General features: G+C 39.7%; 1 long non-coding RNA gene across 1 annotated transcript; it reads left to right on the top strand.

Annotated features, from left to right (window-relative positions):
* Positions 1 to 38,468: 38,468 nt before the first annotated feature.
* Positions 38,469 to 52,059, top strand: LOC135228792 (uncharacterized). The gene is made up of 3 exons (XR_010319651.1): positions 38,469 to 38,935; positions 39,557 to 39,825; positions 48,689 to 52,059. It is a non-coding gene; the product is annotated as an uncharacterized LOC135228792 (long non-coding RNA).
* Positions 52,060 to 72,089: the final 20,030 nt, after the last annotated feature.

Genomic DNA, 72,089 nt, shown 5'->3' with positions numbered 1-72,089 from the left:
TTGTTGTGCCTTGGATGGCTGCTTGCAAGCTTTTAAGACCAAAGGAACTATGCAACAAACTAGGAGGTAGAACCCATAAAAAAAAAAACAAAAAACTTTGCTATCGAGTCGATTCTGCCTCAGAGTGACCCTTAGGACAGAGTAGAACTGCCCCATAGGGTTTCCATGGAGCACCTGGCAGATTTGAACTGCCGACCCTTTGGTTAGCAGCCATAGCACTTAACCACTATGCCACCAGGGAGGTAGAAGCACTAAATACTCTATTAGACCAATTAACTGGGATGTCCCTTGAAACCATGACCCTAAACCTCCAAACCAAGGAACCAAATCCCATGAGGTGCTTTATTGTGCATAAGCAGCTCGGCAGCCACTTATTTTTTGTCTTTGTTGCAAATATCTCTGTCACCAACTTTTGTCAGTTCAACTTTTTCCGGGTGTACAACTTATTGACAGCACTTACTATAATCATTTATGCAACCCTACCCTTAATCATTGTGATTGAGGATGTAACGGTTGCTAAAGTAGAGAGTCAATAAAAAAGAGGAAGACCCTCAACGAGATGAATTGACACAGTGTCTGCAACAATGAGCTCCAACATAGCAAAATTTGTAAGGATGGTGCAGGACTTGACAGTGTTTTGTTCTGTTGTATATAGGGTCGCTATGAATGCAGTGGTTTAGAGTTCGGTTGCCAGCTGAAAGGTAGGCAGTTCGAATCCAATAGCTGCTTCTTGAAAACCCTATGGGGCAATTCTACTCTGTCCTGTGGGGTCGCTATGAGTCGGAATCAACTCGACAGCAACGGGTTTGATTTTTTTTATGAGTCGGAACCGACTAGAGGGCACCTAACAACAACAATTTACTGGTGGCTCTGATCTCATCTTGGAATAGGGTTTTCTTTGTTATCTTAACGAGGCCATTTCAGTGTAGTGAGTCTTAAACCAATCACTTAAGCAGATTAGGAACAGAAGAAAGCAATGAAGCAGGAATGGGGGAAAGATAGACGGCAGGTAGCTATCTCCAAGGAATGCCAAGAAGGATGCTAGAGAAGCTGAGACAAGGATTTTCCACCAGAGTGGATAGAGAAACCCTTTCCCTTGAACCAGTGCCCTGAATTCAGACTTCTACCTTGCCAAACCTAGAGAAAATTTTCTCTTCAGTAAGGCCACCCACTTATGGTATTTCTGTTACAGCAGCACTAGATAACTTAGACACTGGGTATGTCCTCTACAAGACTATGTTGTTTATGTCGCACCTCTACAGTATGTGGTTTACAGTTATATCTGGGGATTCTGCCTCCCTTAAAATACCCATTTAAGATCCTCTTAACAGGCCAACAATTTTCCTTTAAAAGGTCCTCAACAGTGGAATTCACTCATGTGCAAGAGGCTCATTTTGTTTTTCTTTTTTAATTGTGCTTTAGGTGAAAGTTTACAGCTGAAGTAAATTTCTCATATAAAAATTTATATACATATTGTTTTGTGACATTAGCTGCAATCCCCACAATGTGACAGCACACTCCCCCTTTCCACCCCCGGTTCCCTGTGTCCATTCAACCAGTTCCTGTCCCTTCCTGCCCTCTCATTCTGCCTCCAGACAGGAGCTGCTCATTTGATCTCAAGTATCTGGGAAATCCTGGTGGCGTAGTGGTTAAGTGCTACGGCTGCTGACCAAGAGGTCGGCAGTTCAAATCTGCCAGGTGCTCCTTGGAAACTCTATGGGGCAGTTCCATTCTGTCCTATAGTATAGGGCTGCTATGAGTTGGAATTAACTCGATGGCAGTGGGTTTTGGTTTTTGGTATCCGGTTGAACTAAGAAACACACCCCTCATGTGTATTATTTTTTGTTTTATAGTTTTACCTAATCTTTGTCTGAAGAGTGGGCTCCAGGAATGGTTTCAGCTCTGGGTTAACAGAGCATCTGGGGACCATAGTTTCAGAGGTTCCTCCAGTCTGTGGCAGACCATTAGGTCTTGTCTTTTTACGTTAATTTAAGTTCTGCTCCACACTTTTCTCCTGCTCTATCTGGGACTCTCTGTTGTGTTCCCTGTCAGGGTGATCATTGGTAGTAGACGGGCAACATCCAGTTCTTCTGGTCTCAGGCTGGTGGTATCTCTGGTTTATGTGGTCCTATAGTCTCTTGGGCTAATATTTTCCTTATGCCTTTTGTTTGCTTCATTCTCCTTTGCTCCGAGTGGGATGGGACCAACTGATGCATCCTAGATGGCCACTCACAAGCTTTTAAGTACCTAGATGCCATGTACCAAAGTGGGTTGCAGAACACTTTCTTAATAAACTTTGTTATGCCAGTTGACCTAGATATTCCCTGAAACTATGGCCTCCAGGCTCCAGCTCCAGCTACTCTGTCCCTCAAAATGTTTGGATGTGTCCAGGAAACTTCTTAGCTTTTGCTTTAGGAGTCAAACTGAAGATTCCTTTTAGAATGAAAAACCCTGACCTGGAAAAACAAGCAAGTGGGATAAACCCGTGCTATTTTTCTTTAGGCAACCTTTGAGTTCTTACTGAACCATATTGTCCTCCCTGGCCCTGTTTCTCCATCTTCATAGGATCACAAATCCTGTGGGATTACCAGGCACTCAGCTGACTTCTTATACATTTATTGTCCAAGTCCTTGACACCCCTTTGTCCACCAAAGTGATAAAAACTGTTAGGGGAGGCCATTGGGTTAAGTGAAGTAAAGCTCAGTTCAGCTATGGAAAGTGAGCAAGAGCAATTGGGGTAGTAAATGATGAATTTGAGGCAAGGAAAGTGCTATTTTGGTCACAGATGTAGTCAAGGTTTGGTAGGAGCTGGTCTATCTCATGATGACTACCTCTTAGTAAGATGTGTACTTGAGTATGTGCATAAAGTCAGTTGGTGGTGGGGTTTTGGTGGGGAACAAAAGGAAAAGATCTCCTTTTCTGATTTTTTGTTATGATTCACCCACAGAGAATAGAGTTAACAAATATTTTCAGAAGAGTTGCTTCCCTGAAGACAAAATTGCAGATTAATCCTGGGAGGTCAAAACAGAAATCCTTACTTCGGCTTCCATTGTATCCAGAGAAGAGTGGAAAAGATTAATTACTGAGTGAATTTCAGCACAGTGGAATGGATGGTTCAAGAATGTTAGTGTTAATAATGGATTGGGGAAAAAAAGAGTTGTGAAAGCATTTCCTGTGGCATTTAAACTAATAAATATATATAACTCTTGGGAGATACATGGCCATGGAAAAAATAAATGTTAGAAGGCAGGAGATCAGCCTTAGGACTAGAAATGTATGTGCCTTGCTGCCCTAGAAGTCAGGTTATAAGTTAGCTTTCTTTCAATTGTAAGTGATTGAAAACCCAACACGAATGGGCTTAAGGAAAAATGAAGAATTTATTGGCTCACAAAATGTAAAAGTTCAGAGGTAGTCTAATTACAGCCACAGCTGGATTTGCACCATAACAATGTTATCAGGACTTGATTCTTTTCTATCTCTTAGCTCTGCCATCGACTTCATTGACTCAATTCTTAGAAAAGCTTTTACCTCACAGTATAAAGATAACTGCTTTAACTCCAGATTTTAAATCATTCTTGTTTGAGTGCAAATGCAACAAATGCTGTCAGATGTTTTCTTTGAAGTGATAGGCTCATTTCATTCATTTTTGAGAAATATCTGCAAAATACTTGTCTGAGTAAACGTAGCTTTTATCTCAGTTGTTCTTTCAATTAAAAATGGCATTTTGTGAAAGACTTGGCTAGTTCAGCTTGCAACTCAAATCAACAATGCTTTTCCTTGATTTAGTCATCATACTTCAGTACGCAGCAGAAGTGCTTTATGTCTACTTCTCATTTTTTCAGACAGATGATTAAAAAGATGTGTATTCAAGGGTTGAAGTTTAATAAAATTAATAATTTTTACTAATTTATTAAGAGCATTCTTAAGTGAAACTGACTTTTCCCCCTTGAAATGCAAGGCAGTAAAGAATACAATGACTAGCAAGTACAGTTTGGTAGCACTGTCTTGTTTCCTGTTAAGGCATCAGCAGTTTTACCTACCATTGCTTTTGCATCATCAGTGCAGATGTCAATGCAGTGAAAAATACAAATAATGTTTTACTATTATTATCAAATTAATTTTGACCTTGTGGACCCCCTGAAAGGTTATCAGGAACTGCCAGATCTGTAGACCACGTATTGAGAGCCTACTATTCTAGGGTAATCTGTCTTAGTGTGGTGGACAGGTTTCAGTGGAGCTTTCAGACTAAGACAGAATAGGAAGAAGGGCCTGGTGATCTACTTCTGAAAAAAATGGCCAATGAAAGACATGAATAGCAGCAGAACACTTATATACTGCCAGAAGATGAGCCCCTCAGGTTGGAAGACACTCAAAAGATGACAGGGGAAGAGCTGCCTGCTCAAAGTAGGATGGAGTCAAGATTTCAGGACCTTCATTTGTTGATGTGGCATGACTCAAAATGAGAAAAAAAATTCGAACATCCATTAATAATGAGAACATGGAATGTATGAAGTATGAATCTAGGAAAATTGGAAGTCATCAAAAATGAAAAATCAGACAGTCTACTCTGCCGGGAATGACAAATTGAGGAGGAATGGCATAGCATTCATCATAAAAAAAGAACATTTCAAGGTCTGTGCTGAAGTACAGCACTATCAGTGATAGAATAATACCCATATGCCTACAAGGAAGACCAACTAATAAGACTATTATTCAAATTTATGCACAAACTACTAATGTCAAAGATGAAGAAGCTGAAATTTTTACCAACTTCTGCAGTCTGAAATTGATTAAACATGCAATCAAGATGCATTGATAATTACTGGTGATTGGAATGCGAAAGTTGGAAACAAAGAGGAAGGATCTGCAGTTTGAAAACAGGGCCTTGGTGATAGAAATGATGCAGGAGATCACATGACAGAATTTTGCAAGGCCAACAACTTCTTCACTGCAAATACCTTATTTCAATGACATAAACGGTGACTATATGCAGGGAACTCACTGGATGGAAAACACAGGAATCAAATCAGCCACATCTGCAGGAAGAGACGATGGAAAAGCTAAATATCATCAGTCAGGGCAAGGCCAGGGGTTAACTGCAGAACAGACCACCAATTGCTCTTATGCAAGTTTAAGTTGAAGCTGAAGAAAATTAAAACAAGTCCACGAGAGCCAAAATACAACCCTAAGTATATCCCACCTGAATTTGGAGACCGTCTCAATGATAGATTTGATGCATTGAGCACTAATGACAGAAGAGCAGACAAGTTGTGGTATGACATCAAGGACGTCATACATGAATAAAGCAAAAAGGTCATTAAAAAGACAGAAAAGAAGGAGAAGACAAAATGAATGTCAGAAGAGACTGAAAATTGCTCTTGAATGCCAAGTAGCTAAAGCTAGTGGGAGAAATGACAAAGTAAAAGAGCTGAACAGAAGATTTCAAAGGTCAACTTGAGAAGACATCGTAAAATATTCTAATGAAATGTGCAAAGACCTGGAGTTATAAAACCAAAAGGGAAGAACACACTTGGCATTTATCAAGCTGTAAAAACTGAAGAAAAAATTCAGGCATCGAGTTGCAAATTTGAAGGATTCTATGGGCAAAATGGAAATCCTTGTGGTGTAGTGGTTAAAAGTGATGGCTGATAACAAAAAGTTAGCAATTCGAATCCACCAGATGGTCCTTGGAAACTCTATGGGGCAGTTCTACTCTGTCCTATAGGATCGCTATGAGTCAGAATCAACTCAAGAGCGACAGGTTTGGTTTTTTGTTTTGTTTTGTTTTGTTTTGGTTTGGTTTGGTTTATGGGCAAAATATTGAATGACTAGGAAGCATCAAAAGAATATGAAAGGAATATACAGAGTCATTGTGCCAGAAAGAACTGGTCAATGTTCAAACATTACAGGAGGTAGCATATGATCAAGAACCAATGGTATTGAAGGAAGAAGTCTAAGCTGCACTGAATATGTTGGTGAAAAATGAAGATTCAGGAATTGACGGAAAACCAACTGACATGTTTGAACAAACTAATGTAGTGCCAAAAGTGGCCACTCATGTATGTCAAGAAATTTGGAAGAGAGCAATCTAGCCAACCAACTGGAAGAGATCCATATCTGTGCCCATTCCAAATAAAGGTGATCCAACAGAATGTGAAAATTATCAAACAGTACCACACACAAGTAAAATTTTGCTGAAGATAATTCAAAAACAGTTGCAGCAGTACATCAACAGGGAACTGCCAGAATTTTAAGCTGGATTCAGAAGAGGACGTGGAACAGGGGATATCATTGCTGATGTCAGATGGATCTTGGCTGAAAGCAGAGAATCCCAGAAAGATGTTTGCCTATGCTTTATTGACTATACGAAGGAATTTGACTATGTAGATCATTGTGAAGAATGGGAATTCCCAAATAATTGTGCTCATGCAGAACCTATACACAGACCAAGAGGCATTTGTTTGAACAGAACAAGGGGATGCTGCATGGATTTAAATCAGGAAAGGTGTACATCAGAGCTGTATCCTTTCATCATACTTATTCAGTGTATATGATGAGAAAATAATCTGATAAACTGGACTACATGAAAAAGAATGCAGCATCAGGATTGGAGGAAGACTCATTAAGAACCTGCGATATCCAGATGACACAACCTTGCTTGCTGAAAGCGAAGAGGACTTGAAGCACTTACTGATGAAGACCCAAGCCTTCGATACGGATTACACCTCAACATAAAGAAAACAAAAATCCTTACAAGTCAGAGGCAGGGCCAAGATGACATAGTAGTCATATGCTTCCGGTGATCCCTCTTGCAACAAATACCTGAAAAAACAAGTGAAGCAATTATATGTATGACGTGTTAGGATCCCTAAATATCAAAGGCAAAGTTAGGAAATTGGACAGAGCAGCAGGGGGAGGGAGAGACAGTTCAGAAGCAGCGAGGAGCTGCCGGACCTAACTCCATGGAAACCTGTGCCCCCAAGCACGATCCCCTGGCACAATTGCAGCATCGCTTGTGGCATTCAGGACTCAGGTTTCTCAGGGAGAGACAGTGAGCCACACAGTCTACTCATGTCTCTGGAATCAGAGAAGAACCGCACTCTTGGCAAAAGATAAGTACATGTGTCTAATTTACCATGCCCCCAGCCCCTAAACTGGCTTCAGTGCCGGTTGATTTTCCTGGACCTAAGATAGGTCCTGCTGCCTTCCCTGAGCCATTCTCCCAGCCATGGAAAAGGAATAAATTAACCACTGGGGGAAAAGATAGTCTGCTGGCTCCCCTAAGCTAGGAACTCAGGGAAGAAGTAGCTCCTATCCCGGCATAAATGTCCCACAGCCTTTGAATGCTTTTCACCCCTGCATGGACCTGTGTGGGCCCATATCAGGAGCTTAGGCCCTTGTTGGCAGACTGCAAAGGTGTATGTGCCAGAAATCTGACTTCAAATGTATCAGCTGTGTGGTAGAGAGGTGGGTTGTTGACATTTTACACTGCTCTGCTTTTTTAAACAGAGTCCTCACCTACCAACATCAGGTGCCTGAGGACTGGTGGCTCCACCCACACCACCTAGCCACCCCTGATGAGGGTCCAAGGATAGTGGTGCCTCCCAGTCCTTACAACCAAAAACATTGAGTGCCCATGGTCTAGCTGCAGAACCCACCCACCTGTGCACTCTAGGGAACAGGGACATGTTTCCTCACAGACACTCAGGGGATGGTTGTCAGCCTCCTGCCTTGCTTGGAGTGTGATCCTCTGCTACAACCAGACACCTGTGCCTGCACCAATCAACCCTGCCCTTCTAAGACTGTAGGACAGAGCATGCACCACACACTTGGTGACTGACTACCTGGATACCTGAGCTGAATCCATACAAGAAAAGTGAATGGACTCCTAGGCTCATATGCCTGGTAACAGCTCTAGCCATCTGGTAAAAGGATGTTAGAGCTTCAAAGGCACAAATAATCAAGCAATCTCTCTCAAGCAGCCTATTTGGGCATATCAAAACAAACCAAAGCAAGAAGCTAGGATACAGTAAACAAAAATAAAATAAATTAATACAATAATTTATAGATGGCTTGGAGACAACAGTAGATACCAAATCACATAAAGAGGCAGGCAATGATTGCTTCAACAAGCTCTCAAAACAATGAATCAAGGAATCTTCCAGACAAAGAGGTCTTCCTGGAGTTACCAGAGGCAGAATATGTAAGATTAATTTACAGAACCCTTCAAGATATCAGGAAGGAGATCAGGCAAGATGCAGAACAAAAAAAAGAACACACAGATAAAGCAGTGTAGGAAATTAAGAAGGTTATTCAAGAACATAATGAAAAATTTAATAGGCTGCAAGAATCCATAGAGAGACAGCAATCAGAAATTCAGAAGTTTGGCTATGAAATTTCAGAATTAGACAACTCATTAGAAAGTCAGAGGAACAGAATTGAGGAAATGGAAGTCAGAATTAGTGTAAATGAAGATAAAACACATGGCACTAATATAGTCAAAGAAAAATCAGATAAAAGAATTTAAAAAGTGAAGAAAATCTAAGAATCATACGGGACTTTATCAAGAGACGTAACCTATGACTGATTGGAGTACCAGAACAGGGAGGGAGAACAAAAAATACAGAGAGAATAGAAGACTTTTTGGCAGAAAATTCCCTTGATATCATGAAAGATGAGAAGATATCTATCCAAGATGCTCATCGAACCCCACATAAGGTAGATCCCAAAAGAAAGTCATCAAGACATATTATACGCAAACCTGCCAAAACCAAAGATAAAGAGAATGTTAAGCGTGGCTAGGGATAAACGAAAAGTCAACTACAAAGGAGAGTCAATAAGAATAAGCTCGGACTACTCGGCAGAAACCATGCAGGCAAGAAGGCAATGGGATGACATATATAAAGCATTGAAGGAAAAAAATTGCCCCCAGCCAAGAATTATATATCCAGCAAAACTCTCTCTCAAATATGAAGGTGAAATTAGGACATTTCCAGATAAACAGAAATTTAGGGAATTTGCAAAAACCAAACCAAAACTACAAGAAGGGAGTTCTCTGGCTAGAAAATCAATAACATCTGACATCAACCCAAGACTAGAACACAGGACAGAGTAACTAGATATCAACTCAGAAAGGGAAATCACAAAAATGAATCAAGATAAAGAAGCACTTAAAACAGGGAAACAGCTATATCATTATGTAAAAGATGACAATATTAAATCAATAAAGAGGGACTAAAAAATGTACTCGCAGATCTTTCACATGGACAGGACGTCAAGGCGACATAAGGAAGTAAAAGTTTGGTTTAAACTTAGAAAAATAGGGGTAAATATTAAGGTAGCCACAAAGGAAACTAGCACTCCTATGCAACAAAATAAAATATAAGAAAAACATAAAGACTCAGCAAAAACAAAATCAACAACAATTGAAAAAAGGAAAAGACAATATATGAAGATAAACTACTCAGCACAAAAAATTAAGTGGAAAAAAGAAACTGTCAACAACACACAAAAAAAGACATCAAAAAAGATAGCACTAAACGCATACCTATCCATAATGACGCTGAATGTAAATGGACTAAATGCACCAATAAAGAAACAGAGAGTGGCAGAATGGATAAGAAAACATGGGCCATCTATATGCTGTCTACAAGAGACATACCTTAGACTTAAAGACACAAACTAAAACTTGAAGGATGGAAAAAAAATCAAGCAAACAACAATAAAAAAAGACCAGGAGTGGCAATATTAATTTCTGACAAAACAGACTTCAAAGTTAAATCTACCACAAAGGATAAGGAAGGGCACTATATAATGATTAAAGGGGCAATATGCCAGGAGAATATAACCATATTAAATATTTACACACCCAATGACAGGGCTTCAAGATACATAAAACAAACTCTAACAGCATTGAAAAGTGAGATAGACAGCTCCACAATAATAGCAGGAGACTTCAATACACCACTTTCAGTGAAAGACAGAACATCCAGAAAGAAGCTCAATAAAGGCATGGAAGATCTAAATGCCACTATCAACCATTTTGACCTCATAGACATACACAGAACACTCCACCCACCAGCAGTCAAGTATACTTTCTTTTCTAGTGCACATGGAACATTCTCTAGAATAGACCACATATTAGGTCCTAAAGCAAGCCTTAACAGAATGCAAAACATTGAAATACTACAAAGCATCTTCTTTGACCATGAAGCCATAAAAGTAGAAATCAATAACAGAAAAAGCAGGAAAAAGAAATCAAACGCTTGGAAACTCAACAACACCTTTGCTCAAAAACTAGTGGGTGATAGAAGAAATTAAGGACAGAATAAAGGAATTCACAGAATTCAATGAGAATGAAAACACTTCCTATCAGAACCTTTGGGACACAGTGAAAGCAGTGCTCAGAGGTCAATTTATAGCAATAAATGTACACATCCAAAAAGAAGAAAGAGCCAAAACCAAAGAATTATCCCTACAACATGAACAAATAGAGAGCAACGAAAGAAATCCTCAGGTACCAAACAAAAGCAAATAATAAAAATTAGAGCAGAATTAAATAAAATAGAGAACAGAAAAACAATTGAAAGACTTTACAAGAGCAATAGCTGGTTCTCTGAAAAGATTAACAAAGTTGATAAACCATTGGCCAAACTGACAAAAGAAAAACTGGAGAGGAAGCAAATAACCCAAATAAGAAATGAGATAGGAGATATCACAACAGGTCCAAATGAAATTAAAAAATCACATCAGATTACTATGAAAAATTGTACTCTAATAAATTTGAAAACCTAGAAGAAATGGATGAATTTCTAGAAACACACTACCTACCTAAACTAACACAAAGGTAGAACAACTAAATAAACTCATAACAAAAGGAGAGATTGAAAAGGTAATCAAAAAATTCCTAACAAAAAAAAAAGCCCTGGCCCGGACGGCTTCACTGCAGAGTTCTACCGAACTTTCAGAGAAGAGTTAACACCACTACTACTAAATGTATTTCAGAGGATAGAAAACGATGGAATACTTCCAAACTCATTCTATGAAGCCAGTATAACTCTGATACCAAAACCAGGTAAAGACACCACAAAAAAAGAAAATTACAGACCTATATCCCTCATGAACATAGATGCAAAAATCCTCAACAAAATTCTAGCCAATAGAATTCAACAACATATCAAAAAAAAAATAATTCACCATGACCAAGTGGGAGTCATACCAAGTATGCAGGGGTGGTTCAACATTAGAAAAACAATCAATGTAATCCATCACATAAATAAAACAAAAGACAAGAACCACATGAACTTATCAGTTGATGGAGAAAAAGCATTTGACAAAGTCCAACACCCATTGCTGATAAAAACTCTTATCAAAATAGGAATGGAGGTAAAATTCCTCAACATATTAAAGGGCATTTATACAAAGCCAATAGCCAACATCATCCTAAATGGAGAGATTCTGAAAGCATTCCCCTTGAGAATGGGAACCAGACAAGGATGCCCCTTATCACCACTTTTATTCAACATTTTGCTGGAGGTCCTAGCCAGAGCAATTAGGCTAGGTAAAGAAATAAAGAGCATCCACGTTGGTAAGGAAGAAGTAAAAGTAACTCTATTTATAGATGACATGATCTTATACACAGAAAAAAATAAAGAATCCTCAAGAAAACTACTAAACCCCTAAGGGAGCAGGAGAGATGCAGACCTCAAATTCTCATAAAAAGACCAGGCTTAATGGTCTGGCTGAGACTAGAAGGACCCCAGAGGTCATGGTCCCCAGACCTTCTGTTACCCCAAAACAGGAACCATTCCCAACACCAACTCTTCAGACAGGGATTGGACTGCACTATAGGATAGTAAAAGGTACTGGTGAGGAGTGAACTTCTTGTATCAAGTAGACACATGAGACTATGTGGGCATCTCCTGTCTGGAGGGGAGACGAGAAGACAGAGCGGGTCAGAAGCTGGCTGAATGGATGTGAAAATGGGGGGGGGGGGAAGAGAAGGAGGGTGCTGTTTCATTAGGGGGAGAGCATCTAGGAATATATAGCCAGGCATATATAAATTTTTGTATGAGAGATTGACTTGATTTGTAAACTTGCACTTAAAGCACAATAAAAATTAAAAAAAAAAGGAAAACTGCTGAAACTAATCAAAGAAATCAAAGAGTTCAACAGAGTATCAGGATACAAAGTAAACACACAAAAATCAGTTGGATTCCTCTACACCAACAAAGAGAACTTCAAAGAGGAAATCACCAAATCAACACCATTTGCAATAGTGCCCAAGAAGATAAAATACTTAGGAATATATCTATCCAGAGCCGTGAAAGACCTATACAAAAAAAACTACAAGACACTACAGCAAGAAACCAAAAGAGACCTACATAAGTGTAAAAACATACCTTGTTCATCAATAGGAAGACTCAATATTGTAAAAATGTCTATTCTACCCAAAGCAATCTATGGATACAATGCAATTTTTTTTCCTTTTTTTTTTTTTTACTGAACTTTAGATGAAGGTTTAAAGAAAAAAATTAGTTTATCAAACAGTTAGTACGCACGTTGTTGTATGACATTGGTTAAGAACCCCACAGCATGTCAACACTCTCTCGTCTCAACCCTGGGTTCCCTATTACCAGCTTTCCTGTTCCCTCCTGCCTTCCAGTCTCTGACCCAGTGTTGGTGCGACCCTTAGTCTTGTTTTGTTCCATGGGCCTGTTCAACCTTTGGCTGAAGGGTGAACCTCAGGAGTGGCCATGTTACAGAGCTGAAAGGGTGTCCGGTGGCCATACTCCCAGGGTTTCTCCAGTCTGTCAGGCCAGCCAGTCTGGCCTTTCTTTTGAATTAAATTTTTGTTCTTCATTTTTCTCCAGCTCTGCCCTGTCAGAACAGTCAGTGGTGGTAGCCAGACACCAACTAGTTATACTGGACTCAGCCTGGTGGAGGCCGTGGTAGATGTGGTCCATTAGTCTTTTGGACTAATCTTTCCCTTGTGTCTTTAGTTTTCTTTGTTCTTCTTTGCTCCCAAAGGGGTAAGACCAATGGAGTATCCTAGATGGCCGGTCACAGGATTTTAGGACCCCAGACACTACTCACCAAAGTAGAATATAGAACATTTTCTTTATAAACTATGTTATTCCAATGGAGCTAGATGTATCCCAAGACCATTGTCCCCACAGCTGTCAGCCCAGCAATTCAGTCCCTCAGGTAGTTTGGATGTGTCTGTGGAGCTACCAGGGCCTTGCCTTGTACAGGCTGTGCTGGCTTCCCCAGTATTGTGTACTGTCTTACCCTTCACCAAAGTTACCACCTATCTATTGTCTATTTAGTGCTTTTCCATCCCAACCCCTCCCCTCGCTTGTAACCATCAAAGATTGTTTCTTTTTGCATGCAAACATTTTCATGAGTTTTTACAGTAGTGGTCTTATACAAAATTTCCCTTTTGTGATTGACTTATTTCACTCAGCATAATGTCCTCCAGATGCATCCATGTTGTGACATGCTTCATAGATTCATCATTGTTCTTTATCGTTACGTCTTTTTTTTTGTGGTGCTAACATTTTCTTTGTTCCTCTTACTCTCCTGTGCCGAGTTCCTTTTGTTTGTGGATTTCTTTTTCATTCGTTTTGTTTTTGTAGATTTTTTTAATTGAGCCTTTATGTTTTTCTTCTTTATTTTGATGAGTAGGTTTGTTAACTTTCTTTGTGGTTACCTTGAAATTTACGCTTATCTTCCTAGGTTGGAATCATTCTGACATTGTAGTCATTTATAGATTAACCTCTTTGGTTCCCTGTGGCAATTGTATTGGTTTTGGATAGTCCTTGAGAGTTCATTTCCTAGGTTGGTATCTGGCTGGTATAATCTTGCATCCTATATTCAGGCTGTGGTCTGATGTTGTTTGTTCTCAGACCAAAGGACTCCCTTTAATAATTCTTGTAATTTGGTTTGGTTTTTGCATATTCCCTTAATTTCCTTTTACCTGGAATTGTCCTAACTTCATCATCATATCTGAACGAACATTTTGCATGATATATGATTTTTGGTTGGCAATTTTTTATTTCAAGGTTTTATATATGTCATCCCATTGCCTTCTTGCCTGCATGGTTTCTGCCAAATAATCAGAGCTTAGTCTTATTGTTTCTCCTCTGTATGTGACTTTCTGTTTTTCTCAAGCTGCTCACAGGATTTTTTCTTTGTCTTTGGTTTTAGCGAGTGTTATTATGATATGCCTTGGTATTTTCCTTTTGGAGTCTATCCTATATGGGGTTCGTTGAGCTTCTTGGATGGTCAGCTTTTCATCATTCATGATATTAGGGAAGTTTTCTGTCAGCAGTTCTTCAATGATCCTCTCTGCGTTTTCCTTTTTATCTCCCTGTTCTGGAACTCCGATCACTTGCAGATTTTTTCTTTTGATGGTATCCCACATAATTCTCAGGGTTTCATCATTTTTCTTCATTGTTTTTTCTGATTTTTCCTCAGAGTTGTATCCAAGGGTTTGTATTCAATTTCGCTGATTCTGTCTTCCATCGTCTCAAACCTGCTCCTCAGCCCTTCTATAACACTGCCCATTTCTAAAATTTTGTTTTTTATCTTTTGGATTTCTAATTGTTGTTCTTGTATGATTTCTAGTTATGAATTTATTTTGGCATTTTTTTCCTGTATTACTTTCCTGAAGTGTTCCATTTTTTTTGGTCTGTATTTTCCATGAATTTGTTTGCCTTTTCCATAAAATTGTCTATTTCTTCCTCATTTTTGTCTGCTTTTTGCTTCAACTCTTGTATTGCTCTAAATATTAGAGATTTTAATTCCCTGTCAGGGAGTTCTAGTGCCTTTTCTTTTACTGGAATGTCAACTGGTGTTTTATTTTGGACACCATCCTGTCCTGTTTTTTATATTTTTTGATGTTGTCTGCTGTCTTCGGAACATTCAGTAGTTATTTTTTTCATTTCTTGATTGTAGATTTGTTTGTTTCATCCTGTTTTTGTTTTATTTGGTTATGTCTGTGCAGGCTGGCTGTGCATTCTTTGTTGTCTGCTGGTTTGTATTCATGATATTTTTCACCTTTTTGTCTAATGGGCAAGGCCAGTCATTCAGCTCTGGTGCAGCAGAGCAGGTCCAGCTGAAAGGGAGGGGCTGGGATGGATTGTTTCTGGCACATACTAGGGCCAACAGGTTGGGCCAGGAATCAGTGCTGGGCAAGTTCCAGTAGGCCATCCCTGTGCTGCTCAAGGGTGTGATGTTCAGTGCAGGGTGCAGATAGGCAGGAAAGAGGGGAGAGATTGTGATGTGTGGAGCTAATAGCAGTATGGGAAAGAGAAGAGAGAAAAGATAGAAACAGGAGTGAAAAACAAATAAGCAAAGAAAGAAAGAAAGAAAAGTGTGCTAAGGGAGCTTGCCATTGGAGCAGAGAGTTGAGAAACTGAGAAATGGAGAAAAGCAAAAAGAAAGAAAAGGGGGGAAAATACAGAAAATTTGGAAAGGAAAAGAAAAGCCCCCAGGAGTCCAGCAGTCCCACAGTGGGGCTGCTAAGATTTGGGAAGTGGCTCCCAGGCTGCACAGTATAGCCTGGCTAGAGGGGGTATAGATATCACACAGCACCAGGTAATTAGAAGACAGGAGAAGAAGATAAGTGTAGAGAGAAGAGAACTGAGAAATGAAGAAAGACAGAAAGTGAAAAAGAGAAAGAAAAGAAAAAAGAAATGCTCCCAGGGATCCCATCTACTTGGTTCTGCAGGTTGGGAGAGTGGCTCTTAAACTGTGCAGTTCAGACTGGCTAGAAGGGGCTCCCAAGCTTCAAAAAGAAAAACAAAACAAAACAAGGACAAAAGAAGCCCCAGGGATCCCACCAGCATGGTGTCGTGGGCTGGGGGAGTAGTTCCCCAGTCGAGTGTGGCTTTACAGCCTTTCAAGAAAAAGCAAAGATGGCACACAGAGCCAGGTGTTCCAGAGAAAGGAGGGGAGGTGGAAGGAGACCCAGAAGAAATCAAAAAACATGGAAAGAACCAACACCAGCTCAGGGGCCTGGCTAGTGTGGGGAGGATGAATCCAAGCAGCCTGAGGCCAAAGCCATTGCTTCCCCACCAAGAGACTGCAGCTTGCAGGAAGCAGAGAAGGCCGAAAGGGTTGGGGGAAGAAGAGGGAGGCTAGGAAAGTCTATATCGCTCGTTTCCTGGTTGTCTGTCTTCTGCTGGGAACATCGTGAAGCTGGTTTCCTGTACTCCCTGTCTGCTGATCTCCAACGTGGGTGGGGCAAATCCAAACAGCATGAACACTGCACTTACTGGCCAGCCAAGCCACCGCAGAGAGCCAGGAAGCGGGAAAGCATGTATCGCTGGTTTCCAGGTGGTCTGTCTCCTGCTGGGAGTTCCGCAAAGCTGCTTTCCTGTGCTCCCTGTATACCGAGCCCTGACAGGAGTCCAAGATGGTGGATCTGTGCTGTGTTAGCTGATAGGGTCCCTCAGCATATATCTTTCCTCTCTTTCTGTCCTCTGATAGTTTCTTATTCCATTCGGTGCTTGGCTGAGTTCTTTATCTTTTCATTTGACACTTCAGGTTCCAGGAATGATCTTCGTCTCTATTTTACTTATTTTTTCACGTCTTTGCTGTGGAGGGATGGCATGGTGCTTCCGTCTATGGTGACATGTTGGCCAGGAGTTGTTACAATGCAATTTCAATCCAAATTCCAATGACATTTTTTAATGAGATGGAGAAACAAATCACCAACTTCATATGGAAGGGAAAGAAGCCCCAGATAACCAAAACATTACTGAAAAAGAAGAACAAAGTAGGAGGCCTCATACTACCTGATTTTAGAACATATTATACCTCGACAGTAGTCAAAACAGCCTGGTACTGGTACAACAACAGATACATAGACTAATGGAACAGAATTGAGAATCCACACATAAATCCATCCACATATGAGCAGCTGATAGTTGACAAAGGCCCAAAGTCAGTTCAATGGGGAAAAGACAGTCTCTTTAACAAATGGTGCTGGCATAACTGGATATCCATCTGCAAAAAAAAAAAAAGAAATAAGACCCATAACTCACAACATGCACAAAAACTAACTCAAAATGGATCAAAGACCTAAACATAAAATCTAAGATGATAAAGATCATGGAAGAAAAAATAGGGACAATGCTAGGAGCCCTAATACATGGCATAAACAGTATACAAAACATTACTAATAATGCACAAACGCCAGGAGAGAAACTAGATAACTGGGAGCTCCTAAAAATCAAACACTTATGCTCATCCAAAGACTTCACCAAAAAAGTAAAAAGATTTCCTACAGACTTGGAAAAAAATTTTGTCCATGACTATTCCGATCAGAGTCTGATCTCTAAAATCTACATGATACTTCAAAAATTTAACAACAAAAAATCAAATAACCCAATTAAAAAAAAAACGAGCAAAGGATATGAACAGGCACTTCACCAAAGAATACATTCAGGCAGCTAACAAATACATGAGGAAATGCTCACAATCATCAGCCATTAGAGAAAAGCAAACCAATACTACAATGAGATTCCATTTCACTCCAACAAGGCTGGCATTAATAAAAAAGAAAAAAAAACACAAAATAATGAACATTGGACAGGTTGTGGAGAGACTGGAACACTTATACACCACTGGCGGGAAAGTAAAATGGTACAACTACTTTGAAAATCGATTTGGCGCTTCCTTAAAAAAGAACTACCATACGATCCAACAATCCCACTCCTTGGAATATACCCTAGAGAGATAAGAGCCTTCATATGAACCGATATATGCACACCCATGTTCATTGCAGCACTGTTTACAATAGCAAAAATATGGAAGCAACCAAGGTGCCCATCAATGGATGAATGGATAAAGAAATTATGGTATATTCACATAATGGAATACTATGCAAGGATTAAGAACAACGATGAATCTGTGAAACATCTCATAACATGGAGGAATCTGGAAGACATTATGCTGAGTGAAATTAGTCAGTTGCAAAAGAACAAATATTGTATGAGACCACTATCATAAGAACTCGAGAAATAGTTTAAACACAGAAGAAAATATTCCTTGAGGGTTACGAGGGTGGAGAGGGAGGGAGAGGGGTATTCACTAATTAGATAGTAGACAAGAACTTTTTAGGTGAAGGGAAAAACAACACACAATACAGGAGAGGGCAGCACAATTGGGCTAAACCAAAAGCAAAGAAGTTTCCTGAATACAATGGAACACTTTGAAGGCCAGAGTAGCAGGGGCGGGGGTCTGGGAACCATGGTTTCAGGGGACATCTAGGTCAATTGGCATAAGAAAATGTATTAAGAAAACATTCTGCATCCCATTTTGGTGAGTGGAGTCTGGGATCTTAAACGCTAGCAAGTGACCTTCTAAGACACATCAATTAGTCTCAACCCATCCGGAGCAAAGGAGAATGAAAAACTCCAAAGACACAAGGCAGTTATGAGCCCAAGAGGCAGAAAGGGCTATACAAACCAGAGACTACCTCAGCCTTCGACCAGAAGAACTAGATGGTGCCCAGCTACAACCAATGACAGCCCTGACAGGGAACACAACAGAGAATCCCTGATGGAGCAGGAGAACAGTGAGATGCAAACCTCAAATTCTCGTAAAATGACCAGACATAACGGTCTGACTGAGACTAGAAGGACCCCAAATTCATGGTCCCCGCACCTTCTGTTAGCCCAAGACTGGAACCATTCCCAAAGCCAACTCTTCACACACAGATTGGACTGGACTATAAGACAGGAAATGATACTGGTGGTGAGTGAGTTTCTTGCCTCAAGTAGACACATGAGACTATGTGGGCAGCTCCTGTCTGGAGATGAGATGAGAAGGCAGAGGGGGGTAGGAGCTGGCTGAATTGACACGGGGAATACAGGGTGGAGAGGAGGAGTGTGCTGTCTCATTAGGGGGAGAGCAACTAGGAGTACATGGCAAGGTGTATATAAGTTTTTGTATGAGAGACTGACTTGATTTGTAAACTTTCACTTAAAGCACAACAAAAATTACTTTATAAAAAAAGTGGACCAATAAGCAACATCATGATAGATGGAGAAATAATTGACATTGTTAAGGATTTCATTTTACTTGGATCCACAATCAACACCCATGGATGCAACAGTCAAGAAATCAAACAACGTATTGCATTGGGCAAATCTCCTGCAAAAGGCCTCTTTAAAGTGTTTAATTGCAAAGATCTTACTTTGAGGACTAAGGTGCTCCTGATCCAAGCAATGGTATTTTCAATCTCCTCATATGCATGCGAAAGCTGGTCAATGAATAAGGAAGACCGAAGCAGAATTGACGCCTTTGAATTCTGGTGTTAGTGGAGAATATCGAATGTACCATGGACTTCCAGAAGAATGAACATGTCTCTTTTGGAAGAAATACAGCCAGAGTGCTCCTTGGAAGCGAGGATGGGGAGATTTCGTCTCATGTACTTTGGACATATTATCAGGAGGTAACAGTCCCTGGAGAAGGACATCGACCTTGGTAAGGTAGAGGGTCAGCAAAAAAGAGGAAGACCCTCAACGAGATGGACTGACACAGTGGCTAATGACAACGGGCTTGCACATAACAATATAAGGATGGAGCAGGACCTGGCAGTGGTTCATTCTGTTGTACATAGAGTTGTTATGAGTAGGAACCAACTCAATGGCACCTACAACAACAGCATTCTAGAGTAACTGTTAAAAAAAACAATAAAAGAATATATAACTAACAAGTTAATAGAAGGGTAAAGAAGGAGAATTTTAGAAAACAATAAGGCAAGAAAGGAGAGAAATATGAGTGTGCATAGGTAGAACACATAGTACAATAACCAAACCAAAACCAAACCTTGTGCCGTCGAGTCGATTCCGACTCATAGCGACCCTATAGTAGGTTTAAACCTCTGAGATAAGTTCTTTTCTTGGTCTCCCATGCAAGTAGACTCTGGCAAGTACTCCTCGTCATTCTGCCTATGTCCCCATACAGACTTGAATCTTAGGTTGAGCACAGTTTAATCTTACCCTGGAACTCCTGTTTCAAACAAGCAGAATGAATTATGGGAACTAAGATCACTGATTGAAGTCATTTGAGCAATAGCTTTAGAAAAGAATATTATGGAAAATAAATAACTCCTGCTTTGCTAAATGAAGAAAGAACTCATACCAATGTAGATTCAACTCTGCAGATAAAGTTCTAAGATGCACATAGAGTACCTAATGAAATAAACATCATTTTGGCACACAGCGTCTCAAGTTTCAGGAGAATCTTGTGATTGACATATTCATGTGATGAGGTAAGGAAGTGACCTCTAAATTCTTCTTTCCCAAAGACAAACTGTCTAGTTCACTGGACTAGACACTGTCGAAATTCATCAGTAGTATCTTCACTGTCCATATCCATTGCACAGGTGTGTCTATCTCATTGATTGGTTGTCCATCAAATCTGAATCTAATCTGTCTCATTGACAAGCCATGTCTCTCACAATATGCCTTCATTTGTTTGCTGGGAGGTGTTTGTTGACTTATTTTGAGGTGAATTCACAGATCCATCATAGAATTATAACATGGTAGAGTTGAAAGTGACCCCTGCAGTTATTTCTTCCAACCTACCGAGGAGACAAATTTCCTCTATAGTATCCATATCTAGAGGTCCTTCAATAAGTTCTTAGATACCTCTGGTAACATGGAGGTCACTAACTTGTGAAACACGGAATTTCAATTATAGTCAGCTCTATTTCTTAGTAAGTTCTTCCTTATATTGAGCCAAGACTCCTTGGAATTTTCATCTCAGCCTAGGTTCTCATTCTGATTGCTCTGTTTTCACGGAATAAGCTTGCTCTTTGTTTCCAGATGGCCAGTTTCTTTGGGATTAATGTATGAATTCTTTGTTTTTGATCCTGTCTTCAGATTTTCCTTGGAAAACTGGGTACTGAAGCCTCTGATAGGTGACCTTCAAGAGTCTTTTGTGGGTGGTGAGGAAGAGTAGGGGGCTGGAGAGAGAAATACCTATATCTATAAACATCACTGTAGTGGACATAGGTAGTTAGATAGCTACCTAACATCCATTCTCCCTTATCAGGTAGGTGTTCATCATCCACTCCCCAATCATACTAGACCAAGTGACCAGGGGAAGGTGATCTTGTCCTCAGCTCTAAGAGTAGGTCTTGATTATCAAGTTAATCAAGGTAATCCCAACCTTCTTGCCAGGGATTTGTTCAGAAACAACAAAAACTAAGCTAATAAAGGCATGGTGTATGCCTAGCAACTATTATTGATACAGAGATGGACATGTGACCTTGATCCAGACTGAAAGGAAGGATTTTATTTTATGATCGTAAGAAAGATTTTTCTCTTTCTGCCACTGAACATGAATAAAGTAGTGTATTTCCCCAGTGACTTTAGGCACTCATCTTGCAACTATAAGGGAAGCCAGCCGGAGACTCCAGGTGAGGTCACCTTATCTTGAGACTTCCAGTTATGTGAGATAAAAATTGTTCTTATTATTTTAGTTACTTGTAGCCCAAGACATATTAATAAAATCACCTACTCGCTCAAGATGAGGGGTGTCTCCTACATAGGCCTAGAGTTTACTTGAAGCTTCTGACCCAGATGTAGAATTGTGGGGTTCGCTCTACTGAGTTGGTGCCAGGGCTTTGGACTGGTTTGAACAAGTTCAGTCATGGCTGATGAAGCAAAACCGGAACAAACTCGAAGTTTTACTGTTTGGGTGATCTGGAACGATAACGAGAACAGGAAAAATTATGGGTCGAAGGCCTGGAATGAGAGACTCAGAAGAGAAGTAGTGAGCCCTCTCAGGAGCCTGATGCATGAGGTGGGATTATTGGCAGGACTGTGAAGAGGGACACACATTCAAAGAAGTGTGATTGGCCACTACCTTGGACCAGGGCACCATTTTTTCCGACTCTGTTCCCACAGGAAAGAGATTTAGTTGCTGTGCAAACACATACACTGCCCTTGTCTTTTAAGAAGGAGATTAGGTTTCTAGCAGAGCTTCCGTCCATAAATTTTCCTGCTGGTTATTATTCCAGTTCAAGAAAATTTTTAAAAATTCGAGTCTGTTCCAGTTTCACTTCCTCAGCCATGACTGAACCAGGAAGAACTGCTTGGAAACCCTGGTTGGTGCAAGTGGGCTAAAAACTGAGGTTGGTGTTGCTATTGTTATTGTTAGGTGCCATCAACTCGGTTCTGACTCATAGTGACCCTATGTACAACAGAATGAAGCATTGCCCAGTCCTTCGACATCTTCACAATCATTATGTTTGAGCCCATTGTTGCAGCCACTGTGTCAATCCACCTCATTGAGGGGCTTCCCCTTTCTTGGATGACCCTCTACCCTACCAAGTATGATGTCCTCCAAGGATAGGTGCCTTCTGGTAACATGTCCATGTATGTGAGAAGAAGACTCACCATCCTTGCTTCTAAGGAGCATTCTGGATGTACTTCTTCCAAGGCAGATTTATTAGTTCTTTTGATAGTCCACAGTATATTCAATATTCTTAACCAACACCATAATTCAAAGGTGCCAATTCTTTGGTCTTCCTGAATTAATTGCTCAGTTTTTGCTTGCATATGAAGTGATTGAAAATACCATGGCTTGGATTAGCCACACCATAGTCCTCAAAGAGACATCATTGCTTTGTAACATTTAGAGGTCTTTTGCAACAGATTTGTCCAAAGCAATATGTCATTTGATTTCTTAACTGCTGCTTCCATGGGCATTGATTGTAGATTCAAGTAAAATGAAATCCTTGACAACTTCAATCTTTTCTCCATTTATTATGATGTTGCTTATTGGTCTAGTTGTGAGGAATTTTGCATTCTCTGTGTTAAGGTGTAATCTGTACTGAAGGCTATAGTCTTTCATCTTCATCAGTAAGTGCTCAGTCCTCTTCACTTTCAGCAAGCAAGGTTGTATCATCTGCAGATCACAGGCAGTTAATGAGTCTTCTTCCATTGCTGATGCCCAGAACTTCTTCATATAGTCCAGCTTCTGGATTATTTTCTCAGAAATACAGATGGAATAAGTGTGGTGAAGGACACGACCCTGATGCACACCTTTTTTTAAAACTCTAAGCCACGCGATATCCCCTTGTTCTGCTTGAGCGACTGCTTTTTGGTCTGTGTACAGGTTCCATATGAGCACAATTAAGTGTTCTTGAATTCCTGTTCTTCACGATGTTATCCATTATTTGTTATGCTCCACACAGTCGAATGCCTTTGCATAGTCAATAAAACACAGGTAAACATCTTTCTGGGATTCTCCGCTTTCAGCCAGGATCCATCTGACATCAGCAATGATATCTCTTGTTCCACGTCCTCCTCTGAATCTGGCATGAATTTCTGGCAGTTCCCTGTTGATGTACTGCTGGAACCACTTTTGAATCATCTTCAGCAAAATTTTACTTGTGTGTGATGTTAAAGACATTGTTGATAACTTCTGCATTCTTTTGGGTCACCTTTCTTTGGAATGGGTAAAAATATGGATCTCTTCCAGTTGATTGGCCAGACAGCTGTCCTCCAAATTTCATGGCATATAGGAGTGAGCACATCCAGCGCTGCATCTATTTGTTGAAACATCTCAATTGGTATTCCGTCAGTTGCTGGAGCCTTGTTTTTCACCAATGTTTTCAGCACAGGTTGTACCTCTTCCTTCAGTACCATTGGTTCTTGATCATATGCTAACTCCTGAAAGGGTTGAACATAGACCAGTTCTTTTTGGTATAGTGACTGTGTATTCCTCCTATCCTCTTTTGATGCTTCCTGCATTATTTAACATTTTTCACGTAGAATCCTTCAATATTGCAACCGAGGCTTGAATTTTTTCTTCAGTTCTTTAAGCTTCAGAAATGCTGACCGTGTTCTTTCCTTTGGGTTTTCTAACTCCAGCCAAGTCTTTGCACATTTCATTATAATACTTTACGCTGTCTTCTCAAGTCCTTCTTTGAAATCTCCTGTTCAGCTCTTTCACCTCATCATTTCTCCTGTTTACTGTAGCTACTGTATGTTCAAGAGCAACTTGCAGAATCTCTTCTAACATCCACTTTGGTATTTTCTTTCTTTTCTGTCTTTTTAAAGACCTCTTGCATTCTTCATGAATGATATCCTTGATGTCATTCCACAATTCGTCTGGTCTTTGGTCATTAGTGTTCAATGCATCAAATCTGTTCTTGAGTTTGTCTCTAAATTCCGGTGGAATATATTGAAGATTATATATTGGCTCTCCTGGACCTGTTCTAATTTCCTTCAGCTTCAACTTAAACTTACATAGGGACAATTGATGATATGTTCCACAGTCGGCCTTTGGCCTTGTTCTGACTGATGATATTGAGCTTTTCCATAAAAAAAAAAAAATTTTTTTTCTTTCCACAGATATAGTCTATTTGATTCCCGTGTGTTCCATCTGGCAAACTCCATATGTATAGTCACCGTTTATGTTGTTGAAAAAGGTATTTGCAATGAAGAAGTCATTAGTCTTGCAAAATTGTATCATGTGATCTCCTGCGTCATTTCTATTACCAAGACCATATTTTCCAACTACCCATCCTTCTTTTGTGTTTCCAACACAAACTCACTGCCTCCTATGTTTCTCACCTAACCTTTGAGTTGCTGTTAACAATTTGATAACATATAATTAATTATTTAAAAGCACATAATGCTCAAAGCAGACAATCTTTTCTACTTAAGCTAAACTATTATCTATCATTTTGTTGCACCGTGGTAGCTACCATATTGCTGTGATACTGGAAGCTTTTCCACTGGTATTTCAAACACCAGCAGGGTCACCCTTGGTGGACAGGTTTCAGCTGAGCTTCCAGACTAAGACAGACTAGGGAGAAGGACCTGACAGTCTACTTCTAGAAAAATAGCCTAGTGAAAACCTTATGAACAGCAGTGGAACACTGTGTGATGTAGTGCTGGAAGATGAGCCCCTCAGGTTGGAAAGTAGTCAAAATACAACTGGGGAAGAGCTACCTTCTCAAAGTAGAGTCAACCTTAATGACGCGGATGGACTCAAGCATTCAGGACCTTCATTTGCTGATTTGACACAACTCAAAATGAGAAGAAACAGCTGCAAACATCCATTAATAATTGGAACATGGAATGTACTAAGTATGAATCTACGAAAATTGGAAGTCATTAAAACTGAGATGGAATGCATAAGCACTGATATCCTAGGCATTAGTGAGCTGAAAGAGACTGGCGTTGGCCATTTTGAATCAGACAAACACATGATATACTATGCTGGGAATGATAAATTGAAGAAATATGGTATTGCATTCATTGTCAAAAAGAACATTTCAAGATCTATCCTGAAGTACAATACTGTCAGTGATAGAATAATATCCATACATGTACAGGGAAAACCAGTTCATATGACTATTTTTCAAATTTACGCACCAACCATTAAGGGCAATGATGAAGAAATTGAAGATTTTTTACCAACTTCTGCAGTCTGAAAATGATCAAACATGCAGTCAAGATGCATTGATAATTATTGGCAATTAGAATGTGAAAGTTGGAAACAAGGAAGAAGGATGGGTAGTTAGAAAATAGGGCCTTGATGATAGAAACAAAGTCAGAGATTGCTTGATAGAATTTTGCAAGACCAATGACTTTTTCATCACAAATTCCTTTTTTCAACAATGTAACCGGTGACTATACACGTGGGCCTTGCCAGATAGAGTACACAGGAATCAAATCGACTGCATCTCTGGAAAAAGATGATGGAAAATCTCAATATCAACAGTGAGAACAAGGCCAGGGGCCACCTGTGGAACAAACCATCAATTGTTCATATATAAGTAAAATTTTACTGAAAACCATTCAAAAGTAGTTACAGCAGTACATTGACTGGGAACTCCCAGAAATTCAAGCTGGATTCAGGAGGGGACGTGGAACAAGAAATATCATTGCTGATGTCAGATGAATCTTGACTAAAAGCAGAGAATCCCAGAAAAATGTTTACCTGTGTTTTACTGACTATGCAAAGGCATTCGACTGTATGGCTCATAACAAATTATGGATAACATTTCAAAGAATGGGAATTCCAGAACACTTGTGCTTATGAGGAACCTGTACGCAGACCAAGAGAGAGTTGTTCGAACAGAGTAAGAGGATACTGCGTGGTCTTAAATAGGGAAAGGTGCGTGTCAACGTTGTATCCTTTCACCATACCTGTTCAATCTATATGCTGAGGGAACAATCCGAGAAGCTGGAATATAGGAAGAAGAATGGGGCATCAGGATTAGAGGAAGGTTCATTAACAACTTGTGATATGCAGATGACACAATCTAGGTTGCTGAAAATGAAGAGGACTTGAAGAACTGATGAAGATCAAAGACTATAGCCTTCAGTATAGATTACACCGCAACATAAAGAAAACAAAAATCCTCACAACTGGACCAATAAGTAACATAATGAAAAAAGTTTGAAGCCATCACGTATTTCATTTTACTTGAATTCACAATCAAACTGCATAGAAGCAGCAGCCAAGAAATAAAAGGACACATTACATTGGGCAAATCTGCTGCAAAAGACTTCTTTAAAGTGTTAATACGCAAAAATGTCACTTTAAGGACTAAGGTGAGCCTGAACCAAGCCATGGTGTTTTCAATCACCTCATATGCATGCAAAAGCTGAGCAATGAATAAGGAAGACCGAAGAAGAATTGACGCCTTTGAATTACGGTGTTGGCAAAGAATATTGAATATACCATGGACTGCCAGAAGAACGAGCAAATTTGTCTGGGAAGTACAGCCAGAATGCTTCTTAGAAGTGAGGATGGTGAGACTTCCCCGCACATACTTTGGACATGTTATCAGGAGGGACAAGTCCCAAGAGAAGGACATCATGATTGGTAAAGTGGAGAGTCACCGAAAAAGAGGAAGACCCTCAATGAGATGGACTGATACAGTGGCTGCAACAATGGGCACAATCGTAACAATTGTGAGGATGGTGCAGGACCAGGCAGTGTTTAATGCTGTTGTACTTAGTGTCACTGTGAGTCAGAACTGACTGGACAGTACCTAACAACAACAACAGCACTGTTTGCTTTAAAGATGTCTTCTGGAGATAATTTTAGTTCAAGGTTTAGAGTATCTCAGGCCAATAATTTTGAAGAGTCATCCAGCCTGAATGGCTCCGAAAGTCTGGATTCCGTGAGAATTTAAAGTTCTGTTCCACATTTTCCTCCTTTTGATCAGGATTCTTCTATAGAATCCTGATCAAAATATTCAGTAATGGAAACCCATCACTATCCAGTTCTTCTGGTCTTATGGCAATGGAGACAATTATACGTGGAGGCAATTAGACACTTATTCCAGTTACTTCTCCAATTTCTGACCCTCTTCTTCTGCTGCTTCATGTGAATAAAGACCATTTGTTGTACCTTAGTTGGCTGCTCTTTTAGAGTCTCTTCTGACACCCATTTTGGTCTTTTCTTTCTTTCCTGTCTTTTTAGTGACCTTTTGCTGTCTTCATGTATGATGTCTTTGATGTCATTCCACAACTTGTGTGGTCTTCAGTCATTAGTGTTCAATGCATCAAATCTATTCTTGAGATGGTCTCTAAATTCAGGTGGGATATACTCAAGGTCATACTTTGGCTCTCATGGACTTGCTAATTTTCTTCAGCTTTGACTTGAACTTGCATATAAGCAATTGATAGCCTATTCCACAATCGGCCCCTGGCCTTGTTTTGACTGATGATATTGAGATTTTCCATTGTCTCTTTCCACAGATGTAGTAGATTTGATTCCTGTGTATTCCATCTGGTGAAGTCCATGTGTATAGCCATCGTTTTTGTTGCTGAAAAAAAGGTATTTGCAACAAAGTCATTGGTCTTGCAAAATTTTATCATGAAATCTCCAACTTTGTTTCTTTCACCAAGGCCCTATTTTCCAACTACCCATCCTTCTTCCTTGTTTCCAACTTTCACATTCTAATTACCAGCAATTATCAATCCATCTTGATTGCATGTTTCATCAATTTCAGGCTGCAGAAGTTGGTAAAAATCTTCAATTTCTTCATCTTTGGCCTTAATGGTTAGTGCATCAATTTGAATAATAGTCATATTAACCGGTCTTACTTGTAGGCACATGGATATTATCCTATCACTGACATTGTTGTACTTCAGGAAAGATCTTGAAATGTTCTTTTTGTAGATGAATGAAACACCATTCCTCTTCAATTTGTCATTCCCAGCATAGTAGACCACATGATTGTCTAATTCAGTATGGCCAATACCAGTCCATTTCAGCTCACTAATGCCTAGGATATCAATGCTTATGCATTCCATTTCAGTTTTAACTACTTCCAATTTTCCTAGATTCATACTTAGTACATTCCATGTTCCAATCATTAATGGATGTTTGCAGCTGTTTCTTCTCATTTTGAGTTGTGCCACATCAGCAAATGAAAGTCCTGAATGCTTGACTCCATCCATGTCATTAAGGTTGACTCTACTTTGAGGAGGCAGCTCTTCCCCAGTGGTATTTTGACTACCTTCAAACCTGAGGGGCTCATCTTCCGGTGCTATATCAGACAATGTTCCACTGCTACTTATAAGGTTTTCACTGGCTTTTTTTTTTCAGAAGTAGACTCTCAGGTCTTTCTTCCTAGTCTGTCTTAGTCAGGAAGCTCTGATGAAACCTGTCCATCAAGGGTGACGCTGCTGGTATTTGAATACCAATATCTTGAACGTAGAGTAGCTAAAGTGAAAAGAAAAAGAGCTGAACAGATTTCAAAGGCTGGTTCGAGAAGACAAAGTATTATAGTGAAATGTGCAAAGACTTGGAGATAGAAAACCAAAAGGGAAGAACATGCTTAACATTTCTGAAGCTGAAAGAATTGAAGAAAAAATTCAAGCCTTGTATTGCAATATTGAAGAATTTTATGGGGAAAATAGTAAAGGAAAAAAGAAGCATCAAAAGAAGATGGAAGGAATAAGCAGAGTCACTGTACCAAAAAAAATTGATTGACCTTCAACCATTTCAGGAGGTAGCATATGATCAAGAACTGATGGTACTGAAGGAAGAAGTCCACACTGCACTGAAGACACTGGTGAAAAACAAGGCTCCAGGACTTGAAGGAACACCCATTGAGATGTTTTAACAAACAGATGCAGTGCTGGAAGTGCTCACTTGTCTATGCCAAAAATTTGGAAGACAGCTACCTGCCCAACCGACTGGAAGAGATCCATGTTTATGCCCAGTCCACAGAAAGGTGATCCAACAGAATTAGTGATACAATATCACTAATATCACACATAAGTAAAATTTTGCTAAAGATCATTCAAAAGCAGTTGCAGCAGTACATCAACAGGAAAGTGCCAGAAAAATTAAGCCAGATTCAGAAGAGGACGTGGAACAAGGGATATCATTACTGATGTCAGATCGATCACAGCTGAAAGCAGAGAATACCAGAAAGATGCTTACCTGTGTTTTATTGACTATGCAAAGGCATTTGACTCTGTGGATCATGACACATTATGGATAACATTGTGAAGACTGGGAATTCCAGAACACTTAATTGTGCTCATGAGGAACCTGTAGTTAGACCAAGGGGCAGTTTTTCAAACAGAACAAGGGGATATTGGGTGATTTAAAGTCAGGAAAGGTGTGTGTCAGGGTTGTATCATTTCACCATACTTATTCAATCTGTGTGCTGAACAAATACTCCAGGAAGCTGGACTATATGATGAAGAACACAGCATCAGGATAGGAGGAAGACTCATTAACGACATGTGATATGCAAATGACATAACCTTGCTTGCTGAAAGTGAAGAGGACTTGAAGCTCTTAATGACAAAGATCAAAGACTACAGCCTTCAGTATGGATTACCTCAAACATAAAGAAGACAAAAATCCTCACATTGGACCAATAAGCAACATTATGATAAACAGAGAAAAGATTGAAGTTTTCAAGGATTTCATTTTACTTGGATCCACAACCAACACCCATGGAAGCAGCAGTTAAGAAATCAAATGACTCATTGCATTGGGCAAATCTGCCGCAAAATATCTCTTTAAAATATTAAAAAGCAAAGATGTCACTTTAATGACTAAGGTGCAGTTGACTCAAGCCATGGTGTTTTCAGTCACCTCATATGCAGGCAAAACTTGCATGATGAACAAGGAAGACTGAAGAAGAATTGATGCCTTTGAATTGTGGTGTTGGCAAAAAATACTGAATATACCATGAACTGCCAGAAGAACGGACAAGTCTATCTTGGAAGTAGTAAAGCCTGAATGCTCATTAGAAGCGAGGATGGCGAGACCTCGTCTCACATACTTTGGACATGTTATCAGGAGGGACCAGTCCCTGGAGAAGGACATCATGCTTGATAGAGTAGAGGGTCAGCGAAAAAGAGGAAGACCCTCAACAAGATGGATTGACACAGTGGCTACAATAATTAGCTCAAACATAACAATGATTGTGAGGATGACACAGGACTGGGCAGTGTTTCATTTTATTGTACTTAGGGTCACTATGAGTTGCAATGGACTTGACAGCACCTAACAACAACAACAGGTGGTTGCTCACAGCTTTTAAGACCCCAAGGTTAGGGGGCACTGAGTTTGTATTAACGATGGTGAAATAATTTAGAAAAAGATCTTGAGAAAGATGGCACAACTTGAAGAATGTAACCTGTGTCACTTAGTTGTACATGTAGAAATTGTGAAACTGGTTTGTTATATTTGGCTGTGTATGTCTTCTTCAAAAATAAATTTAATAAATAATCTCATAGCATCATGAAATGAGTTATTGAAGGCACCTGAAAACCTAGCAAACCAAAAAACCAAACCCACTTCCTTCGAGTTGATTCCGACTCGTAGTGACCCTACAGGACAGAGTAGATTTTCCCCACAGGGTTTCCAAGGAACGCCTGGTGGATTTCAACTGCCAACCTTTTTGGTTAGCAGCCGTAGCTCTTAACCACTACGCCACCAGGGTTTCCTGAAAACCTAGAGATACCATCAAATATGTTCTGAAGTTTGATTTCAAAATCATGTATAGTTAATAAAGCCAGGACTGCCATACCAATATTCTGACCAAAAGCTGAAGTATAAAGAGTCCCAGTGTAGAAGTTCAAATGGATTCATCTCCTCTGCTCCCACCAACCCCCTGGACTTGACAGATGTCATTTGGTGGCAGCAACTGGCTGAGATCTGTATCCAGTATTGTCAGACACAGCAAGAAGGATGTCCAGGTCATTCTCAGTAGTTTCTAGGTTGAAAGCCTGTCTTCTCTAATAGAATGCTGAGACATATCAAGAAATAACATTGAAATTTCAAAGACTATTTTATGGTGACTAGCTTTTGTTGTCAAATGGAGTTGTTGACTTTGCAGAGACTGGTTTCCAAAGAAGAGAATTTTGCTACAATCAGTTTCTTCCTAAAATAGCATGCCTCCCAACAGAGCATTGAAGACACTTGTTTTAATGGCGTACATAAGATTCTGTCGGGGAATACTAGGATCTTGGCAAAAATAAGCAATGCCACCAATTGTAGGAAGGCAGTTGCTGGACCAGGAATTCTATCTTAGGGTTTTCAAATACACGTTTATCAGAGTTGGCCTGAAAGTAATGCTATGGAAGTCAGAGTCTCCTAGGATGTCTGGTAGGGAGACTATGTTAAGAAATCATCTAGGTAGACCATAGCCGTATGGACCAAGATATTTTTTCTAGTGTTGGTCTTTGGCTTCTATATCAGAATTAATTTGTTTACAAATGCAGATGACTTAAACATAAAAGAAGAGACTAATTGGTTCATGTTAGTGAAAGTCTAGGGTTAACAATGGCTTCAATTGTAACTTGATACGGAGGCTCAAGTGATAACATTAGGGTCAATTTCTCTGAATATCTTGGCTATGCTTTTTCTCGGTGCTGGCTTCTTTTTCAGGCTGACTCCCTTCTTAGTAACAAGTTGGCTGAAGCAGACTCAAGCCTCACATTCTTATACCACCAAAGTCAGTGGAAAAAGAAAATACCTCCCAGAAACCTCAGCAAAAGTTTCATAGCTTCTCATTGGTTCATATTAGGTCACATGTCAATCTATGAGATAATCACTATGGCTAGGGAGATGCTGATTTGCTTGAGCCAAACAGTTTCTGTTCTTGGAGCTGCGAGTGGAAGTCAATTCTAACCAAATCATATAAGTTGAGAGTTAGGTAAAGTGGATCATCGAGCAAAAGATGAGGTGATATTGCTGGAAGACTGGTGAATGAATACTGTAAAGATGTGTAGGTATCCACTATACACTGACTTGGGTTCTGCCCTTAGCTAAGCTATCACTTGCAGACCTGGATAAATATGTCATTTTAATCTATGGCCTCATGGTGTTTTAAAGAAGCTGAGCCGTGAGATTTACCTAGGCTTTCTGCCAGAAGCACTACCTATGGGCTGTGCAGTCAGCATGTCCTTCTCAGTGCCCAAAATATCAGGCAGATATGAGGAGGATACCTGGTAGAAAAACTTTGCTACTACCCTATGTTCAATTGGTATCCAAAACACGCTATAGCTTCATTGAAAGTAAGGATTTGTGGACATTCAGGACTAGTTTTCTCTCTAGCAGTATGTTATTTGGTTTTCTGGTTGTGTGTATAATTCTGGGATGAGAGTTGGAACAAGGAATTTTCTACCTGGCTTAGTGTAGGACCCTAAAAGCCAAAAAGATAAGCCAAGTCAAAATCTTTAGAAGACAGCTGAGGTTCAAAAACCAAGTCCCATAATCATAGTCATGAGGCAAGAAAGTGCCTTCAGGGTTTGAATATTGCTTTATGGTATGTAAGCAATTTCTGCCTACATCTATTTCAACCACAAACAGCTTCCATGACATATACCCACTCAGGCCTAGAAATTTTGCTCAGGGATTCTCTTATAGGAAAGGATGGCCCACTGTGTTGCGCTGAAGGAATCTATCTCTACTAAGTAAGGAAAATTAAGTTCGGGTGAGCCAGCATGGCAGAAGAGTTGAAGAACATTTTGCGATATTGAAATGCCTCAACTGTTTCTAGAGTCCAAAACACAACCCTCTCTACTTACTTATTTGGTCTGGTGGGTAGGTGGTCAGATAAATTAGTACAATAAAGTAATAATTGCTATTTGTTGACTAATGGCCATATTATAGTCCCTATACTAAGTACTTTACACACAATATCCCACTTAATTTTCACAGCAACCTTATGAGGTAGGTATGATTACTGTCTACATTTAAGAGATGAAGTTAAATGGAATAAAGTTAAATGGCTTGCCTAATAGCAGTCAACTAATAAGGTGCTGGGCTGGAATTTGAAATGAGATCTGTCAAACACTAAGGCTCATGCTGGCCACTAGACTATACTGCATTTTATGAGTCCATCCAGTCCCTGTCGTTTTAAATAGGCCAACTCTACTCACAAAAATATCCAATTAGAGTAGGCTAAAAGTATGACCATTGAAGTAATGGGAATATATAGCGTTTCATTAAAAAACTATTTACTGAGCATCTAGTCTGTATAGATACTACATTAGAAACTAAGAGTACAGAGATGAAGAATACGTGATCTTACCATTTAATGGCAGTGTGAGGGAATGTATTAGTTATTGTTGCTTAACAAACCACCCTGCTCATGGGCCTGTGGGTTTGCTAGAGCAGCTCTGCTAAATTTTACAGGTCCGTGAGGTATCTGGAATGTCTGCACTCAATATGTGTTCATCCTGGGGCCCAGGCTGAAGGGGAGCAGATACCTACGTGTAGCTCTTCTCATAATGATGGTAGATGGGCGAAAGTGCAAGCCCCAACACTAAAGCACATTGTAGGCCTTTGCTTGAGTCATGTATAATGTCCCATTTGCCAAATCAAATGACATGGCTAAGCTCAAAGGTAAAGGCTGGGGAAGTGCACTCCTCCCATGGAGATGACAGGGGACAGAATAAGTGTTTTTGTACAATTGCAACCTATCAGCTGATAAATGTTAATGATAGAAGAAAACATAGAGAAGGATACTAAAAGGAAGGCAATAATCCATACGGAAAATGATGGTGGCTTGAATTGGGTAGTGACAGTAGATATGGAGAGAAGGAGATGAATACGAGAGATATTTAGAAGGTAGAATCAATAGAATGACCTTCTTTATTTTCTTCGTTTTGCAGATATTTTTGGCATTTACTATGTATGTGCCAGGCACAGCTCTAAATGTCAGAGATACAAAGATGAACAAGGAAAACACTATTTGTGCCCTAATGGAATCTACATTCGTATGAGGATATGGACAATAAGTAAACAAATAAGTAACATAAAAATTATATTGCTTGATTGATGTGGGGTGTGAAAGAATGAAGAGTCAAAGAATTAGACCCTGATTTTCCAGTTTAGGAAGAGGGGTAGTTCCATTTCTGATATAAAAAAAAAAAATAGGGGACGTTAAAAGAAGACCAGCTTTTTGTAAGGGTGGAATGTTCCATTCTAAAACTCCCAAAGTCCTAAACCCCTGTATTAGCTTTAAGCTGCCCAATGTGGAAAAATACAGTCATTGATTTAGAAAGAAGAGAACAGAAGCAGTTGAGGGATATTTTGGGAAGTGACTTGGGGGAATTACTGGTGAGTAACTAGAATTTGGTGTCATCTGTGCTGTTAAGGATTCTGAGAATGATGAGGTTGATAGCCACACCTTGACTCCAGGGGCACCTAAAATCTGATATGGCAGAGGCTAGAAGGCAGTGATGTACCTAGGTTATTGCACCAGCCCTAGGCGCATGGCACCACTGAGCAGTTTCTGTTAAACTGGTAAGGCCCAGCATCCCTCCTCAAGCACAGTAATGTATCAATTAAAAGATTAACGAGCTTCACTTGCAGTTTTGAGCTGATATTATGGTAAAGTTATCTAAAACAGGGGTGTCAGATGTTTGGACAGGTGTGCTATTTCAATGCTTGCCATAGGTGCCATTTTCCGTAGATATGCCACTGGCCATACTGGGTCAATAGAAACTACTCAGTGGCATCAAACGCCCAGGGTGGGTGCAGTACCTGCCATACCTGCCATACCCTGGTTATGCCTCTGGCTCATGGGCACAAATTACCGGGTCTTTCTTCTGCAGAGCTGCTGGGTGAGTTCCAACTGACAACCTTTCAGTTAGCAACTGAGTGCTTTACCATTGTGCCACCAGGGCTCCTAGAACATAGCTCTTGTTGTTGTTGTTAGGTGCTGTTGAGTTGGTTCCGACTCATAGCAACCCTATGCGCAACAGAACGAAACACTGCCCAGTCCTGCGCCATCCTTACAATCGTTGTTATGCTTGAGCTCATTGTTGCAGCCATTGTGTCAATCCACCTCGTTCAGGGTCTTCCTCTTTTCCGCTGACCCTGTACTCTGCCAAGCATGATGTCCTTCTCCAGGGACTGATCCTTCCTGACAACATGTCCAAAGTATGTAAGACGCAGTTTTGCCATCCTTGCCTCTAAGGAGCATTCTGGTTGTACTTCTTCCAAGACAGATTTGTCTGTTTTTCTGGCAGTCCATGGTATATTCAATATTCATCACGAACACCACAATTCAAAGGCGTCAACTCTTTTTTGGTCTTCCTTATTCGTTATCCAGCTTTCACATGCATATGATGCGATTGAAAATACCATGGCTTGGGTCAGGCACACCTTAGTCTTCAAGGTGACATTTTTGCTCTTCAACACTTTGAAGAGGCCCTTTGCAGCAGATTTGCCCAAAGCGATGCGTCTTTTGATTTCTTGACTGCTGCTTCCATGGCTGTTGATTGTGGATCCAAGTAAAATGAAATCCTTGACAACTTCAACCTTTTCTCCGTTTATCATGATGTTGCTTATTGGTCCAGTTGTGAGGATTTTTGTTTTCTTTATGTTGAGGTGCAGTCCATACTGAAGGCTGTGGTCTTTGATCTTCATTGGTGAGTGCTTCAAGTCCTCTTCACTTTCAGCAAGCAAGGTTGTGTCATCTACATAACGCAGGTTGTTAATGAGTCTTCCTCCAATCCTGATACCCCGTTCTTCTTCATATAGTCCAGCTTCTTGTATTATTTGTTCAGCATACAGATTAAATAGGTATGGTGAAAGAATACAACCCTGACGCACACCTTTCCTGACTTTAAACCAATCAGAATCCCCTTGTTCTGTCCGAACAACTGCCTCTTGATCTATGTAAAGAACATAGCTCTAAAGAGTGTCATATCTAGTACCTTGAGCCCTCCCCAGTTTGGTCTCCTTTATTCCCTTTTCCTAAGAGGACCTAATGGGCTTTCTGAGATCATTAGGAGTCTGGTAACTGAGTTAGAAAATCAGTGATATATACAAATACATAATGCCGTGTAATTATTTTGATGATTTACTTTGCTTATTTTATGTTTTCAGAATGGTAGCCATGATTCTAAACACCACCACCCTCAAGAACATGAATAAATTCATACTTAATTTATTCATCTTGACCCCTTGCCTCACCAACCTCCCAAAGAAAGGTAAAACTTTTGTCATGACCAAGGCATACAGAGTCTGCTTACCATCTCTTCCAAACTTGCTCACCATAACCTGTCTTGCTACAAAGTAGAGACAAATGTCTCCAACAATGAAGTGTTGGCAATCTTTTTGCAAGAAGATTTCTAGAGACTTTGGCCTATGTGTTCATATCTTGAAGAAACTTTTTTTTTCAGAACTGATCAACTACCCTGTATATGTATTGGAATTTTGGGTCCTAAAGATTGGAGGAACCATTTCCAAGAGGCTTAGCACTTGTGACCATGAAATCAGAAGACAGTGGCCTGGAAAACTTCCAGATAATGAGAAGCCCAGCCAGCACCAGATGTGGTAGACTCCATGTTTGGGAACCCCACAGCTGCTTTTATTCTGTTCAGCATGTTTTTCCTTCCTTTTGGTAGACTACCAGCTGTCTTGTGCACCTCAACTCAAGTTACAACAGCAAAGTTCACTTTAGCTCTGGGGAGCTGATCTCCCTTAGCAACTCCATAGTAAATTCCTCAGGAGATAACCACAATTACAAACAGTCTCAGTTAAGACGGCCATATTGGTCGGGCCTACTTAGAACAAAACTGTAAACGGCTTCCATTACATCTGTAAATGGTGTAATTTGAGAAGGGACTTTTCACAGTGTGATTTCTGGGACTCTAATTCACAGGGTGTAATTAGAGGCACGGGCCCCTACCCAGGGTTATTTGGAGGGCAGCCCCTGCAGGCAACAAAACAGCAGGTGTGATATCAGTGACAGCTGCCCCTAAAATACACAGTATCTACAAGTTTATATGCATGCTATTTAGAAATTAACTGAATGCTATTCTCTGTTCCCTGCAAAAATCTTAAGTTTTACTCATGTTATCCTGGATATCTTCCAAGTTAATAGTTGGAAGTCATTAGAGAAGTCCCTCAGAGATGTTCTTGGCCTTCAGTTATTGTTAGTGCACAATCACAGATGGAGATATTGTAGCCACTCTGTACATAGTGCAGTCTGAGGGGCCTTGACTGCTAAGATTTTGATTTTGGAGGAGTTACTTTAGCAGTGGAATTTGACAGACTTTTGCCAGTTGGACATGAGGCATAAATGGAGTTGGTAGGTGGGAGAGTGGTTTCCCCTTTAGATCTGGAGGAAATGGCCAGCCCCCATGCATGAAATATGTTTTGTGCTCTACCCAGCAGCACCAACGCTAAGATCGGAATGCTACAGAGAAGAATAGCGTTGCCCTGCAATGTGATTTGGGGAGCAGGTGCTGCCATTGTCTGGGTTCAGGCTAATACATAGTATACAACATATTCTAAGAAAAGAGGGCAGGGAAACTAGATTACTGGAAAATAGAGTAACCAGAACACAATTAAAGAGAATGTTGACACATTGTGAAAATTTTAACTAAAGTCATTGATCAATTTGTGTGGAAATTGCCAAACGAGAATCTAACTTCCTGTGTAAAGTTTCACCGAAAACACAATAAAATACTATTAAAACAAACAAACAAACAATAAAGAATATAACATATTCCCTCTCTATAAGAATGTAACACATTCTCATATGACAAGTAGAAAGGTAGGAGGTGCATTTGTGCATACAACAGGCCAACAGTTAAATACACGATCGACGAATGATCTCTATGTGGTGAGGTTTCATTCATCATCCCAACCTGGTCTGGTTTGAGGGACAGCCTCTGCCACTGGTGTGAACCTAGGGCCAGCTGGCTCAATGGTGGGACTGGGGCAGGGAGGATCCCCTATACCACATGACTTCAGTGTTTTCAGGTGAGACAAATAGAAGTGAGACATAATTTCTGCCTTTGTGGACATAGGACAAAGCACGTACACAACAGAACCACAAGGTAACAGGCTTTAGTTAGCATTAGGCAAATACAGTTAAAGGGCTGGGGGCATTCAGAAGGCAACAGTTGCCCACTCAGTTTAATGTGGAAGCTTTTATTCACAGGGGGTGAGCTGAAACACTGTGACTTATACGGAAATATTTGAAGAGTCACCTGTCTACAAAGACACTTGAGAACCTTCCTGGTATGGCTTCAGGGAGATAAAGGCAAACACAGGCTATGTCATTATGAAGCCAGTCTTGGAGGGGGCAGCAGAGCCTGGCAAAAAGCATTGCATGGGCACAGAAAGCAGCTACCATTTATTAAGCACTAACTACGTAAATTCCATGATTACATCTATTATTTCATTTAATCTGCTTGCTCTGCATCTTGACAGCTCAGCACACTTCCAGCAATCCAACTAGCCATCTTCTCTGATTCTCTTCAACTGGGCTGCTGAAAGCTACTTGAAAAAATTTTCAAAAACCTGTGAATTGGTATTCAACCTCAGTTGAACCCTCTCTATACTTCCTGGAAATTACTGTCTATATCCCGAAGTCAATGATACTTATGGTGTGGTCCTCTGGACTAGCAACACCAGCATCACCTGGGAACTTGAAAGAAAAGTAAGTTTTGGGACCCCCAACACATCCCTGCTAAATCAGAAACTCTGGGGTTGGGGCCTGGCAATCATGTTTTAACAAGCCCTCAAGGTGATTCTTTTTTTTTTTTTAAGTTGTGATCAATATATAGGAAAGACTGTACACCTGAAAAAGATTAAATTGGCAAGTGCTGTGCTATATATATTTTTACAACAAAACAACAGCCTAAAAAAAAAAAAGAGAAGCTCCTGAGGCTGCCTTATGTACAACCAAACACCTCATGGAATTCGGTTCCTTGGTTTGGAGGTTTAGGGTTATGGTTTCATGGGACATCTTGGTTAACTGGTGTAATAGCATGTTTAGTGCTTCTGTTCTACCTCCTAGTTCGTTGCATAGTACCTAGGGTCTTAAAAGCTTGCAAGTGGCCATCCAAGGCTCAACAATACATCTCTATTTACATGGAGGAAACCCTGGTGGCATAGTGGTTAAGTGCTACAGCTGCTAACCAAAAGGTTGGCAGTTCAGATCCACCAGGTGCTCCTTGAAAACTCTATGGGGCAGTTCTACTCTGACCTATAGGGTCGCTGTGAATTGGAATCAATTCGACGGCAATGGGTTTAGTTTGTTTCTTATTTTATTTACCAGGAGCGACCGGGGAAGAAGGAGAGTCAGGAATAGGAGAAGGATATGGAATGTGTGGCTAATTGCCTCCGTGAACAACTGCCTCCTTTGCCATGAAACCAGAAGATCTTAATGGTGTCCGGCTACCATTATAGAACACTTTACTCAAAGAATCTGTAGAAGAATCCTGATCAAAAAGGGGAAAAATGTCAAAGAGAATTTCAAATTCTCATGGAATCCAGACTTTCCGGAGTCATTGAGGCTGGATGGCTCCCTGAAACTATTGCCCTGAGGTAATCTTTAAACCTTGAGCCTTAAACCAAAATTCTTCCCTAAAGCATCTTTAAACCAAACAATAGTTTAGCTTAGTAAGTAAAGAATGTCTGCCTTGAGCATTGTGCTCTTTTAAAAAAATTATCAATACGGGATCGAGATGACAACAGCAACTCGAAAAGTTAAATGAGATTAGGGACCGATGAGTTTATCTTAATGGCGGTGGAATAATTTAGAAAAGGATAGCAAGAATAGTTGCAAAACTTGAAGAATAATCAATGTAACTGATTTGTACGTGTAGAAGTTGTTGAATTTTTGCTTTGTATATTTTCAACAAAAAATAAAAATTTTTAAAAAACAAAACACATTAAGTCCTGTTACATTGGACAATTTGCTACACATAGATGTTTAAATGTAAAAAAAAATATTCCTTTAATTAATAATGGTGAATATTTATTGAGGAGCCCTCGTGACACAGTGATTAAGAGCTCGGCTGCTAACCAAAAATTCGGCAGTTCAAATCCACCAGCCTCCTTTGGAAATGCTATAAACCAAACCTGCTGCCGTTGAGTTGATTCTGGCTCATAGAGACCCTAATAGGACAGAGGAGAACTGCCCCACAGAGTTTCCAAGGAGAACCTGGCTGATTATGAACTGCCGACCTCTTGGTTAGCAGCTGTAGCACTTAACCATTACGCCACCAGGTGGAAACCCTATGGGGCAGTTCCACTCTGTCCTATAGGGTTGCTATGAGTCAGAATCGACTCAACAGCAATGGGTTTAATATTAATTGATGTTGGCATACATGATGCGTCAGGTGCTACACCACGTATTTTGTCTCAATCAACCCATAACAAACCTATGAGATAGATAAAATTTTTATCATTCCTACTTAAATATATACACATATATGTAACAAAACATTTGCTATTTTAACAATCTTAAGAGGTACAGTTCAGTGACATTAAATATGTTCATCAGGTGTTCAACTATCACCATTAACAGTTCTTCAATATTTATATCACCCTTAACTCAGAGTCCCCTAAGCATTGTGTCTTACTTCCCACCCCCCCTCGCCTGCCATTGGTAACCACTAATAAACTTTGATCTCTATACACTTGCCTATTCTAGATATTTCATATAAGTAGGGTCACACAATATTTCTCCTTTGTGGCTGGTTTATTTCACTCAACATATATATTCAAAGTTCATCCATGTCATAGCATGTGTCAGGACTTCATCTCTCTTTATGACTGAATAATATTCCGTTACTTGTATATACCATATTATGTTTATCCATTCATCTGTTGATGGACACTTAGGCTGTTTCCACCTTTTGGCTATTGTGAATAGTGCTACCATGAACATTGGTGCACAGGTTTCTGTTTGTGTTTCTGCTTTTAATTCTTTTGAGTCCTCCAGATGATTCTGATCACGATTAAGGTTGAGAAACACTACGTAGATTAGTAAACGCCTTTCCTTCAATTATTTCAAACTTTCATCAGTCTCCTCAAGCCCTCTTCCCCCAAAACTCCTCCTTTCTTTCATAAAAACAAAGAGACTTTCAAGTAGCAGTTCCCCATTTTCCTAACCCCATAACCAGAACATCTCTATATCAGGATATGTTCTTTTCACCTTCTCACTTTTTTTCAGTAGAAGAGGGCACTTTCCAACTAGCCAAGGAAAACCTACCTATCTAGACAGCTCTCTAGACGCCTATCTAGACATGTGTCTAGATAAATGGTGAAAATATTTAAGTTGTCAAGGATTTCGTTTTACTTGCATCCACGGTCAACACCCATGGAAGCAGCTGTCAAGAAATCGAGCAATGTATTGCATTGGGCAAATCTGCCACAAAAGACCTCTTTAAAGTGTTTGAAAAAAAAAAAGCTAAGATGTTACTTTGAGGACTGAGGTGCACCTGACCCAAGCCATGGATATTTTCAATCACCTTATATGCATGTGAAAGCTGAAGAATAAATAAGGAAGACTGAAGAAGAATTGATGCCTTTAAATTATGGTGTTGGCAAAGAATATTGAATATACCATGGACTGCCACAACAACGAACAAGTCTGTTTTGGAAGAAATACAGCCAGAATTCTCCTTGGAAGCAAGTATGGTGAGACTTTGCCTCATGTACTTTGGACATATTATCAGGAGGGACCAGTTCCTGGAGAAGAACATTGTACCTGGTAAAGTAGAGGGTCAGCGAAAAAGAGGAAGACCCTCAATGAGACGGATTGACACAATGGCTGCAACAATGGGCTCGAGCATAACAACGATTGTGAGGGTGGCACAGGATTGGGCAGTGTTTCGTTCTATTGTACATAGTGTTGCTGAGCCAGAACCAACTCGATGTCACCTAACAACAAGAACAAGAACATCCAGATATCTATCGTCATCATCTATCCTGAATTGTATCTCCTCTTGTCTCCTTCTTCCATCAATTAACCATATTCTGACATACTTTGAATTTATCTATTGGCCTTTGTTCTTCAGCCCATAAATATTCTCCAGTCTCTCATATTCTTATTTATTCTATTTTCTTAATGATTGTTTCTCTGCCTCTCCCTTAAATGTAAATGTTTGCAAGGACTCTGTATTCCCATCCTCTTCTCTTCTCATTTTCCCTACTCTAAAGTGTTTTAAAGTGTTTATATATTGCAGACTTCCAAATTTGTATCAGCAGCCTAAGCCTTTTACCAGAGCTCCAGGAAAATATATTGACTCAATCAAAATAATAATAATAATAAATTTGAGCACGTATTCGCACCTCGGAAACCCTGGAGGTGTAGTGGTTAAGTGCTACGGCTGCTAACCAAAAGGCTGGCAGTTTGAATCCACCAGGCCTTCCTTGGAAACTCTATGCAGCAGTTCTACTCTGTCCTATAGAGTTGCTATGAGTCGGAATCGACTAGACGGCAATGGGTTTGGTTCGTTTTTGTTTTATTCCCTGTCTCAGTATGGCATTATCATCCTTAGGTCGAACACCTGGGAGTCATACTTGATCCTTCTCTCCCATTCATTGGAGAGGAGACTTTGCACAATTGAATTGAAAAATGTGAAAATTTACACAGGAGAATCAAGATAAACATTGAAAAGACTGGGGCAAAAGAGGCAGCATCCACTCAAGAAAAGACTGGATTAGTTTTGGGGGAAGGAGGGTGGGACAGAGCAAGGAGGAAGAGACCCAGTTTCAGCTACCATCTGAATGTGCCACGTGAGAAGTCTTTGGTTACAGTGAAAAGGATGAGGCAAGTTACATCGCGTGTATGGGAATCTCATGGGGATGAAGGAGAAAAAGAATCACAATCTTGGCCATGAAGACTTTCTGGGAGTTCAGAAAGGCTAAGCTCTTAAACGTGTATGAGAAGTGGGAGCAAAAATGGCCAGAAGGGTTGCGAAAGCACATCATGAAAGAGAAGGCAGAGAAACATGAGGTGGGAAAAGAATAACAATTTCTGTTTACGCTTTTCTGAGACATTGATATGATGGAAATGTAATATTTGTAGAAATGATGCTGGTTGAGGAAATATGTATAAATATGTATGATATGTAAAATACTTTAAAATAAGAATTGTAAGCATAAACAAGAATAATTGATGCAGTAGTACTTGTAAAATGATAAAGCATTTGCTATACAAAAGATAGTTCTTATTATGAGAGGAGATTATCTAAACATGGGATTTGAGTGTCTATTACACATTAATTCAAAGATGGTACATGTAGGTAAAATGTGATCTGAGGATCAATTTCTATATTATCATTGCATAACCCCTATTTTGTATATTAATTCCATTCATCTTGTGTTGCAAGTACCACGAAGGTGTAAGTCAAAAAAATTAGTTTCACAAAGCCACCATGTTGTTACTCTTGTTAGGTGCCATCAAGTTGGTTCCGACTCATAGCGACCCAACGTATAACAGAATAAATACTGCCTGGTCCTGCGCCATCCTCACAATAGTTGCTTGAGCCCATTGTTGCAGCCACTGTGTCGATTCATCTCATTGAGGGTCTTGCTCTTTTTCGTTTACCTTCTGCTTTATCAAGCGTGATGTCCTTCTTCAGGGACTGGTCCCTCCTGATAAATTGTCCAAAGTATGTGAGATGCAGTCTCACCGTCCTTGCTTCTAAGGAGTATTCTGGCTGTACTTCTGCCAAGACAGATTTGTTCGTTCTTCTGGAAGTCCATGGTATATTCTATACTCTTCGCCAACACTGTAATTCAAAGCCATCAATTCTTCTTTGGCCTTCCTTATTCCTTGCCCAGCTTTCCCAAGCGTATGAGGTAATTGAAAACACCATGGCTTGGGTCAGGTGCACATTACCCCTTAAAGTGACATCTTTGTTTTTTAACACTTTTAAAGAGGTCTTTTGCAGCAGATTTGCCTAATGCAATGCGTCCTTTGATTTCTTGACTGCTGTTTCCACTGGTGTTGATTGTGGATCCAAGTAAAATGAAATCCTTGACAACTTCAATCTTTTCTTCGATTATCATGATGTTGCTTATTGGTCCAGTTGTGAGGATTTTTGTTTTCTTTATGTTGAGGTGCAATCCATACTGAAGGCTGTGCTCTTTGATCTTCATCAGTAAATGCTTCAAGTCCTATTCACTTTCAGCGAGTAAGGTTGTGTCATCTGCATATTGCAGGTTGTTGATAAGTCTTCCTCCAATCCTGATGCTCCATTCTTCTTTATATTGTCCAGCTTCTCAGATTTTTTGCACACCATACAGATTGAATAAGCACGGTGAAAAGATACAACACTGACGGACAACATTCCTGACTTTAAACCTCGCAGTGTACCCTTGTTCTGTTTGAAGAACTGCTTCTTAATCTATGTACAGGTTCCTCATGAGCACAATTAAGTGTTCTGGAATCCCCACTCTTCGCAATGTTATCCATAATTTGTTATGATCCACACAGTCAAATGCCTTAGCATAGTTAATAAAACACAGGTAAACATCTTTCTGGTATTCTTTGCTTTCAGCCAAGATCCATCTGACATCAACAATGATATCGCTCATTCCACATCCTCTTCTGAATCCAGCTTGAATTTCTGGCAGTTTCCTGTTGATATACTGCTGCAACCCCTTTTCAAAGATCGTCACCAAAATTTCAATTGTGTATGATATTAATGATATCGTTTGATGATTTCTGCATCCCATTGGATCACCTTTCTCTGGAATAGGCATAAGTATGGATTTCTCCCAGTTGGTTGGACAGGTAGCTGTCTTCCAAATTTCTTGGCATATATGAGTTAGCACTTTAGTGCATCCGTTTTTTGAAACATCTCAATTGGTATTCCGTCAATTCCTGCAGCCTTATTTTTCACCAATGTCTTCAGTGCAGCTTGGACTTCTTCCTTCAGTACTATCAGTTATTAATCATATGCTACCTCCTGAAATGGTTGAAGATCAACCAATTATTTTTGATACAGTAACTCTATGTATTACTTCTGTCTTCTTTTGATGCTTCCTGCATTATTCAATATTTTGCCCATAGAATCCTTCAATATTGCAGCTCAATGCTTGAATTTTTTCTTCAGTTCTTTCAGCTTGAGAAATGCCAAACATGTTCTTCCCTTTTGGTTTTCTAACACTAGGTGTTTGCACATGTCATTATAATACTTTACTTTGTCTTCTCGAGCCACCCTTTGAAATCTGCTGTTCAGCTCTTTGACGTCATCATTTCTTCCATTCACTTTAGCTACTCGATGTTCAATAGCAAGTTTCAGAATCAAACCCACCCAGGTCACCAGAAATCGGGAGGTGGGGCTAGGCAAGTTTGGGTAGGCATGTTCCCAGAAGCCTTTAGAATAAAGTAGGACAGACCTAATCATTTTTGCATGATTCAGGTAGATAATGTAAAATATGAACCAGTGGAGACTGTTCCAGCTTTAGGATTTTTTTTTTAAAGACATAGCATCAAATCCCTCTAAGCTGTGGGTAAATAAAATGTGGTATATCCATACAGTGGAATATTATTTGACAATAAAAAATGAAGTACTAATACATGCTACAACATGGATGAGTCTTGAAGACATTACGCTGAGTGAAAGAAATCAGTCATAAAAGGCCACATGTTATATGATCCCATTTGTATGAAATGTCCTGCATAAACAAACTTATAGACACCAAAAGTAGAGTAGTTATTACCTAGGTCTGGGGTGGTGATGGAGGGATTAGGAGGTGATGGTTGAAGGATATGAAGTTCTTTTGGGGATGATGAAAGTGCTCTAAAATTGATTGTGGTAATGGTTGCACAACTCTGTAAACATACTAAAAGCCATTGATTTTTACAATTTAAAAGGGTGACTTATATGGTGTGTGACTATCTCAATAAAGCTATTATTTAAAGATCCTTATAAATTGCATAGTTGTAAAAATGCTTTGTGCAACTAAGTATTCTCCCAGGACTCTAGTGGCTATGTGGTCAACTGGAGAAAGAGTAGGAGTTTGGAGTCATTTGCGCTTGGGATCTTATTCCTGCTCAGCCTCTCATAAGCTGTACAGTCTTGAGAAAGCTGATTTCCTCATATGTGAAATGGAAATATCATCTCACCTCTTGCAGGATTGCTTCAAGAATTAGATGATATAATTTTTATAAAGAGCCTAGCACAGTGCCTGGCACATTTATAGCCACGATTTATAACCGCCCATGGAAGCAGCAGTCAAGAAATCAAACAACTTATTGCATTGGGCAAATCTGTTGTAAAAGGTCCCTTTAAAATGTTAAAAAGAAAAGATGTCACTTTGAGGGCTAAGGTGCCTGTTATTCAAGCCATAGTGTTTTCAATCTCCTCATATGCATGTGAAAGCTGGACAATGAATAATGATGACTGAAGAAGAATTGATGACTTTGAATTATGGTGTTGATGAAGAATATTGAATATACCATGGAATGTCAGAAGAATGAATAAATCTGTCTTGGAAGAAGTACAGCCAGAATTCTCTTTAGAAGCGAGGATGGGGAGACATCATCTCACATTGGACGTGTTATAAGGAGGTACCAGCCCCTGGGGAAGGACATGGTGCTTGGTAAAGTTGGGGGTCCACAAAAAAGAGGAAGACGCTCAAGGAGATGAATTGACACAATGGCTGCAAGGATGGGCTCAAGCATAATAACGATTGAAAGGATGGTGCAGGACCGGGCAGTGTTTTGTTCTGTTGCACATAGGGTCGCTATGAGTTGGAACAAACTCGACAGCACTTAATGACAACAGGAAATGTTAGTTCCCTTGCTGCTTGCGTGCTCCATGTAGATTTTCTCTTCTGCTTGGACTTCATCCTTGTGAACATGTGCCAAAATATTGTTTCACCCCATCCTTCCTCGTGAGGTTACTACATTACCAGCAAACAAGGCAACCTGAAGTTTTAGGTTTTAATAACAACTAAAGAAAACTTGAGTATGTAAGTTGTTAAAATTTGTCTGTGTGCAAGTGGAAAGACACAAAAAGAGGTGAAAATTTGGACTAGAAGACAGTAATAGAGAAGTGCACCTCATTCATCACAAAAGCATTTTGCAGTTGGCAACACCCCCACAAATGACTAATCTCCAAGAAGAAATTTGATCCCTTTAACTGCAAGGAAAAGACGTTTAACACAAGCAGCTGTGGTGATAAATCTTCCTATCAGGTGTGGTTATAAGGCTGGAAAATCTTGAGTTAACTGTGTTGGTGAATTATGCACTTTATTTCTACTTGTTTAAATATATTTTTCTTTTATTTACACAGAGATGGCTTGTAATAAAGCTATCCTTAAGCTCTAGAGTCAGAAAACCACCAGTGATAATTTATTTTCTAGCATCCATGATAATAATATAGATGCCTAGTTCATGACATGCAATTTTCCTTCCTCTTTGGGTTATACTAATATTAAAATATTTCTGCATGCACTGCTCAAGACAGTGTTGCCTTGATCCCAGCCACAGAAAAACAAATTAAAGACAGGTATTTTTGATTACATGTAGAAATTTAGAAAATATTTGCCAAAAATGCATAGCCTACTTACAGACCCCAAATATTTAAGTAGGTTAAAAAGAATTCATAATTCAAATGCAACTTTGGAAAATCTTGTAGTGGTTTAAAAATTCATAACCTTAATTTGGAAGCAGTATTTCCACTTCAGGAACATAAGGGAGCATGTTTCTACCTGATTTGCGATTGAATTACCTAATACAAACAAGGGTAGGAGAAAGAAAAGAATACAAAGGTGGTGGAACAGGCATTTACTATATTTAGCTAATCAAAAGTAGTGTTCACTTTTATCCTAACTTGTTTAATGAAAATTTCCAAGAATGCTTACTTTAGCAATGATTCTGGGGAAAACAGAGCTGATCTTCTGAATTTTTTTTTCCTACCTGAGCAGTTTTTCATTCTCTCTTATAATAAAAAGTTAAATGTTTAAGTAGTGATACGAGGAATTGAATTGAGGAATTTAGAAGACCTGGATGCCCATCATAACATGCTGACCTAATCTAGCTTAATTTGCAAATTTGCTGGATCCTTAGAGTGTTATGCTATGTTGATCAATCATGTTATCTCCGAAGTATGATTGTAAGTTCAAGTTAAAATATTTAGCTTTTTTTTAATTGTGGTGAAAATATACACACCAAAACAATCATCAATACAAAAACATCTACATTTACAGTTCATGGAAAATATTTATCTTTTTTCGGTGAGGGACTTTAGCCCCTCTATAGAGGAAGCTCATGTTGAGTCTGTTTACTCTTGGAGCTCTATGCAACTTGAGTTTAGAGACCAAATCTCTTTAATTTTTGTTCTGTCTGTAACAGACTCAAATTTAGCTTCATGTATATATGTTTATATGTTCATGTATACATTATCTATTTATTTATCTGTAAAAGTATCTCTATTTGCAGATGACATGATCTTATACACAGAAAACCCTAAGGAATCCTCAAGAAAACTACTGAAACTAATAGAAGAGTTCAGCAGAGTATCGGGATACAAGATGAACATACAAAAATCAATTGGATTCCTCTATGCCAACAAAAAGAACATCGAAGAGGAAATCACCAAATCAATGCCATTTACAGTAGCCCCCAAGAAGAGAAAATACTTAGGAATAAATCTTACCAAAGATGTAAAAGACTTATACAGAGAAAAGTAGAGTACACTTCTGCAAGAAACCGAAAAAGACTTACATAAGTGGAAGAACATACCTTGCTCATGGGTAGGTAGAGTTAGCATTATAAAAATGTCTATTCTACCAAAAACGATCTATACATTTAACGCAATATCAATCCAAATCCCAAGGACATTCTTTAATGAGATGGAGAAACAAATCACCAATTCCATATGAAAGGGAAAGATGCCCCAGATAAATAAGGCATTACTGAAAAAGAAGAACAAGGTGGGAGGCCTTACTTTACCTGATTTTAGAACCTATTATACTGCCACAGTAGTCAAAACTGCCTGATACTGGTAAAACAACAGATACATGGATCAATGGAACAGAATTGAGAATCCAGACATAAATCCATCCACATATGAACAGTTGATATTTGACAAAGGCCCCAAAACAGTTAAATGGGGAAAAGACGGTCTTTTTAACAAATGGTGCTGGCATAGCTGGCTATCCATCTGCAAAAAAATGGAACAAGACCCATACCTCACTCCATGCACAAAAACTAACTCAAAATCGATCATAGACCTAAATATAAAATCTAAAACGATAAAGATCATGGAAGGAAAAATAGGGACAATGTTAGGAGCCCTAATGAATGGCATAAACAGTATACAAAACAGTATAAAGAATGTAGAAAAAAACTAGATAACTGGGAGCTCCTAAAAATCAAACACCTATGCTCATCCAAAGACTTCACCAAAAGAGTAAGAAGACTACCTACAGACTGGGAAAGAGCTTTTAGCTATGACATTTCTGATCAGCGCCTGATCTCAAAATCTACATGACACTGCAAAAACTCAACTGCAAAAAGACAAATAACCCAATTAAAAAATGGGCAAAAGATATGAATAGACATTTCACTAAAGAAGACATTCAGGTAGCTAACAGATACATGAGGAAATGTTCACGATCATTAGCCATTAGAGAAATGCAAATCAAAACTACCATGAGATTCCATCTCACTCCAACAAGGCTGGCATTAATCCAAAAAACACAAAATAATAAATGTTGGAGAGGCTGTGGAGAGATTGGAACACTTATACACTGCTGGTGGGAATGTCAAATGGTACAACCACTTTGGAAATCGATTTGGCGCTTCCTTAAAAAGCTAGAAATAGAACTACCATACAATCCAGCAATCCCGCTCCTTGGAATATATCCTAGAGAAATAAGAGCCTTTACAAGAACAGATATATGTACAGCCATGTTCACTGCAGCACTATTTACAATAGCAAAAAGGTGAAAGCAACCAAGGTGCCCATCAACGGATGAATGGATAAATAAATTATGGTATATTCACACAATGGAATACTACGCATCGATAAAGAACAGTGAGGAATCTGTGAAGCATTTCATAACATGGAGGAACCTGGAGGGCATTATGCTGAGTGAAATTAGTCAGTTGCAAAAAGACAAATATTGTATAAGACCACTATTATAAGAACTTGAGAAATAGTTTGAACTCAGAAGAAAACATTCTTTTGTGGTTACGAGAGGGGGGAGGGAGGGAGGATGGGAGAGGGGCATTCACTAAGTAGATAGTAGATAAGAACTACTTCAGGTGAAGGGAAAGACAGCACACAATACAGCACACAAGACAGCACAATTGGACTAAACCAAAAGCAAAGAAGTTTCCTGAATAAACTGAATGCTCCGAAGGCCAGTGTAGCAGGGGCAGGGGTCTGGGTACCATGGTTTCAGGGGACATTTAAGTCAATTGGCATAATAAAATCTATTAAGAAAACATTCTGCTTCCCACTTTGAAGAGTGGCGTCTGGGGTCTTAAACGCTAGCAAGCAGCCATCTAAGATGCATCAATTGGTCTCACCCCACCTGGATCAAAGGAGAATGAAGAACACCAAGGACACAAGGCGATTATGAGCCCAAGAGACAGAAAGGGCCACATGAACCGGAGACTACATCATCCTGAGACCAGAAGAACTAGATGGTGCCTGGCTACAACCGGTGACTGCCCTGACAGGGAACACAACAGAGAACCCCTGACGGAGCAGGAGAGCAGTGCGATGCAGACCCCAAATTCTCATAAGACCAGATGTAATGGTCTGACTGAAAGTAGAAGGACCCCGGTGGTCATGCCCCCCAGACCTCCTCTTGGCCCAAGACAGGAACCATTCCCAAAGCCAACTCTTCAGACATGGATTGGACTGGACAATGTGTTGGGGAGGGATGCTGGTGAGGAGTGAAAGCTTCTTGGATCAGGTGGACACTTGAGACTATGTTGGCATCTCCTGCCTGGAGGGGAGATGAGAGGGTGGCAGGGGTTAGAAGCTGGTGAAATGGATGTGAAAAGAGAGGGTGGAGAGAGAGAGCAGACTGTCTCATTAGGGGGAGAGTAATTGGGAGTTTGTAAAAAAAAAATTGGGAGTGTGTAGCAAGGTGTATATGGGTTTTGTGTGAGAGACTGACTTGATTCGTAAACTTTCACTTAAAGCACAATAAAAATTATTAAAAAAAAAAAAAGACTGCCTTGAATGAAAGCTAATTTTTCTACCACCACTGTGGAGTTCTCTAACATGAGCACAGTCAAATGCTGATCCTGAATATAGCATCATTCCCTTTGGGGCCAAGCTTCTCATTTAGTGGCAAGTTGACTCCATCATGTAGGGACAGTCATTTGTCCTCGAGGAAATAGATACATACTCTGCATAAAGATTTGCCCTCTTTGTCCACAAATTTTTGGCTATTACTACCATTTGTGGACTTAAAATGCCTTATTCATTGTTAAGGCTTTCTGTACAAAAAAAAAGCACTCACAAATTGTATAGTGAAAGAAGTGTAACAATGGACATACACCCACTGAATACACTGGTCTTACTATTCATTTGCTCCATCACCCAAATGATAGAATAGAGGACTATCCTCCTGAAGGCTCTATCCCAGTGCAATCTGAAACAACCTGCAAGGTTAAGGTATTATTTTACGAGATGCAGTATATGCTTTAAATCAGGGGCCAATATATGTTGCCATTTCCCCCATGGTCAGACTGCAGGGGTCCAGGAACGAAGGGTTGGAGGTGAGAGTGGCTCTCTCACAATTAACCTAAAACTCATTTATAAACTTTTGCTTCTTGTCCCTACAATCTTGGTCTCAGTGGATTTGGAGGTCCTAGTACCTGGTGGCACAGTGGCTAAATGTTTGGCTGCTAGCCACAAGGTTGGCAGTTTGAATTCACCACCTGCTCCTTGGAAACCCTGTGGGATAGTTCTACTCTGTCCTATAGGGTTGCTATGAATCAGAATCAACTCGATGGCAATGGATTTAGTTTGATTTTGGTTTTAGGACCCATGGGAGTTATGCTTCCATCAGGGAACATGATCGTGATGTTAAATTGAAAACTGAGACTACCTCCCTTATGATTTGAGGTACCTCATGATGCTAAACCAACAGGCAAAGAAGGGGGTTACTCTTCTGGCCAAGGTGATTTATCCCAATTGCCAAGGAGAAATTATGTTGCAACTAATAGAACAGGAGCCAAGAATACTGAGTATGAAACCCAAAGGATTTACTAATATGCCTTTTAGCACTCCGATGTCCAAATATATGTTTGCTAGGGAACTCTGGCAACTCAGTAAAGATAGGACCACTGAAGCCTTAGATACAGTGAGAATTAAAGTTTGAATCACACTAACACGTAAAAACAAAAATCAATGAGCCAAGATTGTAACAGAGGGTAAGAGAAACTTAAGATGAGTAGTGGAAGAAGGACGCTGTAATAAACTTAGACTTTGTGACCAGCAAAAAAGCTAGGATTGTAGTAGCTCTGGTTTATGCTAATTGCTTCTCTCTTTTAAAAACAACTTTACTGAAGTGTAATTGCACTTATTTAAAGAGTACAGTTTAGTAAGTTGATTTATACACATACATGTGAAACCACCCCTACAATTGAGACAATATATTCATCATTCCAAAAAATTTCTATAAGCCCCTTAGAAACACTTTCCTCCCACTCATCCCTGTCCCTGCCATCGCAGACAACCATTGATCTGCTTTCTGCCACTATACACTAGTTTGCATTTCCTAGAATTGTACATAAAAGGAATGACATAGTAAGTACACTTTTTGTCTGGCTATTTACACTCAGTATAATTATTTTGGAATTCATCCATGTTGTTCCATTTCCATAGTTCAGTCCTTTTTATTGCCAGGTAGCATTCCAGTGTATGGATGCAGCATAGTTTGTTTATCCATTCACCTGTTGATAGACTTTGAATTACTTACAAATTTTGGCTATTACAAATAAAGCTGCTATATTCATGTGCAAGTTATAGTATAGATGTATGCTTTTATTTCTCTTAGATATGTATTTAAGAGTCAAAGGATGGATCATAGGTAGGTGTATATTTACCTCTTTAACAAACTGCCAAACGATTTTACAAAGTGGTTGTAATATTTTACATTTCCACCAACAGCCTATGAGAATTACAGTTGCTCCATGTTCTTGTTAACAATATGATCAGTCTTGCTAATTTTAGCTATTCTAATGGGTGTGTTCCCTATGCATCTGTCAGTTTGTCATACTGTGGGGACTTTGGTGCTGTGATGCTGGAAGCTATGCCACCAGTATTCAAATACCAGCAGGGTCACCCATGGTGCACAGGTTTCAGCTGAGCTTCCAGACTAAGACAGACTAGGTAGAAAGACCTGGGAGTCTACTTCTGAAAAGAATTCGCTGGTGAAAATCTTATGAATAGCAGTGGAACATCGTCTGATACAGTGCCAGAAGATGAGCCCCTCAGGTTGGAAGGTACTCAAAATACCACTGGGGAAGAGCTGCCTCCTCAAACTACAGTCGACCTTAATGACTTGGATGGAGTCAAGCTTTCAGGACCTTCATTTGCTGATGTGGCAGGACTCAAAATGGGAAGAAACAGCTGCAAATATCCATTAATAATTGGAACACGGAATGCACGAAGTATGAATCCAGGAAAATTGGAAATTATCAGAAATGAAATTGAACGCACAAACATTGATATCTTAGGCATTAATGAGCTGAAATGGACTGATATTGGTCACTTTGAATCAGACGGTCATATGGTTTACTATGCCAGGAATGACAACTTGAAGAGGAATGGTGCTGCACTCATTGTCAAAAAGAACATTTCAAGATCTGTCCTGAAGTACAACGCTGTCATTGATAGGATAATATTCATATGCATATAAGGAAGAACAGTTAATACGACTATTATTCAAATTTACGCACCAACCGCTAGGGCCAAAGAGGAAGAAATAGAAGATTTTTATCAGCTGCCGCAGTCTGAAATTGATCAAACATGCAATCAACATGCATTGATAATTAATGGCGGTTGTAATGCAAAAGTTGAAAACGAAGAAGGATCCGTAGTTGGAAAATATGGCCTTGGTGATAGAAACAATGCCAGAGATGGAATGATAGAATTTTGCAAGACCAACGACTTCTTCATTGCAAATACCTTCTTTCACCAACATAAACGGTGACTATACACATGGACCTCACCAGATGGAACACTTAGAAATCAAATAGACTACATCTGTGTAAAGAGATGATGGAAAAGCTCGATATCATCAGTCAGAACAAGTGCAGGGGCTGACTGTGGAGCAGACCATCAATTGCTCATATGCAAGTTCAAGCTGAAACTGAAGAAAGTCAGAGCAAGTCGACGAGAGCCAAAATATGACCTTGAGTAAAGCCCACCTGAATTTAGAGAAAATCTGAGGAATAGATTTAATGCATTGAACACTAGTGACCGAAGACCAGATGAGTTGTGGAATGACATCAAGGACATCATACACAAAGAAAGCAAGAGGCCATTGAAAAGACAGGAAAGGAAGCAAAGACCAAGATGGATGTCAGAGGAGACTCTGAAACTTGCTTTCAAACGTCGAGCAACTAAAGCAAAAGGAAGAATTGATGACGTAAAAGGACTGAACAGAAGAAGATTTCAAAGGGCACCTGGAGAAGACAAAGTAAAGTATTATGATGACATGTGCAAAGAGCTGGAAATGGAAAGCCAGAACAGAAGAACACGCTCAGCACTTCTCAAGCTGAAAGAACTGAAGAAAAAATTCAAGCCTCGAGTTGCAATAGTGAAGGATTCTATGGGAAAATTTTAAACAATGCAGGAAGCATCAAAAGAAGATGGAAGGAATACACAGAATAATTATACCAAAAAGAATTAGCCGATATTCAACCATTTCCAGAGGTGGCATATGGTCAGGAACCGATGGTACTGAAGGAGGAAGTCCAAGCTGCTCTGAAGGCATTGGCTAAAAACAAGGCTCCAGGAATTGATAGAATATCAATTGAGATGTTTCAACAAATGGGTGCAGGGCTGGAGGTGCTCACTCGTCTATGCCAAAAAATATGGAAGACAGCTTCCTGTCCAACTGACTGGAAGAGATCCATATTTATGCCTATTCCCAAGAAAGGTGATCCAACCAAATATGGAAATTATAGAACAATATCATTAATATCACATGCAAGTAAATTTTGCTGAAGATCATTCAAAAACGGCTGCAACAGTATGTTGACAGGGAACTGCCAGAAATTCAGGCCGGTTTCAGGAGAGGACGTGGAACCAGGGATATCATTGCCGATGTCAGGTGGATCCTGGCTGAGAGCAGAGAATACCAGGAGAATGTTTACCTGTGTTTTATGGACTATGCAAAAGTATTCGACTGTGTGGATCATAAGAAATTATGAATAACATTGCGAAGAATGGGAATTTCAGAACACTTAATTGTGCTCATGAGGAACCTTTACATAGATCAAAAGGCAGTTGTTCGAACGGAACAAGGGGATACTGATTGGTTTAAAGTCAGGAAAGGTGTGCATCAGGGTTGTATTCTTTCACCATACCTATTCAATCTGTATGCTGAGCAAATAATACGAGAAGCTGGAGTGTATGGAGAACAGGGAATCACGACTGGAGGAAGACTCATTAACAACCTGTGATGTGCAGATGACACAACCTTGCCTGCTGAAAGTGAAGAGGACTTGAAGCACTTACTAATGAAGATCAAAGACCACAGCCTTCAGTATGGATTGCACCTCAACGTAAAGAAAACAAAAATCCTCACAAGTGGACCAATGAGCAACATCATGATAAACAGGGAAAAGATTGAAGTTGTCAAGGATTTCATTTTACTTGGATCCACAATCAACAGCCATGGAAGCAGCAGTCAAGAAATCAAAAGACGCATCGCTTTGGGCAAATCTGCTGCAAAGCACCTCTTTAAAGTGTTGAAGAGCAAAGATGTCACCTTGAGGACTGATGTGCGCCTGACCCAAGCCATGGTATTTTCAATCTCATCATATGCATGTGAAAGCTGGACAATGAATAAGGAAAACTGAAGAATTGATGCCTTTGAATTGTGGTGTAGGCGAAGAATATTGAATATACCATGGACTGCCAGAAGAACAGAAACATCTGTCTTAGAAGATGTACAATCAGAATGCTCCTTAGAAGCAAGGATGGCGAGACTGCTTCTCACATACTTTGGTCGTGTTGTCAGGAGGGATCAGTCCCTGGAGAAGGATATCATGCTTGGCAGAGTACAGGGTCGGTGGAAAAGAGGAAGATCCTCAACGAGGTGGATTGAAACAGTGGCTGCAACAATGAGCTCAAGTGTAACAATGATTGTAAGGATGGCTCAGGACCGGGCAGTGTTTCGTTCTGTTGTGCATAGGGTCGCTATGAGTCGGAACTGACTCGACGGCACCTAACAACACAAACAACATGAATTTAGTGCTATCGTTTTGGTGTCTTTTTTTGTGTGTTGTTGACAGTTTCTTTTTTCCACTTAATTTTATATGCTAAGTCGATTATCCTTATATATTATCCTGTCCTCATCTTCATTGTTGTTGATTTTGTTTCTGCTGAGTCTCTATTTTTTTCTTGTGTTTTATTTTGATCAGTAGGATAGTTTGTCTCCTTTGTGGTTACCTTATTATTTACCCCTATTTTTCTAAATTTAAACCTAACTTTTATTTTTTTGTATCGCTGTATCTTCCTCTCCATATGGAAGATCTATGATTACATTTTTTTAGACACTCTAAATTTTTTAATGTTGTCTTCTTTCATATAATAACAGTGCTATTACCCTGATTTCTGCTTTTTTTTTTTTTTCCTTAATCTTGCTTTGTTTTTTAATTTCCCTTTCTGGATTGACTTCTGGTTGCTCTGCCCAGTGTTCTAGTCTTGGATTGATACCTGATATTATTGATTTTCTAACCAGAGAACTCCCTTTAGTATTTCTTATAGTTTTGGTTTGGTTTTTATGAATTCCCTAGACTTCTGTTTATCTGGAAATGTCCTAATTTCATCTTCATATTTTGCTGGATATATAATTCTTGGCTGGCAATTTTTTTCCTTAAATTTTTTAAGTATGTCTTCCCATTGCCTTCTTGTCTGCATGGTTTCTGCCGAGTAGTCCAAGTTTTTTCCTATTGGCTCTCCTTTGTAGGTGACTTTTTGTTTATCCCTAGCTGCTCTTAAAATTCTCTCTTCATGTTTGGTTTTGGCAAGTTTGATTATAATATGTCTTGGTAACTTTCTTTTAGCATCTACCTCATGTGGAGTTCAAAGAGCATCTTCGATAGATATCTTCTAATCTTTCACGGTATCAGGGAAGTTTTCTGCCAACAAATCTTCAACAGTTTTCTCTGGGTTTTCTATTATCCCTCCCTGTTTTTTTTTTTTGTTGTTGTTGTTCTGGTAATCCAATCACTCGTAGGTTATTTCTCTTGATAGAGTCCCACATGATTCTTAAGGTTTCTTCATTTCTTTTAATTCTTTTATCTGATTTTTCTTCAAAGTGAAGTTCATTCCAGGAATGCATAGTTGGTTTAATATCCCAAAATTTAATTACTATAATAAGCCACAACAATAGAATAAGGCACAAAAACCACATGGTGATCTCAATAATCACTGAAAAAGCATTTGACAAAATTCAACACCCCTTCATGATAAAAAATATCTAACAAAGTAGGAATAAAAGAGAAATTGCTATTTAGGACTGTGATCGATTTTGAGTTAGTTTTTGTGCATGGAGTGAGGTATGGGTCTTGTTTCATTTTTTTGCAGATGGATATCCAGTTATGCCAGCACCATTTGTTAAAAAGATTGTCTTTTCCCCATTTAACTGTTTTTGGGGTCTTTGTCAAATATCAACTGTTCATATGTGGATGTATTTACGTCTGGATTCTCAATTCTGTTTCATTGGTCCATGTATCTGTTGTTGTACCAGTACCAGGCAGTTTTGACAACTGCGGCGGTATAAAAGTTTCTAAAATCAGGTAAAGTAAGGCCTCCCACTTTGTTCTTCTTTTTCAGTAATGCCTTATTTATCCGGGGCATCTTTTCCTTCCATACGGAATTGGTGATTTGTTTCTCCATCTCATTAAAGAATGTACTTGGGATTTGGATTGGAATTGCATTAAATGTATAGATCGCTTTTTATAATGTTAACTCTTCCTATCCATGAACAAGGTATGTTCTTCCACTTATGTAAGTCTCTTTTGGTTTCTTGCAGAAGTGTACTGTAGTTTTCTTTGAATAAGTCTTTTACATCTCTGGTAAGATTTATTCCTAAGTATTTTATCGTCTTGGGGGCTACTGTAAATAGCATTGATTTGGTGATTTCCTCTTAGATGTTCTTTTTTGTTGGTGTAGAGGAATCCAACTGATTTTTGTATGTTTATCTTTTATCCCGATACTCTGCTGAACTCTTCTATTAGTTTCAGTAGTTTTCTGGAGGATTCCTTAGGGTTTTCTGTGTATAAGATCATGTCATCTGCAAATAGAGATACTTTTATTTCTTCCTTGCCAATCTGGATGCCCTTTATTTCTTTGTCTAGCCTAATTGCTCTGGCTAGGACTTCCAGCACAATGTTGAATAAGAGTGGTGATAAAGGGCATCCTTGTCTGGTTCCCGATCTCAATGGGAATGTTTTCAGGCTCTCTCCATTTAGGGTGATGTTGGCTGTTGGCCTTGTATAAACACCCTTTATTACGTTGAGAAATTTTCCTTCTATTCCTAGTTTGCTGAGAGTTTTTATCATGAATGCGTGTTGAACTTTGTCAAACGCCTTTTATGCATCAATTGATAAAATCACGTGATTCTTGTCTTTTGCTTTATTTATGTGGTGGATTACAATAATTGTTTTTCTAATGTTGAACCATCCCTGCATACCTGGTATGAATCCCACTTGGTCGTGCTGAAGTATTTTTTTTGATATGTTGTTGAATTCTATTGGCTAGAATTTTGTTGAAGATTTTTACATCTACATTCATGAGGGATATAGGTCTATAATTTTCTTTTCTTGTGATGTCTTTACCTGGTTTTGGTATCAGGGGTATAGTGGCTTCATAGAATGAGTTTGGGAGTATTCCATCCTTTTCTATGCTCTGAAATACCTTTAGTAGTAGTGGTGTTAACTCTTCTCTGAAAGTTCGGTAGAACTCTGCAGTGAAGCCGTCCGGACCAGGGCTTTTTTTTTTGTTGTTGTTGGCAATTTTTTGATTACCTTTTCAATCTGTTCTTTTGTTATGGGTCTATTTAGTTGTTCCACCTCTGTTTGTGTTAGTTTAGGTAGGTAGTGTGTTTCTAGGAATTCATCCATGTGTTCTAGGTTTTCAAATTTGTTTGAGTATAGTTTTTCATAGTAACCTGATATGATTCTTTTAATTTCAGTTGGGTCTGTTGTAATATCGCCCATCTCATTTCTTATTCAGATTATTTGCTTCCTCTCCTGTCTTTCTTTTGTCAGTTTAGCCAATGGTTTATCTATTTTGTTGAGTTTTTCAAAAACCAGCTTTTGGTCTTGTTAATTCTTTCAATTGTTTTTCTGTTTTCTATTTCATTTAGTTTGAGTCTTAATTTTTATTATTTGTTTTCTTCTGGTGCCTGTGGGTTTCTTTTGTTGCTCTCTTTCTATTTGTTCAAGTTGTAGGGATACTTCTTTGATTTTGGCCCTTTCTTCTTTTTGTATGTGTGCATTTATTGATATAAATTGGCCTCTGAGCACTGCTTTTGCTGTGTCCCAAAGGTTCTGATAGGAAGTGTTTTCATTCTCATTAGAGTCTATGAATTTCTTTATTCCATCCTTAATTGTCTACTATAATCCAGTCTTTTTTGAGCAGGGTATTCTTCAGTTTCCAAGTGTTTGATTTCTTTTCCCTGCTTTTTCTGTTATTGATTTCCACTTTTATGGCCTTATGGTCAGAGAAAATGCTTTGAAATATTTCAATGTTCTGGTTTCTGCTAAGGCTTTCTTTATGACCTAATGTGTGGTCTATTCTAGAGAATGTTCCATGTGTACTAGAAAAGAAAGTATAGTTGGTTGCTGTTGGGTGGAGTGTTCTGTATATGTCTTCGAGGTCAAGATTGTTGATTGTGGCATTTAGATCATCCGTGTCTTTATTGAGCTTCTTTCTGGATGTCCTGTCCTTCACCGAAAGTGGTGTGTTGAAGTCTCCTACTATTATTGTGGAGCTGTCTATCTCACTTTTCAATGCTGATAGAGTTTGTTTTATGTATCTTGCAGCCCTGTCATTGGGTGCATAAATATTTAGTAGGGTTATATCTTCTTGGTGTATTGTCCCTTTAATTATTATATAGTGTCCTTCCTTATCCTTTCTGATGCATTTAACTTTAAAGTCTATTTTGTCAGAAATTAATATTGCCACTCCTGCTCTTTTTTGATTGTTGTTTGCTTGATATATTTTTTTCCATCCTTTGAGTTTTAGCTTGTTTGTGTCTCTTAAGTCTAAGGTGTGTCTCTTGTAGCAGCATATACACGGATCTTGTTTTTTAACCCATTCTGCCACTCTCTCTCTCTTTATTGGTGCATTTAGTCCATTTTCATTCAGGGTAATTATGGGTAGGTATGAATTTAGTGCTATCATTTTGATGTCTTTTTTGTGTGTTGACAACTTCTTTTTCCCACTTGATTTTATGTGCCGAGTAGATTTTCTTTATATATTGTCCTTTCCTCATATTTGTTGTTGTTGATTTTGTTTCTGCTGAGTCTGTATTTTTCCCTTGTATTTCATTTTGATGAGTAGGATAGTATGTCTCCTTTGTGGTTACTTTATTGTTTACCCCTATTTTTCTAAATTTATAACTAACTTTATTTCTTTGTATTGCCATATCTTCTTCTCCATATGGAAGGTGTATGATGATTACATTTCTTAGTCCCTCTTTATTATTTTAATGTTGTCTTCTTTTATATGATAACATCGCTGTTACCCTGTGTTGGTTTTTTCTTCTTTTTTTTAATCCTGCTTTGTTTTTTTTTTTTGGATTTCCCTATCTGGGTTGACTTCTAGTTGCTCTGCCCAGTGTTCTAGTCTTGGGTCGATACCTGATATTATTGATTTTCTAACCAAAGAACTCCCTTTAGTATTTCTTGTAGATTTGGTTTGGTTTTTATGAATTCCCTCGACTTGTGTTTATCTGGAAATGTCTTAATTTCGCCTTCATATTTAAGAGACAGTTTTGATGGATATATGATTCTTGGCTGGCAATTTTTTTCCTTCAATTTTTAAAATGCGTCCTCCCATTGCGTTCTGGCCTGCATGGTTTCTGCCGAGTAGTCTGAGCTTACTCTTATTGGCTCTCACTTGTAGGTGACTTTTCTTTTATCCCTTGCTGCTCTTATAATTGTCTCTTTATCTTTGGTTTTGGCAAGTTTGATTATAATATGTCTTGGTGACTTTCTTTTAAGATCTACCTTATGTGGAGTTCGATGAGCATCTTGGATAGATATCTTCTCATCTTTCATGATATCAGGGACGTTTTCTGCCAACAAATCCTCAACAATTCTCTCTGTGTTTTCTGTTATCTCTCCCTGTTCTGGTACTCCAATCACTCGTAGGTTATTTCTCTTGATAGAGTCCCACATGATTCTTAAGGTTTCTTCATTTTTTTTAATTCTTTTATCTGATTTTTCTTCAAATATATTAGTGCCAAGTGATTTATCTTCGAGTTCAGAAATTCTAGCTTCTACTTGCTCAATTCTGCTCCTCTGACTTTCTATTGAGTTATCTAATTCTGAAATTTTATTGTTAATCTTCTTAATTTCTGATTGCTGTCTGTCTATGGATTTTTCCAGCTTTAAACTTTTCATTATGTTCCTGAATAATCTTTCTGAGTTCTTCAGTTGCTTTATCTGTGTGTTCCTTGGCTTGTTCTGCGTATTGCCTCATTTCCTTCCTGATGTCTTGAAGGGTTCTGTATATTAAACTTTTGTATTCTGCATCTGGTAATTCCAGGAATGCACTTTCATCTAAAAGATCCCTGGATTCTTTGTTTTGAGAGCCTGTTGAGGTGATCATGGTCTGTTTCTTTATGTGACTCGATACTGACTGTTGTCTCCGAGCCATCTATAAGTTATTGTATTAGTTTATGCTTGCTTACTGTGTCGTAGCTGCTTGCTTTGTTTTGTTTTGGTATACCCCTATGGCTTGCTTGAGTGAGCTAGCTTGATTGTTTTCGCCTTTGTAGCTCTGGCATCCTGTCCCCAGCTGGCTAGAGCTGTTATCTGGTATATCAGTCTAGGAGTCCATTCCGTTTTCTTGTATGAATTCAGCTCTGGTGTCCAGGTAGCTGATCATCAAGTGTGTGGTACAGGCTCTGTCCTACAGTCTTAGAGGTGCAGGGGTGATTGGTGTATATACCTGTATCTGATTGCAGCAGGGGGTCACACTCTGAATAAGGCAGGGGGCTGAGAACTGACCCCCAAGCGTCTCTGAGGAAAACACGTCTCTGTTCCCTAGAGCGTACAGGTGGGTGGGCTCTGCAGAGGGACCATGGGTACCCAAAGTTTTTGTTGTAAGAACTGGGGGTTGCCAGTTATCCCTGGACCTCTGTCATGGGTGGCTGGGCGACCCAAGTGGAGCCACCAGTCCTTAGGTCCCTGTTGTGGGTAGGTGAGGACATTGTTTAATAGGCAAAGCAATGTCAAACGTCAAACACCCACTTCTCCACCACACCGCTGAAATGTTTGGAGTTTGCCAACAAGGGCCTATTGTCCTGAAATAGGCCCACACAGGTCCATGCAGAAGGGAAAGGTGGTCAAGGTCCACGGACGGTTTATGCCTGGACAGGAGCCGCTTCTGTCCTGAGCTCCCCCAGTTAGCTAGCAAATTATCTTTTCCCCCCAGTTGCAAATATTTTCCTTCCCCAAGGCTGGGAGGATGGCTCTAGGTGCTCACCAGGGTATATCTCAGGCCTAGGGATTCAGCCGCTGAAGCCGGGTTGGGGGTGTGGGGGCCGCGGTAAAATATACGCAAGTACTTAGCTTTTGCCGAGAGCGCAGTTCTACTCAGGTCCCTGAGGTGTGAGTGGGCTGTGTGGCTGGCTGCTTCTTCCTGAGAAAACTGCGGCTGAGCGCCAGGACCGGCCCACCGCGGCCGCTGCTCCCGGAGTGGTGCCTGAGGGCTCCCCGCGATTCAGGTCCGGTAACTCCTCTCCGCTTCTGAACAGTCTCTTCCTTCCCCTGCCCCTCAGTTCATTGTTTAAGCTTGCCTTTGATGCTCAGGGCTCCCAGCTTGTCACAAATATACTCGTTTCACTTGTTTTTTTGGGTCTTTGTTGTAAAGAGGGCTCCACGGAAGAGTCTGTCCATTCTGCCATCTTGGCTCCGCCTCCTCAACTGATTGATTTTTAGTCTCATTATGGAACATATTTTCCTGCTACTTTGGATTCCTGGTGATTTTTTTATTGAATATTAGACACTGAATTTTGTATTTTTTGGTCCTGGATATTTTTATATGACTATAAATGCTCTTGAGCTTTTCTCAGGAATGCAGTTAAATTACTTGAAAATAGTAACTTTGAAGTCTTGTCTTTAATATTTGTAAAGAGGGACCAGTGTGATGCTTAGTCTTGGGCTAATTCTTCCCGACAGTGAGGCAAGGACTTTCTGGATACTTTACCCTATGCCCTATGAATTATGAAATTTTCCAGTTTGGCTGGTGGGAACAGGCAGTATTCTTGATCCTGTGTGAGCACCAAGTCCTATTCCTTCTGATAATTTTGGGTCATTCTTTCTCTGGCCTTGGATGGTTTTCTTATACCGGTGCTCTGATTAGTACTGTTCTGAATACTAAAGGGGACTTCTCTGCATATCTCCAGTGTTTTCTCTTTGTATTCTGTTCTGTGAAAGCTAGCAGCTTTGATATGCCCAGTCTCTTAGATCCATGTCCTTAACACAGGAAGCCTACTAGGCTTTGCATTGGTTCCTTCTCCCAGATCCATACCTAGAAAATTGGTCAAGACTGTAAGCTGTGGAAAGCATAGTGCTCACCACACGTGTTTCCCATCTTTTAGGAATCACTGCCCTTCATTGTCTGATGTTAAGCTTCTTGTAATTTTTATTTCATATACTTTGTCCAGTTTTGGGTTGTTTCAGGCAGAAGGATAAATCTAATTTCTGTTACTCTATTTTTGCCAGAAGCAGAAGTCTGTCTGCTAATTGTTTCATTTCCCTCTTTTTATGCTACTATATATGATGTGTACTAGTGGTGGCTAGCTTTAAAATTCCGGTTCCAGCTGGGAGTGCTTCTAATCTCATATCACCAAAACAGTCATGGTGGCTGAGGGGACTTTGTGCTTCCCCTCGGTTGGGAACATAGGGTTTTGTTTTACTCATCTAAATGAAGAACAAGGGTGGATGTTGAATGTAAAAATGGATGGGCTGTGTTTACTACACATTTGTCCCTCCAGATTTATGCATTGTTCTTTCTTCTATTTAGGGCTCCAGGGGTCTGATCCCTATGAACTACATCACCTAGGCTCCCTTGCCCTCCAGCCTATGTTTGGGATCAGCCAATGGGAAGCACAAACAGGAGACAAGAGCGGGAGAGCACAAAAATATCAGGATATTTATTTCTCCATTCCTTTTCTGACAGGCTCAGTTCTAGCAGTGGCTGCACTTACATCTCATCTCTGTTTTATGGGGGGCTGCCTCAGTTGCTGCTGGAGAACCTCCGACACATGCACACAGATCTTGATGGGTACTGAGGCATAGTGAGATGAGAGCAGATGTGGGCACTTGCTCTGGGCACGAGTCCAAGTGGGCGCCAGACAAGGCACGGAATGACATTCTGAGGGGCCACAAATATGAACAGTGCCTGACTGAGGCAGCTGGACAAGAGGGAGAAGGTGATTCTGCTGATGTGTTGCCGCTATCAAACGTCTACTCATCTTGAAATTGTGGATGGGGCACTTGAGTTGAGGGGGTGCAATTTAGAGATTGCTCCATGGCACTCGATATCCTCTCTAAGCCCCTGAATTGGTACTAGGTAACACTGTTCCCTCCTTTTGACTTTTTGGGAATATTGTTGGTAACAGCTTCTCACTGTTGTTAGCCCTTGGGTGTTTTTCTCCCTTATTTCCTTAACCCTGTTCTCACCACTATAAAAGTTCCATCATTAAACACTCTCTCATTAATACTTTTGAGTTTGCCATATGTTCCCTTCCAGAACCCTGATTAATATAGAGAATTGAAAAAAATTCAAAAGTTTGGCTTTAAATGAAGGGGTGGAGAGACAGTTCAATAAATAAATAGGTTCACGGGATTAAATGAGAATTTTTGTTATTGTTGTTGTATGTTGTTTTAATAAAAAAGAATGGAAGATGCTGACTAGCTGTTGTAGGATAACGGCTCTGTCATGGTACCCTGGCAACCTTGCATGACTCCACATAAACCACATAGGCAAGGCTTGACCGCGATTTGACTTGAATCTTGGCAGAATGCCCTGTAATTCCTCCTGGAACAAGGGGAGATAAGTCTGATGAGGAGCTGCTGCAAAGCAGTTTCTCATCCCTATCTTGTGGGAGACTGCCATAAGGCAGTTTCTCATCCATCTCCCTGGTTTCACTTGAGTGAAGAACTTTCCACCTTGACTTTCCTCTTAGGGTACAGCAGCAGGCTTCTTTGGCAGTCTATAAAACTGCTTGGCTGAAGTTTAGAGTTGGCTTCTCCACAACAGAGCAACCAACTGCTTATGTTGTCTGTCATATGTACACTCTGGTTTGGTGACTTCCTGTGGGACTAGGGATATAGGAAGCTGAAGCCATGATTATCTTGCTTTTGCTAAGTAATAAATGGACTAAATCCATTTGGATTGGCTGCCTCCTTACTAGGTGAACCCACGGAAGAGTGGAAAATCAATATAACAGCTGCCAACATGCCACTGCTTAGGAATTACTTACTTAATTGACAGATGTTTACCATACCCATTTTCTTTTTCTCTTGGGAATATAAATATATTACATTTCCCAGCTTCCCTTTTAATTATGTGTGCTCATATGACTGAGTTCCAGACAATGAAATATGGGCAGAAGCAATGTATGCAACTTCCAGGATTGGCCAATTAAAAACTCCCACATGATTCTCCACTTCATCTTCCATAATGTTCTGGCTAATGTCAATGCTCAGGGGGTTGTTGGAAGCTGTGTGTTAAAAGATAGTCGAGGCTTCATCTGCCTGGGTCTAAGAATGACCAGACCTGCCTCTCCTCTGCTATCACGAACAGTTGAGCTTTACCTGAGTGAGAAATGAAATTCTATTTTGTAACACAGCTGAGATTTTTTGTGGTTGTTGTTTATTTTGTATAGTAACCAGCATTACTTGCACTAATGCAGACAGCCTGGGACATGTTTGGATGATAATTGAAGGAAGCCATTAGAAAGCCAATACAGAACACTGAAAGAAGATTGAAACAGATTCATGAGATGCTGGGTGGGGATGGGAACCAGAGCACAGGTAGAGGAATTAACATCAGACAGGAATGAAGGAGGAAAGGGTAACAAAAATGTTGCAAATTTGGTGGTAGAACCCCAAGATCATTCTTGACTGATGGATTATAACTTTGTATGCTGAGAGTAAGGGAGGAGTGGCGGACCCACAGACTTGAGGAGGTTGGAGAAGTTTTGCTTTAACTGATATGCTGAAAGGGAGAGAAACATAGTAGAATATTAGGAAGAACGTAGAACTCTCTGTTCCTGCCTTCCCAAATTGGAATCACATGATAGCAAGAGAGGCGAAGACAAAAATGTCATGTAACATTAAATGTGTGGCCAATTGAACTTGCTGAAATTTCTGCACAATTAAGGCAAAACTGGACCACTGCGAACCTGCCTCTGTAAGATGTCCACAGAGAAGTGGGGAGAATAGGTTGGGCTCCGAGGGTGGAGAGGATGGGGAAGATACTTCTTTAAGGGGATGATCTGAGCGTGCTCACTTTCTCCCCCCCAAGCTCAACAATCACTCCCAGGATGAGGAGCAAGTGGGAGATTAGGGAGAGGAGACAGAGTGTTAAGTTTAGCTGAAATCCTTTGTTGAAGGAATGTCAGTCACCAAGTGAAAGTCTTCAGAATGATCTTGGAAGAAATTCTGGTTGTTGAAGGAAGAGAATGCTACTCAGTATTTGAAACAAAAAGTGGATTTTATTGCGCACAAGGCAAGGAGGTGTTACACTTGTAAGGCAGTTTCTCTGAGTAATCAGAAGGTTGATCTTATATATGGTTATAAAACGTGTGGAGGTCAGGGACTGGTGGACTTTCAGAAGCAGCTGTGTTTACCAATTGGTTGACCTTTAGCTGTAGAAGCACAGTTACCGGAGTGTGGCTATTGCTGATTAGTAGGTTTTCAGACCTGTGGAACAGTCACTGATGGGCTGGCTTTCAGAAATATAGTTGGGGCTAGAGTTAACACTGACCAATTAAATAGAATGGAAACTTAGTCTGGCAGTTACTTGTAGCTACAGCCAAAGAAAAATTAGTCTTTGTCTACAAGAATAAAAACTTTAAAATCTCATTTTCCACATGGAAACACAGGGCCAGGCTGCTAGGAATGTCCAATAGAGATTTTAGATCAGTGTAAAAACTTGTATGACGTTGTCCAGCAGCACTGAATAGCTCAGGCATGTGAACTGAAAAGGTCAAGAGCTGGATTGATTCATGGTTGGGGTTTTGCCAGAATAATTGGAAGAAAGGAAAAGGGGGAAAGGGGAATGAGGATATTAGAAAGAGAGTGATTAGAGTGATAGAGTACAGAATACAGGCTGAATGAAGGACAAAGTGAATGCAAGAGAGCGGTGGTGAGGAAAAAGATGAGGGTTCGAAGAAATGATGTGACTCCGAAGTCAATGAATAAGGGTGTATGTGTGAGCAGGGGTGTAACTGGATAAGAACTAGAAAGATGGGAGTTTTTTTAAGTGCCTAGGATGACTGAATTTTAAAATTGTTATTGTGATAATGTATATAAGAAAAAAGTTTGCCATTTTTACCAATTTTAAGTGTACATTTCAGTGACATTAACTACATTGAACATGTGCTACCACTACCACTATCCATTTCCAAAAGTTTTTCATCACCCCCAACTGAAACTCAGGATTCTTTAACCAATAACTCTCCATCCCCCCCTCCTCCCAGCCCCTGGAAAACACTAATAAACTTTTATAGGATTACTGAATTAAGACTTCCAAGATGTACCAGTTTTGTAGGATGACAAAGTACATGAGAGTGAGTGATTGAATGAAAGCAAGGGTAAGGAGACCAAGGAATTTAAAAGCCAGAGGTTGGATGAATAATCCACATGGATGGTGAAATCACATAGGATGATGAAGGGGAAGCTTCCCCCGAAAAAGACAATACTATTATATATACCTGCAAACAGAATATAGGGTTATAAGCCTGGCTTATGCAAAAAAAAAATGTCTTAAGGACCCAGGTATGTGCACAACAGAGGTAAAAGCAAATATCAGAAGTAGTGTAACACACAGAGTTCCCAGCCCGTGAAAATCTCTATTGGGATTACCAAAGCAACCAACTCCAAAAGAATTGCGATTGCCACTGAAACTGGTTAATTGAATTGATCTCACAGTTAAAGTGTTTTTCTCCAAGTTAAGCATGCTGTGCTCTTTCCATTTTGCCTCAGATGATTTGGTTCTAAGACCTCGCAATCACAAACCCAGATTTACTCTTGAAAAGTTTTGTTGTTGTTGTTGTTATTGTTTTTCCCAGTGTCTCTCTTGAAGAATGATCCTTTGAATCTGACACCCTTGTGCAAGCATAGAATGACAAATATCCAGCATGGAGAAACTACGATTTGTGGCACTCATCTTCCACTAAGTCATCCTAGGACAGTCAGAGACATTTTTAATACCACAGTTTTCTATCCAGGATTATGTTTAGCAGGGAATCAAAGCCCCTAACCCTGATTTTTCCACACAAACTACTGTCAAACCTGCCAGTCTACTTTCTGTAACAGTACAACTCATTTTCTTTTAACTTCAATGGCACGGCTTTACCATTTACCAGGCAATACTTCATCTTGTTCAGTTTGGCCCAGAGTTCCAGTCCATTGAGGTCTTTTTGAATCTTAATTCTGGTATCCAGAACTTTACCTATCGCTCTTCACTTTCTTATGCCAGAAAAAAATTGACAAATTTCCCTTCTAGGTTTTTATCTAAATTGTTTGATAAAAATGTTAAACAGAACGGGGCTCTGGATATGCCACTGAAGACATTCTTTCAAGGTAAAATTGGTCCATTAATTAATATGTTTAGAGAAGCTTGTTTAAGCAGATTCTAAATCTTAAAATTTCAACCTCACTTTTTCACCCTCAATTTTGGCAATGGCTTGTAATAAAAATACCAAATATTGTGCCCAGGAAGAGTTGCTCTCATTTGCTCTTGTGGATTACTGGGAATAATGGGGAATAAGACTGGGAAACATGGCTAGAACAGGTGGCTAACAGTAAGCAACCCAAGGAGGGAAAAAAAGAGCCTTCAATGATAATTCGGAGGTCTTGCAAGTTGGGGAAGACAAGGAGTAGAGAAGTCTTTTTTAGAGAAAAGAAGAGTTAAGTTTTGCAAGTAATGAGTTTGAAGTGATGGCAGGAAAGCAGGGAGAGATGTCTTGGAAAGTGGTACCAATCCGTCCTAGGCATAACTGCTGAGAAAGTTTTCCAAAAACCTGGTTGTGCTCAACTATGTCCACTGGAACATCCTCAGGAGATCCTGATTCTCCTAAATTAAGTTTACACATCTCAGTTTCTTATTGCAAGCTTTTGTAATAATGCTGCAGCCATAGGCAATACATAAATGAATGGACATGGTTGGGTTTTGTCTTAGTTATTCAGTGCTGCTATAACAAATACCACAAGTGAATGGTTTTAACAAAGAGAAATTTATTCTCTCACAGCCTAGAAGTTCGAATTTAAGGCACTAGCTCCGAGGAAAGGCTTTCTCTCTCTGTTGGCTCTGGAGAAAGGTCCTTGTCAACAATCTTCCCCTGGTCTAGGAGCTTCACAGCACAGGGATCCCGGGCCCAAAGGACGCGCTCTGCTCCAGGCACTACTTTCTTGGTGGTATGAGGTCCCCCTCTCTCTGCTTACTTCTCTGTTTTATAACTCAAAAGAGGTTGACTCAAGATACAACCTAATCTTGTAGATTGAGTCCTACCTCATTAACATAACTGCCTCTAATCCTGCTTCATTAACATTGTAAACAGGATTTACAACACATGGAAAAATCACATCAGGTGACAAAAATGGTGAACAATCACATAACACCGGAAATCATGGCCTAGCCAAGTTAACACACATTTTTGGGGGAAGGGGGACACAATCCAATCCACGACAAGTTTCAAAAGGAGCCCTGGTGGTATAGTGGTTAAGAGCTCGACTGCTAACCAAAAAGGTCGGCAGTTAGAATCTCCTAGCCGCTCCTTAGAAACCCTATGGGGCGCTTCTACCCTATAACAGGGATGCCCAGAGTTGGAATCAACTCAAAGGCAATGGGTTTGCTTGGGTTTCAATAAAACTTTATTTTATAAAAGCACAAGGTGAGCCAGGTTTGGCCCATGGGCTGTATCTTGCCAACCCCAGCTTTAGATGATTCACAACCAACCTTATCTAAATGCCCACACAAATGTATATTTTAGCCCAGAAATGCTGTTTCCTCTCCTGTTTTCCTCTATGACAAGTTCTTCCATTAGAGAGCTTCAACACTATAGGTTGGTATTCCTTTGACTTCCCTATTATCCTAGCATTCTTTCAGAATTATTTTTCCAACCTTTCTCTTTTATGATGTAGAACAGGGCTCAACTAACCTTGTCTGTAATCAACTGGATAAGGAATATTTCAGACTTTGTGGGCCACAGATCTCTGTGGTAACTACTCAACTGTACCATTGTAGCACAAAAGCAGCCATAGAAAGCACCTAAATAAAATGGTCATTGCTGTGTTCCAATAAAACTTTATCTACCACGAGAGTGGTGAACCAGATTGGACCTACATGCCGTGGTATGCCAACTACTGATCTAGAGGGATGGTGATTCTTCTTGAAATTGTCTCCTCCAGCCTGGACACCGCCTTGCATTTTGCTTTTTGCATTATACTAATTGGAGACCTATGAGTCGGAATCGACTCGATGGCACTGGGTTTTTTTTTTTTTTTTGGTTAATTGGAGACCACCCATTCCCTACAGGCCACTGCCAATCCTTAGGCAACCACAGGTCTTGCGTCCTATGTTAAAACTGAATTCTTCACAACCCTCTGTTATTGTCACTGCCCCCAGTCTCAGAGTTCTCTGACAAGGCTGCTTTTAAACCTACCAGCTTTTGTATTCCCTTCTCCTGGAGTCGAGCTTCTGCCAATCTAAGTATAAGGTGTTAACAGTTAGCAGAAATTAGCACCCATCACATCAAAAGTTCACGTTTCCTTCAAAGAAACCAACTCATACCCAAACGCACTGATAGCAATTTGCCAAAATAGTCAAATCTCTTTTTCCACCAGAAGTTATGAGCATCCCTGGATGACCAAAGCCGCTGTTGCCAATGGGCACTTGGGAAAAGCAGATGACTGAGAGGAGACACCAGAGAGCAGGGCAAGGGGGATCCCTGCAAGAAGATGAGTCCAAATGACCCCTCCATGCAAAAGAAAGTTGAAGCCTACTAAGCATATTCATTGCTCATGCAAATTCATTACTGAGTTTTAAAATCATAGAATTCTTATTTTATCCAACTTTGTATGTTACTTGAAAAAGGAAAATGTAAAACCATGTTTTTCTCAAATTTGAATTCAAAGTAAAACCTAGTCAAAAGTCCTGAGGCCAGAT

This window comes from Loxodonta africana, chromosome X, assembly GCF_030014295.1.
Source record: "Loxodonta africana isolate mLoxAfr1 chromosome X, mLoxAfr1.hap2, whole genome shotgun sequence".
In the NCBI taxonomy this organism is placed as follows: Eukaryota; Metazoa; Chordata; class Mammalia; order Proboscidea; family Elephantidae; genus Loxodonta; species Loxodonta africana.
Note: the sequence above shows the minus strand (reverse complement) of the source record. Positions and strands in the feature narration are given on the sequence as shown.